Source organism: the organism of the source record quoted next, unplaced genomic scaffold (genome assembly GCF_019419815.1).
Source record: "Pyrus x bretschneideri cultivar Hongxiangsu unplaced genomic scaffold, Pyrus_bretschneideri_v1 Contig6, whole genome shotgun sequence".
Taxonomy (NCBI): domain Eukaryota; kingdom Viridiplantae; phylum Streptophyta; class Magnoliopsida; order Rosales; family Rosaceae; genus Pyrus; species Pyrus x bretschneideri.
In genome coordinates, this window is record NW_025999798.1 from 6,552,238 (window position 1) to 6,615,457 (window position 63,220).

Genomic DNA, 63,220 nt, shown 5'->3' on the forward strand with positions numbered 1-63,220 from the left:
ACAAGCAGTCGGTGAGTGCTAATAACAATTTTACAGAGAAATCAGGCGGGTGAAATGAACAAAAGAGGTGGCATCCTAATCATGACACGTGTCAGTCATGCTTCCTTTTCCGGGACGCATGGCCCACCACCAACACAGTCAGTAAACGCACGGAAGCCCGTGACCCCTCCTTTTTAACTGCAGAGAGATTGTCCTCCTATTAGAGAAGAGACTTTAACGGCAGTCAGTGACGCCGTAACCTCCGAAGAGTAGAGAACCAATAAGACCGTAGTCAAACAAGTCAGTGATTCAGTTGTCCTATGCGATTCTCGCAGCTCTCTCACTTTGTTTCCCAACGAACCTTCCTCCCGCGGGAGAGAGTGCAGTCGACGCGCCCCTGCATCGGCCGCTTGGACTCTGCTCCTCTCCTGCCGTTGAATTTCCGATCAGGTACGTCGCTGACCACCGAACGGCGTGTGCATGCGCGCTTCCTTCTTTCGTTCAGCTCAAATAATTGTAGCCGAAAATTATAACGTCTCTTTAGATTTTATTTTCTTAAAGTTGTTTCTTTCTCTGTTCGTTTTCGTTCTGTTGTAATTGCATTCTTTTTCGGTCTGTTTGGTTGCTGAGAAAATGGAGGAAAGTAAGATATTTTTTTGTTTGTTAAATTGTTAGGGGCTTAATTGTATGAATTTGCATGACTAATTTGGTGATTAGGTATGTGAATTTTGAGTTAGCTGAATTATTTACTTTGCTAATGGGGATTATTGATATGATTCTATTCCATAATTGCACATTGAGCATTTGGTATGTTTGCAAATGTAGCACTTTCATTTCATGTAAGAAATATAATGCATGGCTTCATAAGCTCGATCGCTTTCGCTAGGGTTCGTTACAGGTGCATCGTGTCGTGTAATGTGGTTCATGCGAAAGTACAAAAGAGGGCTGACTGGTTAGATACATAGATTTCGCGGTTTGTAGCTTACTAGTATAATGCAGACAACGATTTGCCGCACTATATAATCAACTAGATATTGCTGAATGGTGACCTTACGAATCAAGACGTTATTTGGTGGTTCACTCCCCATTGAAAGGTCTAAACTTGAAGGTTGTTTTCTTGTAGAGGGTGACTGGCGGCCTAGCTTACGCGGTTTGTTGTCGATTGTAAACTCATCTTTTCTATCTTTGCTTTATCTGTTTCATTTTGGAAAAGGTATGCTTTTGTACTAGTCCTACATTATCCTTTGGAGATGGTTCAATGTCATCCGTGTATTTATGTGCTCTCTATTTCTACTGTATAGGTCAATATGACAAATTACTCAAACAGAAAAAGTTCATCAGAACAGGAATATGAGAAGGCAATTGTGCCTAAAGAAGAGATCTTGGATTCTGAGTTGCCTTCAGATCCTGCATTTTCAGACCATTTCGGGGTACAGCCACCATTTTATGATACTTTTGCGAGTTCATATGAAGAAATTTCACCATATATGATATATCTAACTAAGTCAATTGTGTAGAATTTTGAAACTGGCTGAGAAATGATGTATGAGATAAGTTATATAATCCTTGTTATTCGCTTACTTTTGTTTTTTTTTCTTCCTTTGCAATTCCAGAACAATGTCGCAAGTTCATCGGGTAGCAATTCCAGATCAGATTTGATTGGAATGGGATTTTCACCATCACTTGTGGACAAAGTGATTGAAGAAAAGGGTAGGTCATGCCAAACTGTGAACTCTATTAGATTTGATCTTACTAAATATGGGTGAGGGTTGGTGGGGTTAACAGTGGCATTGTAGATTTAGAATATTAGAAGTAAATAACACTGGACGTGGGCTGAGTACGTGCACACACGCATATTGGTACACCCACAGAGTCTTGATGGATCCCATTTAATGCACTCATTGTGTTATTATCATTATCCGGATCTCGCAATCTGATAATGTTTTTTTTTCCTCCAAAATTTTGATGATCGAGTATTTTTCTTCAAATCTAGGTGAAGGCGACACAGAGTTGTTATTGGAGACCCTTTTGTCGTATCCAGTAAGTGACATGTTTTTTGTTGACGTTCCTATTGTATATGTTTTTTAGTTGAATGGTTTTCCCAGAATCATTTGTTAGTTCAATTCGAAATACTGAAGAGAACATCCTAGCATTGGTGCAACATCTCTCAGTCCCTTGATAATTTGCATGTGGGAGGGCCGGTGAATTTATCACTGAATTTTCAATTATAAGTGCATGTCATGTATTTACCAAGGAATTTTGAATGCTTATAGTTAACCTATTTTGGAATGAATAGGATTCTCGAAAGTCAGATTCTGGATCATCTGATTCTCTGGACAGCTTATTTGATGACAAGGATGTAAGCAGTCATCCAGAGATTCCTAATATTGCTGAACCAAAAGAGGTAACCTGAGAAAACTACTGTGATCTTGTTTTCTGAATCTATGGTTTACGTACCCAGTATACTCTTTGTGATTGATCTTCACAAGTCACTGGTAACTATGCTAGTGACTTCCAATGCTCCAGTAGTGTTGTGACTGAAATTAGATTATGCAGTTCGGTGACAAGTGCTTTGTGATGCTTAAGACATAGCAAGCTTAACTTATGTGGAAATTTTCTAATAAAGCAAATAAGTTGCCTCTCTTGTCGTGATGAAGATAAAAGGAGCATATCATGTTATGATATATATATATTTTTTAATGTGATTTTTTGTCTTAATTTGCACATGCTAAGGCTTCTTTAACTTTTGGCAGGAGCCAGATTTGCCAGATGGACTTAATGAGGAAAAAAGGGCATCCTTACTGATGATGAATTTTTCTCCAAACGAAGTTGAGTTTGCAATTGATAAGCTTGGTAGGTTGAAAATTCTAAATTTTAATTTAAATGCAAATGTTTGACTTGTATTGGTTTTTTATATTGAAAAGTAAAAATAGGGAACACTTACTGGTTGACAGTTTTTGTGCTCATGACTAGTCTGCAATTCCACGTACTTTCCATAAGTTTTTATGTGTTACGTGGATAAATCCCAATGTGTTTGGTTTTAGGCTCCTCTAATGAGGCGTATCTGAATACACTCTTGTGTAATTGGATTAAGGATTGATATGGAATGAAGCTTATTCCAATCTATACCTCCTGTTAAGTTTAGGGCTATTACTGTTAACAGTTTCACAGATGTTGAACCAGGGGAAGAGCTCCACAAACTTACATTATTGGAACTTGAGTACGTAACATAAGAAAGCTTCTGTAAAAGTAGGAATCTGTTCAAACTCTGTATGGGTCTTGAATTTTTTGAGCGTGGGTATGGTGAATATTTTTATGAGTTTAATACACAATCAAGAAAGCTTCGGCACACGCCTAGATGGCACAATTCATTTCATATTCATGTTTGTTAAACTTCTCTAATACTTGCATAAATTCTTTAAAAAAGAATCAGTATTGCTGGCTTTTATCTCTTTTTAGTCCTGCTATTTACAATCTCCTACGATAGTATGTTCAACATTTCAATATAGTGTGGTTAATCTCGTCGTGCTCCATATCAGGTGAAGACGCTCCAATTGATGACTTGGTGGATTTTATTTTTGCTGCTCAGACAGCAGTCAAACTTGAAAATGATGTAGATGATACAACTCATGGTGGTGAAGAAAAAAATGAGGTCTATGATCCTTGATTAAATTGTTATTCCATCTCATGACATTTTGGATATTGGCAACAAAATTAATTATATTTGTGCGATACTTGTCCAATATATGCTTCAAGTCTTTTGGGAAAAGATAAAAACTAATGCATATGCATGACACATATAGTTCGTAGAAAGTTGAACTTTGCTCGCTAGTCCCATTGGACCTTAAATAATAAACCTGGCATTAGTAAATCTATCAATTCTTTTGGCCACTTTGGATGCCAAAATGGTAATAACATTTCAGATGAAAACCACGATAATAACATATCAGATAATTTAACTCTTCCATGTAAGTTATGTTTCTTTTTCCATGCCACTTTATGGAACTGGACATTGTTGTGTTAAATCTGTCCATAGTCTCTTAAAATATGTTGCATTTTTTTATCTAGTCCTATTTCTAAACAAGGTCTACATTTAGAGTTCGATTTCAAATAAGAGATTACTGAAAACAAAATTTACCTTTCACCTTTGAACTCATCATCCCCAACTTAAGCAATCATACAGAAGTCGGTACGGTGAGGAAGGGATTTTAAGTACGTGTCATAATGACAATGGTCTAGGGTAGGATTTTTCTCCTCTCTCATTAAATGTTCTTTTTTGAAGCAACAAGTTTGCAAAAATGTCGCTAGAACATGCATTTACATAGTTGCCACGTTGTCCAGTAGCTATTTCATCAAGTTTGCGTTTTTGTGATTTTGTATTGTACTGTTCAATAATCTAACCTTCTGATTCGCAGGATGCTAATGATGAAAAATTATATGGGACCATGGAGAAGACACTCCGTCTGCTTGAAATGGGTTTCTCCGAGAATCAAGTTTCTTGGGTAATTGAAAGGTTTGGTGAGTCTTTTATATAATTTGCTCCACTAGACCTGGAAAGAAAGAACGTAATTGGTTGCATTTTACTTTAAACGTAATCATATTTTTCAGTGGAACGCTGTAACTTGTAACTGTAAAAATAGTACTTCTCCTGACCTTTATGCTATTATAATCATTAGTGGTGACATTGCAACCAAGTTGCTTTCAACACAACAAATTTCTTTGAAATGTGAATTGTTGGATGTTCTCTACTGGAATTGAAGGGGATGAATCACTTGTGACGACAACATGATTAACTCCATCTTGTTGCTATGCAGGGTGATACAATTTTATTAGCTTATTACTTAATCATGTTTAACAGTCATTTGCTGTTTCAGGTTCAGGAGCTCCAATTTCTGAACTTGCGGACTCAATCATTAAATATCAAATTTCTGGAAACTATTATGAAGAAACTAAGGTCGGGATGCATTCTTATAATCATTTAATGACTTTTCAAATGCCGACATGCTGTGTTTGGATAATTTATTTAGCTTCTTATAAATTTTTTTTAGTGGTTTTTGCTATCAAAGTGCGACTACAAGTAGTTCATTCTAATGTGAAATACTTATGACATTATGTATATATGAGAGATATGCCAAATTGTGTTGACAACCTTAACCTAATCCTAATCTTTCACCTTCGAATAATGATATATTTGTTTTAAAATTAAATGGTCCTAGATGGCCTTACCAATTTTTGGATCTCCTTGTTGAAGCACATATGCATAATCTCGTGCATGTTTTACGGGTCTCTGTTTATTTACTCTTACAAGTCAGAAGTTAAAATATAATTTTCCATCTCTAATGGCTATGTTCATTAGTCATTGCTTGTTTGCTTCTCTCATAACTGCTTATTTCTGAAACTGTATAGTCTATATCATTCATCATTTAGGTTGGTTTACTAATATTTGGAACAATATATCTGGCGCAGTACTCAGCCCCTTCACGCAGTGCAACAGGTTCCAGATTTTATGCTACAGGATCATATGATTCAGTTAAAGTTGAAAACGAGGAATTCTATCCACATGCAGTTTCTCAATCAAGGGGTGGTATTTTAACAAACAATTTAGGGAAGAGGCCTAAGCAAGAGTTTAGTGGTGATGATTCAAATGTTGTTCCGAATGCTGTTCCTCAGTTCAGGTCGTCCAGGCAGATAGCTGAAGAAAAGCGTAGAGGGAAAAGGCCAAAACAAGAGTACGTTCATAATTCAAACTCTCTCCTTGACCCAACATGGATGGAAGAAAAAGTTGACCCTGAAACTGGCAAAGTTGGAATTCCAAAACTTTTCAACAACAATCCTGGCAAAAGTGTGAACCTAATGGTGGCTAAACCTCCATATTTCTTTTATGGAAATATTGTGAGTTTAGCATATGATTCCTGGGCAAAAATTTCTCAGTTCTTGTATGGTCTTGAGCCTGAATACGTGAATACTCAATTCTTCTCGTCCTTGAGTAGAAGGGAAGGTTATGTACACAATCTCCCCACGGAGAACAGGTTTCGCATTGTTCCTGAGCCACCAATGACCATTGAGGATGCAATGCCACATACCAAGAACTGGTGGCCTTCGTGGGATACAAGGAAGCAAGTGATGTGCATCAGTTCTGAAACCAGTGGGATATCTAATCTTTGTGATAGGCTTGGAAGGTTGCTTTCGAATTCTCATGGACTGCCCTCTCCTGAGCAACAAAGGGACATCATTCATCATTGTCGCTCATCTAATCTTGTGTGGGTTGGAAAACACAAATTAGGCCCTATAGAGCCTGAATATTTAGAGCGCATCCTAGGCTACCCATCGAGTCACACTCAAGTTCCCGAATGCAGTTTAGCAGAAAGGCTTCTCTCACTTAAATATTGCTTCCAGACAGATACTTTGGGTTATCATCTTTCTGCTCTGAAGTCTATGTACCCAGAAGGATTAACAGTTTTCTCAGTTTTCAGTGGAATAGGTGGGGTCGAAGTTGCTTTGCACCGGCTTGGCATTAAATTGAAAGGAGTTGTATCTGTAGAAACTTCCGCAACGAAGAGGAAGATCCTAAGGAGGTGGTGGGAGACAACGAGACAGACTGGGCACTTGGAGCAAATCGAAGATGTTCAAAAGTTGACAAGCAACAAGCTTGAAAATTTGATGAGGAAATTCGGTGGTTTTGATTTTATCATTTGTCAGCAGCCGTGCAGTGACTCAATTTCTAAGCTTCCTCCAGAGAGTGACTTTGTCCCAGGTTTTGACTTCTCCTTGTTTTATGAGTTTGTTCGTGTTTTGCAACGCGTGAGAACTATGTCAGAAAGAAAGAGCTGACAGTTTGTATGCTCCTCATGGATTTTGTGGTACATCTATTATTTTTTTAAGAATAAGTAGACTAGTTCTTTCTTGAAAAATTGAGCTTGAGAATGTCACGCCACTTCCAGGAGCTTGAGAATGTCACGCCACTTCCAGATAACACGCGCACGCGCTCACTCACACACCGAAAAAACGATAGCAGTAACATATTTTGACTAATTTGTGTGCGTAAATTGCAAGGTTTATGATAATTAATTCTACTATAAGATCAATTGGTAATATAGGGAGCAGCCCAATATCATATAAGATGTGGGACAACTTGTGACGGATTTTTAAGCTTACATGTGGACGACAACTGGGTGACGTGAAGTTCGTGTGGCCGTCTGGCTTCACACAAGGATAACCCGTTCTGATACCATGATGAAATTGAGATTCCATCGTAAAACCAATTGACAATATGGAAAGTAGCCCAATATCATATAAGCACATAACAAATCTTATCCCTCACTGATGTGGGACAACTATCAACACTGGTATATCAGCCTCGTTCTTGACTGTTATGACGAGAGATATAGGAAGTGGTAGATATATTTTCGGTGCATCTGTGTCTCCATCGGCTTTACATTTTTGCATTCACTCTCGGCGTGCTTGAAGGAACGATTTGGAGGTTCACTGTTGGACTACAATTGGGGAATATGTGGCTCACACGTGTCCCTCCAATCTTTACTTTTGCTTTTTTTTGCTTGTTAAGTTAGAATGAGGATCCTCTTTGTAAAGATTATGAGAATCCTCCAATCGTATATGTACATTGTGCAGTTAGAAATTATTGTAATTTTTTTATTTAAAATTGAATATAAACAATACTTAATAAAAATTAATCGTATGATATATTATAAATGGACACGATTGAAGGATCATTGAATTCTCGCAAAAGAGAATCCGGAAAGGATCCTCATTGGTTAAGTTACATTTGGTAACACGGTTTGCAAAACTGGTGGCGAGAGATATGAAGCTGTGCCCTGCCCTGTTTGTCACGGTGATAAATGAAAAGACAACTTCTCTTGGTAAAATGCTTTTCTCGAACTTGGGATTGTCGCGGGACGTGAGTTAACTAGTCGGTCGGTCAAGTGGCAATTGTAATCTCGCAAGATTTGTTCCGCATTGGAGAATTTCTGCTAAATAAAGATAGAAAAACATAAAAGAAAATTTACAGAACTAACGAATTGAAAATCATTTTCCGAATTGAATCTTCACAATATACCAGATTGTTTTAAGTATTTCTACATCTCCAACGTTGCCAATGAATTTGTTGGAACAATAATGGTCACTACTTTATGGACTAGAAACGATTCTAAATTGGTAGCTGCATACAAGAAATGATTGAAAATCATGAATCCGCTTTTATAAAGAAAACCAGAGATAATAATCAAAGCAAAAGGATTTTTGGGTTGAATTATTATTCTCATTATTAATTATTATTTATGTTAAGGTCGAGTTATATAACTAGAGAGATTTTTCAGTGTGTTCCGGAATATGAATACATAAGTTACGTGTTATTGTACAAATGAAGGAACAATCGAAAAAAAACCCTCTACCTATTAGTATCGCGATATATAACGTACCATCTCATATTCCGGACATATAGAAAAATATTTTGTGTAACTTAACAGTGAATAGAAAGATGTTCCGATTGGAAAAAGGCTTTCTTCTTGTTATTAACACTTTGATGATTTCTCAAAAAAAAAAAAAAAAAAAGAAAAACACTTTGATGATGGGCAATGATGGTAGGTGGATGGAAAATTCGAAAACAAACAAAATTCACAGCACACAGATTACGTCCCCAGGGCCTATAGGGGGTCCCATAAGTTAACCACGACATTTAAACGTTGTATGTAAGTTATTGCAGATTTGCGGAGTCATTTTCTAGGTAAATAGAATTCACCCATGTCACATATGAGCTATGAGTAAGATTTTGTATTTGGCACGCTTCACTTGCACGATCAACTAGCTTTTCGTCTGATGATGTTTTTTCTTTGAAATTGAAAGAAATATTCAAGGCGTATGTATTTCAGCTGGTTAAGTATATATCTCTATGAACTCAACTTTCACGTGTAGATTTTTTTCTTTTGAACATTGATGTGTCAATAAAAAGTTGAAAAAAGTTTCAAATTTAACTAAACTTTAACAAAAATGTTTCCGCGTTAATGCGAATGCAGTAAGGTTAAGAAGAAAACGAAATGCATTGTCTATATCCTCTGTCATGATCATAGATCTGTCATAAGCATGATTATGATTGAAATTCACTTGTTCACATTGGCAGTCAACTTTACTCGGCATAAATAGAACCCTAATAGGGAGGCATGTTGTCCGTCCTTCTGTTTGGATACCTTCCTATTTTTTCTTATTTTGTGCAATCACGGTTAAGCCATATCAATATTTTATATTAATTTTTTAATAGTAATAATAAGACAAAAAAAATATTAATATAAAATGTTGACGCGACTTAACCATGACGGCATAAATAAAAAGGAATGAGAATGACACTCAAACAGGAGGCCAGACAATCTGCCTCCACCTAATAGTGCTACTTTTATCATATTTTTTCATTCACTTTATGTACATTTGCCATGAACTTAGAAATCCCATACTTCCGCTATGAAGAGATACACTTAGGACGATACAGAGCACAATTAAACACCTGAAAGAGCTTCAAGTTTGAATTCACTAGATCTAAACGACCATAAGAGGGATTATCGGTCCCACTCAACAAATTGATTAATCATAGAGTTGGCAAATTACTTGGCTAATTGGAAACAAACAACTTTTAGGCGGGCAGTTTCTTTTTTTTTTTTTTTCTTCCATTTTCTTAAAAATAAGATATGCTGGCATCACGGCAATCCATATTTTTGAAAGCAGAAAGACTCACTAAAATAAAATAAAAAAATTGAGAACTTCATGTTGCTCCCAGTGTGTAAGCAGTAGTGTAAGAATATTTTAATTTTTAATGAAACCTAAAACATGGCTAGTTGTTTTTTAAATTGGCCTTCTCCGACATCCCATAAAAATAGGAGTAAGATTATTTCCTCTCTTAATCTCTCTTTCCTTCCATCCTCTCCTATTTAAACGATTACGATTACGCTACGTTTACATCTTGTTTTGAATTTTTTACATAGAAAATAAGACAAAAAGAAAATATGAGAGGTGGAGATGTAAGTGGATGGTAATAAAAGATGAGAGAATCTTACCCCATCAAAATATGAGGTAGAGATGCTTCGAGGCAACTCACAATACACTACAAAAAACATATATACTTTTCCATATTTAACACAAAATATTTTAATGTAAGTATTAGTATATTGCAACAATAATATGCTATACAGTATACTGTATACACAACAGAGAGAAACTATTACAGGCCTGGCTCTCTCTTTCTCTCTCTGAGTCACTTGCACCTGGAAATCACAGACACGAAAAGCAGCTTTCTTTTTTAAGCAGCTACCTTTTCTCTCTTTTCTCATCACCACCACTTTCTGTGTCTGATTGAAGTAAGTATTTCATGCTGCATCTGCTTTAAATCTTTATCCTTTTTTGTTTTCTACGTATTTTTTTACGTTCTCAGCTTTTACACTGAAAGCACTAGATTTGTTTTTTTTTTTTTTTTTTTTCTCTCTCTCTTTGGGTTTGTGGGGAGATTTCTGTTCTTTTCTTTGCAGTTTGGCTGTGATGGTGATGTTTTCTTCCTTTGTTTTTGACCCGCATTTACTATTTAGCATCAAATCTACAACTTTGCCTTCTCAGAACTTTCCAAGCTTATATATTTGGAGCTTTGCTTCCAACCCTAAAACAAACCAAAAGGGCTGTCTTTGATTGGATTTAGTAGTCCAATGCCACTCTCTTTCTGAATATTTCTCTGCATTTTTCATCTGGGTTTCAAGGTTGGCGTGCTTATAACCTTGTGTCTAATCCTTCTTGGACTATATGATGTACTGGGGTTGTGCTTAAACAGCAAGAATCAAGATTTACCAATTTTTTAATCAGCTTGTATCTGTCAGAGATTCGATTCAATTCGATTTAGTTCAGTTATTGCTGTTGACACATTGATATCTTTGCTTGTTTAATGTAGATTTGGGTAGTCGGTTCTTCCAAGCTCACCTCAGTCACCTTGGTAATGGTCTGACTTTTGTAGATCTTGTCTTGATTCCTTGACTGCACTTTGAGATTTGGTATCTTTGGCATTCAAGAAAGTGAAACCATGGAAGAGACGTTTGTACCATTTCGCGGAATTAAGAATGATCTTCAAGGGAGAATGATGTGTTACAAGCAAGATTGGACTAGTGGTTTCAAGGCAGGCTTCAGGTATATCCTTCACTTGCTATCATATACAGGATTCCACATCAAATTCAACTGTGATTCTTGCCAAATTTTGGTTGGAATGTTATTCTGGCTTGGTAACTTGGTTAACTGTCTCAGGATTTTGGCGCCCACCACCTATATCTTTTTTGCATCTGCTATTCCGGTTATTTCATTTGGAGAACAATTGGAAAGAGATACAGGTAACATTTTATACCGGATACTTCGGTATTGTTTGTTGTTGTTGCTCAGTTTCCATTCAGTCTGAGTTGAAAATTGTCCTAATATCAGACGTTGATAAGCAACGTCTAAAATTATCATTCTACAGGTTATGCATTAGAGTTTGAAATTTATGTTTTGGCATCATTTCTGGTGTTCACAGGTGGGGTTCTCACAGCAGTTCAAACATTAGCATCTACGGCTTTGTGTGGAATTATACACTCGATTCTTGGGGGTCAGCCTTTGCTGATTCTCGGAGTTGCTGAACCAACTGTGATTATGTACACGTTTATGTTCAATTTTGCTAAAAATAGACCAGAGTTGGGATCAAAGCTCTTTTTAGCATGGAGTGGATGGTATCATATTTTCTTTGTGCTAATAAATGAATTGATATCGAGATTTCTGCTGTAACATTAATCTCTATCTTGCAATTATCCCTTTTAGACTCTCTTTTTTTCCCCAACTCTTTTGACTCTGGATCTGCCTTTATGAGTTTATATTGACGTGCAGGGTGTGCGTCTGGACTGCAGCATTGCTGTTTATGCTGGCTATATTAGGGGCTTGCTCCATCATAAACAGATTCACTCGTCTTGCAGGAGAGTTATTTGGCCTTCTCATTGCAATGCTCTTCATGCAGGAAGCTATAAAAGTAATTCATCTCTTCCTATTCCTGCATTCTATTTGCTTACAGAAATATTACTTGCTTATTTCACTTGGATTTTCTGTAGTTTCTGTCGGTCATAGATAGCATTGGTGGATTAGTTCCACCTTTTTCTAGCTATAGTTCTGAATTTTATATTATAGGGACTTGTTCATGAGTTCCGCATACCTGAAAGAGAAAACCCAAACTCAGTTCAATTTCAACCTTCATGGAGATTTGCAAATGGGATGTTTGCTTTGGTTCTGTCATTTGGCCTTCTACTTACTTCATTAAGAAGCAGAAAAGCGAGGTCTTGGCGTTATGGATCAGGCAAGTGTTATTTTGTTTGGAGTTACATATACACATGTATAATCTCGATTTATTACTTTGCTACAAAAGACTGATGCCATTAGCTTTTTCCCTCTCACAGGATGGCTACGAGGTTTCATAGCAGATTATGGCGTTCCATTGATGGTATTGATCTGGTCTGCTATTTCCTATATACCTGCTGGAAATGTCCCAAAAGGAATTCCAAGGCGCCTCTTCAGTCCAAATCCATGGTCACCAGGGTCATACGAGAATTGGACTGTCATCAAGGCACTGCCACATCCTACATTTTATTCTCTACCTTCTTTATGGTTTTCCGCTTGACACATCAGGGTATTAATGGTGTGTTAAAATTACAGGACATGCTAAATGTGCCGGTGCTTTTTATATTTGGAGCTTTCATTCCGGCAACAATGATTGCAGTGTTGTACTATTTTGACCACAGTGTGGCTTCCCAACTTGCTCAGCAGAAGGAATTCAATTTGAGAAAACCACCTTCTTTCCATTACGATCTACTTCTCTTAGGATTTATGGTATGCAAATCCCCCTCACAGTTCCAGTCACTTTTTCTGTAATCCCCCTCCTAGAAGTTGCAAAAAAAAAAAAAAAAAAAAAAATGGTTCAACTGGTATCCGTTTGCTTTGAGATTACTATGTTTTTGCTACATGACAGGTCATAATATGTGGTCTCTTAGGCATTCCTCCATCCAATGGTGTCATACCACAATCTCCAATGCATACAAAAAGTTTGGCCACACTGAAGCACCAGGTAGGCATACGTTAATTGAGTGGTTCAACCTCACTGTTCTTTGTGCTGTAACGAGAAGTTGTGAGTTTTATACAAACTCACTGTCCCTTAAGAACCCAACAGGGTAGAGATTAAGCATTAGAATGTGTTCGGAACATGGAGATGCACATTCTGACACTCACACCCGTGCACTCTTTTTATGTGGTTTAGAACTTTGGATTATCTTTACAACTATATTTGCTTCTGCTGCAGTTACTTCGCAATCGACTTGTAGCGACAGCAAGGAGATGTATTAGGAACAATGCCAGCTTGGAACAAGTATATGGAAGCATGCAAGAATCATATCAACAGATGCAAACCCCACTAGCATACCAGGAACCTTCAGCTCGGGTACGATGACTTGATATGCCGTTCCCCTTTTCCTTCTTTTTTTTCGTTCATATGGCATAAACAATGCTAACCGTTGTCCCACAAAGCAGGGATTAAATGACTTGAAAGATTCAACTGTTCAAATGGCTTCAAGCATGGGTGACATAGATGCCCCAGTTGCTGAGACAGTGTTTGATGTTGAGAAGGAGATCGATGATTTATTGCCTGTTGAGGTGAAGGAGCAGCGGCTCAGCAACTTGCTTCAAGCTGCATTTGTAGGAGGATGTGTTGCGGCCATGCCTTTTCTTAAAATGATCCCAACATCAGTACTCTGGGGTTATTTTGCCTTTATGGCTGTTGAGAACTTACCGGGTAACCAATGTTGGGAGAGGATTCTGTTGCTCTTCACTGCCCCAACTAGAAGATACAAGTAATTCTCTTGACCCTTCTCTCCTGATACATCCTTCAATTTGTTTTGCTTATCTCAATTTGTCAAATTTTTTTTAATTGAACTGCATTCATTTTCGTGTTCAGAGTACTCGAGGAATACCACGCAACTTTCGTTGAAACAGTACCATTCAAGACAATTGCAGCGTTAACCATTTTCCAAACTGCTTACTTGCTTGTTTGCTTCGGAATTACATGGGTTCCTACTGCTGGGGTTCTTTTCCCATTAATGATCATGCTTCTGGTTCCTGTTAGACAATACATTTTGCCCAAGTTTTTCAAAGCGGCACACCTGCAAGATTTAGATGCCGCAGAGTATGAAGAGGCACCTGCTTTGCCATTCAACCATGCAACTGTAAGTTTCCAATCGGATACCTTTTTTTTGGTTTTGTCTCACACAGTTTTTTGATAAACAAGTCTGCAATCTGCTGTTACTTCTCCGGAAACACAGGAGTGGATATTGAATAGAAGCCTTTCGGAATTTTTTTCCAACAATTCCTGACCCAGTTTATCTGTGTGATTAATCTCCATGTGTATTTTCAGGAGCGGGAGATGAGTAGGACAGCTTCATTTGCAGACGAAGGAGAGATTTTAGATGGGATGATTACGAGAAGCCGGGGTGAGATCAGGCATGTGTGCAGTCCTAAAGTGGCAAGTTCACCTACAGCATCATCCAAGGAACTCAAAAGTACACTGAGCTTCTCGGACAAGGTAATCAGTCCTCGTCTAAGCCAGCTGAGAGGCGACCAAAGTCCTCGGGGTGGCGGAAAAGGGCCATTTAGTCCAAGAAGCGGAGAACCAAAATCATCTAACTTAAGGAAGATCGGTTGAAGTTTAGAACTCAGATATAGACAGAACAAGTATTTGCCTGCAGATTAAAGTCAAATTACTACAAGAGTAAAATGGCATTTTCCCCTGCTCTGCTTTTACTCGACGCAATTTCTAAATTTGGGATCATTGTTGTTGTAAATTGTTCTGAATTTGATGGGAGAAGATTTGTAAGTTGTAACGAAGTCCATTCATAACAGTGTTAAATATGAAGAAATATTGCACTTAAATCATTTCTAGCCAAATGAAGAAACTCTACGGCGTATCGACGTTCATTTTTAACAGGCTTTTTGGCCAAAATGGTATCTGGAATTGGCATAACTTATTATTTTGGTCTCAGAGATTTGAAATTGATAGTAGCGGTGCGTGAGGTTGTACACTGTCAATTATTTTAGTCATGCCGTGAAAAATCATTGTTAAATAAGAAGAAAATGACAATATCTCAAAATTTTTGTCAAATCATTTTGGCCATTGTTTATTAATTGAGGGTATGTTATCATTTTAGTCCTTATTTAATAGATTCTTTACAGAAAGACTAAAATGATTGACGGTGGATAACTCAGGAACTATTTTTATCGATTTCAAATCTCAATGAACAAGAGGATGAATTATGCCAATCTCATAAACCATTTCGACTAAAAGCCTTTCCTAAGTTTTCTTACACCACGGGAACCAGTTTTGCGCTCTCTGAGCGCGGAGGCCATTCAGAGAGCGTGATTCGCGTTACCATTTATGCATTCGAGAAGCAAAGTAAGAAGGATGTGTCCCTAGTCTTTAATTGCATGGAAATAAAGTTGTGTGCTATAGTTTTCACGGCATTTGACTTGGGACCTCAGCGGGAACCATTTTCTACGTAACTTCAGGAGGACTTTAGGTCCCATGGATGCTACTCATTCCTTTTTCCCTGATTGATGGGAAGAACTAACACGTAACTACAAGGCTAAGGTGGTAGTATCCTGAACCAATAACGTGATATTAAGTTAAACCTCATTAGCATGCATGATTCTATGATAGGCTTCAGATACCGTCATTGTAGCGTTCCGGTTGCATGTAAGTCTCTCTCCTAATTGCAGAGTCACAGTGAGTTTTTTTCAACAAGGTTTTGTAGATTAAGAGTAAAACTTCGCTTCTTTAATCTTCAAGATTACTACCAACCATCTTTAGATTCAAAATGAGAATTCCTAATCAGCTTGCGGCAGAAAAACAATTAAGTATAAATTTCCCTGTCAAAATTCTACTACAGGGATTTTCGGCAGTTAGATTTTGGTCATTGGATCCTTTGATCAAGGATCTAACAGCCGAAAAACCCGGAATGGAAACAAATAATGAAGAAAGAAACACACATAACAAATTCCAAAGCAACTAAGAAAAACTAATGAAAATGGTTTGAAAACTTTGAGTTTTAACGATAAGGACAAAATAAAGGGTAAAGTGAAAAGTAATAGGATTAACTTTTTAGTGTAAAAATATGATTTTTTATTAAAATGAACAGTACTGGAAACTTTTCATTAAAGTTACCAAGAAACTAAGCATTCACAATTCATAAACAGGCGATAAAGCATTAAAGCTTACAATGTTATCGCCTATTTCAAAGCGAAAACTTCATCCCATACAACAAACTGGAATCTCAGAAGGAAATTAAAAACCTTGGCATCAAAAGACCTAGCTCTTGCTGCTGAACTTTCGGCCGGACATCTTCTCGGACTCGAACGGTATATGGTTTATGAGTCCCCTTGCCGCGCTGTAAATCAAGGAAGACAAATTCAGATTCCATTAACGAAGTTGAATAAGAAATGCATGCATAGTGAGAGCATGTTTTGGAGTATTGAATTCGATCAAAAGACAGTAATTTGGAGAACTGATCATCCAATTCGGTTTCAAACTAGCACGGATATATAAAGAACCGATTATATTATAAATGAAGGTTGACAGCCTTATCACCCTTGTGCATACTATAAACACACAAACACAGATGCTAGATGCTTACTCATCCTTCAAAGTTTGAATCTTTTCTGGGTCCGTCTTATGCTTATGTTTTTTGAATTCCCCCCGCACCATATCAACGACAAATTCTGTATTGTGTTGCTGCATCATTAACGAAACAAAACACCAAGAAGATAATGTGTTATTGTATTTTTCATGCACTAGATACTTAGCTTGATGGTGACACCGGCACATGGGAGTTGCTCTAATCCAAATGTTATAATATGAGTTCACGACATGATTGATTCTACATGGACTTAAGTATAACACCACGTAGCAGTGTGATGGTAGCAAACAAATTGGCAAATGCAAGTCGAATTTTGTAACGGCCTACCATGATTGATGTTCCTACTTAGTTACCTTCAATCTCATTGAGAAGTCACAACAAAACACGTTCTTCATCACCAAAAAAATGAATTTGCATACCCGATGACCAACATACTTAGCTCTTCGAGCTACAAACACAAAAACAACAGCAAGCAAGCAATTTCAAATGTTACACAAAACGATAATTTTTGTATACAAATACTAAGAAAGTGAAGACGTTTTCGATACTAACTCTGATCACATTGTTCGCAAGTTCAAGAGGCAATGCGGTTTGCAGGGACGGCAAATTCTTCGTTTCCTGTACAAAATTCCCAAATCCCAATCAAATCAACACAGTCGAATGTTATGGAATTATAATCCAAACGAAAAGCAATAATTCGCAGAGGCAAATCGTCGTGCGGGCAAGTTCAAGGATGCACCTGCAAGGATGAAAAGGAAAGCAGAGGTGAAGGAACAGAATGATCGGGAAGAGGCAAAAGAAGTATGGCGGAAAATTGGAGTTGATGGAAGCGGTGGAGACTGATTGTTTCTTACCTGCTACTGTTGTTAAGATTTATTTATGTGTCGCTGGAGCTTAAACTAAGGGTGAGTTTGGAAGAGTTTCATATGGTTTGATCGACGCTGAGTTGATTAAATGTACACCCCCACACATTACTCAGAAGAGAGAAGATATAAACTTCTTAAATGTAACTACAATACAATACATTATTAATGTAGAAATACTAATATATGTAAGCACACACTCGAACAAGATTGGAATTTCATCATAAAATTAATTGATAATATACAAGTTAGCTCAATCACTTATAAGCATATGTAAGATCCCTTATTTTCCTGATGTGGGGGTTATATTCTCAACACACCTGCTTACGTGTGACAAATTTTCAAGTCCAGCACGTGGACATACAAATCGGATGATGTGGAACAAGTGTGGCCGTTGGGTTTTAGAGATGGGACAACATGCTCTGATACTATGAAAAAAGTTGAGGTTTCACTATAAAATCAATTGAAAATATAGAAATAACTCAGTTATTTATAAGCACATACAAAATTTCTCTTTTTCCTGTGCTATTTATCCTCTCAACAACATTATCATTACCATATCTTAGGGCCAAAATACAAGACCCAATTGACAATAATTCCCCACATCACATCTCACAATAAGGGGGGAAACCCCAGAGAGGGATGGACCCATCAACAGATAAATGGCTCTTGGGCTCTATACAGTAAACATAAACTCTATATCTAGATAAATAAAACCTAAGTAACACGACCTAGAAAGTATGAGAATTCTTTCGTCTGACCGGCTGACCACGTGACATGAAAGAGAGGCAAATCGTCGTGCGGGTAAGCTCAAGGATGCAACTGCAAGGATGAAAGGGAATGCAGAGGTGGAGGAACAGAATGATCGGGAAGTGGCAAAACAAATATGGCGGAAAATTGGAGTTGATGGAAGCGGCGGGGACGGATTGTTTCTTGTGAGGTTTTCTTTAGTGAGCATGATCAAGCACCAAGTCGTGCAATAACACAAGTAATATGAGCTATATATTAAGTAAGACTTTATTTAGGGTTGTGACTGGATAACAACCATTTGAAGGGAAAATATAAGAAACTAATTTGAAATTAGAATGATGCGGTTATGGTTTCTTTGACAATTGATTGCAACTGCTCACTTAATGGGAGGAAACAGTTGCAATGTATATATAGTGATGCTTGGTCCCTCTTCTCCGTGATCTATCCTTTGTTCCATATAGATTCGTTTGTTCCATTGAAAACCAGAGAATCCTAATGTGATCACAAGAGAGGAAAAGGCTAAACATTCTCCTAAGAATTAACTCATCGAGTGCTAAAGATGGCTGCAAACTCAGGTTAGGTTTGTCAGCCTTGTATACAAGTAATTAGGGTCAATGCATGTTCATTTAATGTCCATGCACAGCGTAGATTTACTGAATATTAAATAGCAAGGGTTTGATGGTATCGATCTCAAACTAAGGCCAACATGTAGTATCAGAGCCGGTCCATTCAAACCTAATTATGCTATATATATATATGGTGATGATGATGAACTTTCCGCTGCTGTTAATACATTTGTGAGATCCAGTATGTCCTGATGTTTATTATCGGTTTATGCTAGATGCATCAATCTGTAAAGCAAAATATAGTCATATTTTTAAGAATTAAATTTTGATGTTTTGATAATTGTTCTTCATATTACTTCAATAAGACTCAAGACATGCTCAGATTATCATAGAGTCTGCACTAATGCGCACTGCAGCAAATGATATACCAACATCTCATAAATATATGCGTATGGAATATGTGTTGAATTTTGAGTATTGATATTATGTAATTCACTTAACTCTTACACCAAAGTGTTCGAATAAGTATAAAGATTTATATGCATTTATAAGCAGTACTTCAAATAGCAGTTCATAATATTATCAAGTTAAGAAATTTCCAAAGAGATTTATTTACTGGGATTGTTATGAATTGATGTATAGTGAGTGATGAAATCAAGTACTTATGTGATTCTTCTTGCCTAAAGGTGTAGTATTACATAAGATTATGTCCCTTATACTTGGCTATGCAATGAAGTTGAAATTCATATGCTTTGTGGACATTTTCTTGCCTAAAGGTGTAACTGGTTTCATAGTTTAAGAGTGGCAAGACAATTAAGACTAATTCTTTTTTACAATACTTATGAATTTTCAATCCAAATGTCTCATGATGTAGAGTTTAATATGCTTAACCTTGTTAACATTGAGAAGTTGAATGGTAACAACTTCAACACTTGGAAGCAACATATTGAAATGAACTTGGGAATGCTTGAGTTCAACATTGCTTTCAAGACTCCTCAACCGATAACTTTAGTTAATGAAAGCACTGCTCAAGAAAGGGAACATTTTGTCAAATGGGAAAGAGCCAATCAGATGTCTCTTCTCATTATGCAGAATGTAATGGAAGAACACATCAGAGGTGGCATATCCAGTTGTGACATAGCCAAAGACTATATAGCTAAGATTGAGGAGAAGTTTAATAGGTCTGACAAGGCAGAAGTGGATGCATCACTTTCTACACTCATTAACAACAAGCATGATAGGTCAAGCAGTGTATGTGAGCATTTGTTGAAGATGGTGAACATTTCCAACAAACTGAATGCAATGGAAATTGGCATCACTAATCAATTTATGGTGCATATGGCTTTGTACTCTTTGTCTGGAAAGTATGACTAGATCAAAGTCAACTACAACACTCAGAAAGAACAATGGAGTGTTAATGAACTCATTGCCATCTGTTGTTAAGAGGAAGAGAGGTTGAAGAATTCCAAAGTTGAAAGAATGGAACTGGCTAATCTTGTCAATACTGGCAAAGGCAAAGGGAAAATGATCGTGTGGAACAAAAATGATAATTATAAGGGCAACAAACCCTCTGGATCTCGAACCACTCTAAATGATGCAATTGGTCCCAAGAAACAGTTCAAAGGTTCTGGTGTATCTCTCAAAACTACTGGAGCCTCTACCTCACTTGGTTTACAGGTTCAAAAACCTCATTTTAAAAAAGTGTTGTCATTGTCAATCCACTGATCATTTAAGGAAGAATTGCCCAGCTTTTAAGGCATGGTTAATCAGGAAAGGTATGACTGTTTTTGATGTTTTTGTTACTGTGGAATCAAGTATAGTTTTTGTACCCCAAAACACTTGGTGGTTTGACACTAGATGTTTTATCCATATAACGAATTCTTTGCAGGGATTTCAAAGCCAGAAGGAGACAAGTAGATAATCCTATAATGTTTATGTTGGGAATGGAAATAAAGTCATGGTTAAAGCAGTTAGTACTGTCATGTTGAAGCTGTCATCTGGTTATGTTTTAACATTGAACAGTGTACTTTATGTACCTTCACTAACAAGGAATTTGTTTTCAGTGACTCAGTTTGTTAAAAATAGTTTCTCTTATATTGGAGATGCCAATAAAATAAAATTTTATCTCAAGAACTAGTTTGATAGTTCTATTGGCTATGCTTTCCCAAATGGTGACCTTTGGCAAACTGAATGTACATATTATCATGATTGTTTCAATATTGTGCGTTCTGCAGCAAAGAGAATGCTCACTAATGATATTGGCATCGAAGATTCGGGCATATCTCCAAAGACATAATGTTGAGACTTAAGAAGGATGGTATGTTGTCAAATGTTCACCTTGATGACTTCAAGGATTGCATAGATTGCTTTAAAGGCAAGACCACTAATTTAACCAACAAGAATAAAGCTAAAAGAAGCAGCGATCTTTTGGAAATCATTCACACAGATATGTGTGGTCCATTTCCAACAAAAGCGATATGGAGACACTCTTACTTCCTTCTCTTTATTAATGACTTTTCACAATATATGTATATGTCATGTTCATATAGATATCAATACTCACATTTTATCTAACAAGCCTGCAAGCTTCAACATAAATCAATTTGATTAGTAACAAGAGTAATATAATCATAATATTAACAACAAAGTAATAATCTTTAATGTAAATGATAAGCAATATTTTACCAATTCCTCCTTGAGTCGATCCTCCTTTTCCATTAAGTTTCTATTAAAAACTCAGTTTTTTATTACTAAATGGTTTGCCCAACTCAAATTTATTGCAATTAGACAAAGGAACACGGAGATTTAAGTGGTTCACCAATTTGACTACGTCCACTAGGGTTGTATTTGTATTTCACTATTTATGGAAGATTTACAATACACGATTTTGGCTTAAAGGCCTTAACAATATGTAAAAGAAATGTAGAAAGTAATCTTAAAGGGGTGAATGGCTCTTCTTCTTGCTGGCTATGTTGTTACTGGTGTGTAGTTGTTCTCCCTCCCGTGTTCTTTCCTTATCTCTTCTCCTTCATTTATATAGAATGGAATCATATCAAGGCTGCTAGTTCTGGATGTTAAGGAGATCTTGGAACACGTCTGCACTTACATTTCAAATCCATATGTTCTCACCTCATTGGAAGATTTGGAACAAAATTGAATAGAAAATATTGTAACCAAATGATTAAGATTCTTCTTAGCCTTGTGAATAAACACTCTAAAACCACAAAATATTGACAACTCATGCACTTAGACACACGTACCAAGTCTATGGCTCTAAATAGACTCACAAAGGAGGGGAAATGACAGGGAAGAGGTGCACTGGATCACCTTGATCCGTTTCCAACCTGCAAACTCGATTCCTTGACCCGGTCATATCTCCTCCATCCAATGTCCGTTTGAGGTGATTTCGGTGTCTATGGAAAGCTCTTGGCGAACCTAACGTCCCTCTGGTGTTGGATTTTTAAATTTCTAACTCAATGTTACAAATCGAAGTCACAAAACCCACGATTGTCTAGACAGGTTTCTCCCATTTTTGGTGATTCCGAGAACAATTGCCGTCGACACCACCACCAAAGGACTCCCCTCAACCTCAAGAACAAAGCCCGTGCATTGGTTGAGGCATCAAAGCTTGTTCGGAGTCGAATCAAGAACCACCAATTTCTACGGTTCAGACGAGTTTTAGTGAAATTGGGGCTTTTCCCGACCAAAATGGCCTTAGTCATAGGTATGAAAGTTGTTCCTCTCATTGAGATCTTCATTCTTGTAAGATATAGAAATTTTTGGAGTTGTTGGATTTTTCGACGAGTCGAGGCTGCCGACTGCCACGCGCAGCGGCGTGTGGGGGAAAAAACCTGAGGTCATTCCTTAGGTTTTTCGACGTGCTGGACTCGAATCCGCTCTCCTTTTTCCGACATTCGACTGTTTTAAAATAGTTTTTTTATTAGCCGTACTTTGTACAAAAACGCTTTTATATATTAGTACGTTACGTATTTACCTAAATGGTTTCGTTTCTAGGCGAAATGCATCGCAAGGATTCTCGATGCTACGAGGCGAGTTTGACTTGGCGACATGATTTCTGAGTGGGCATTTGTTTATATACATACATACATATATATATATATATATATAAACTTTGTGGTTGTGAGAAACGTTTTTAAAATTGATTTATGCATAGCATGCCATGGTTCGATTGAGTTATATCTAAATATGCATTATTATGAATTGTGATTATGCCACATGATCCTACAGGAGGCGCAGGTAAGTTCAGGTGAGTTGTGTGTGATTGAAATGGTTGCATTATACTAGCATGCATATATTCATTTAGAGCTTATCATTGCTGCACCCGGTGTTAGTGCTCTTGTCCTGGGCCAGGGCCAGCCTTCACGTGATGTTCACCTCTTGCACCACACGCTCACCTTGGATCCAAGTAAGTCGTACATGTCGCATTAGGCGACTTCGACTCGTAGGTGACCCGTGCATAACGCTAGCTTCACGTGATTGTGGCACTAGAGCATATAATATTACACCTAGCCTGTCGTACATGTCACATTAGGTGATTCCGATTCGTGTTCTAGCATAGATTGATGAAAAATAGGTCTCGTCGTACAGGTCACATTAGGTGACTCCAACTGACATAATTGTTTAGATTGATTCAGACCTGACTTACATTTATTATTGCTGAGATACCATGGCATGGCATGCTTTTATTGTCACTGCATCTGTGCACTGACTTTCATACTTACGTAGTATTATTTTCTGGAAACTATACGGGTTTTACGGAGAGGGGTTAGTACTTTTGGGAAAAGAGAATGTGTTTTCTAAAGTTTTGTTTTTGCCCACTCACCCTTCTATTTTTCGCCCCACCAGGTTTTAGTAGCTGAGCTTCCGTATCGACGAGGATTCTTGGCAAATCCTAGTATACGTAGTGATGGTATAATCCTTATCTTACCTTACTGTACTTTACTTATGCTCTGTAATCACGTGTGAAATGGGTTCATTCCCGCTCACAACACACTCTTATAACTAGGCACTTTTAGGTTTAAATTTATTCACATTTTCCACATCACTACACTTTATGGCTTCATCACCTTCCAGGTGTCGACCAACACAACTTGATTCGGAGTCCTAGTGGACATTCCGGGTCGGGGTGTGTCATAAAATCACATCCAAAGGTCTTGCAAAATTTTTATTAATTCCCATACAAACTATTTCTTAAAACTAAAAATTTCAATTTTTTTGACAAAAACTGTGAGTAACCCATGTTTTCAATTGATTTTGAGAACTTTTACAGAATTAAGTGTAAGGAAAAATTTGAGTTATTCTAAGTTTTGAATAAAAACAGAGCGTGAAGCGTGCAAAAAAAAAATTAGTATATTCATTCGGTCATTTGTCAAACACTTAGTGGACTTGTTATCGTAAGTCAAACCAGGTTGTGCATCTAACAAACAGATATCGACACATGACGAAACAATTTGATGAATGTTATCAAGAGAATTTGTTAAGTAATCTCAACATAACTTACTGGGTGCTTGCGAGATATGCCTAGCAGACATTACACGAAACATTTGGTGGGCACAAAAGAAATTCATATCAAACATTCAAAGAGTCTTCGAAAGACATTCACATACATATTTTTTGGCTTCTGGATGGTCCAAGAATTACTTGATCCCAATGTGCACTTGTGACGGCCAAGGATTTGCTGTCCCTAAAATGGTGTCTCCTTTTGTGTCTCATTTCTATTTGTCACAAAACCCACGTTGTCCAGGCAGTTTTCTCCTCTTTTCGGTGATTCTAACAACGATTACTGTCGACACCACCACCAATGGACTTCCCTCAACCTTAGGAACAAAGCTCATGCATTGGTTAAGGCGTCGGAGCCTGTTTGGAGTTGAATCAAGAACCACCCATTTCTAGGGTTCCAACGGGTTTTAGTAAAATTAGGGCTTTTCCTAACCAAATTGGCTTTAGTCACAGGTACGAAAGTTGTTCCTTTCATTGAGATCTTCATTCCTGTAAAATTTAGGAATTTTTGGAGTTATTGGATTTTCCGGCGAGTCGGAGCTGCCGACTGCCACGCGCGGCGGCACGTGGGGAAAAAAACCCGAGGTCCTTCCTTAGGTTTTTCGACGTGCCGAACTAGAATCCACCCTCCTTTTTGTGAAATTCGACTGTTTTAGAATAGTTTCTTTATTAGCCGTACTTTGTACGAAGACGCGCTTATATATTAGTATGTTACATATTTACCTAAATGGTTTCGTTTCTTGGCGAAATGCATCGCAAGGATTCTTGATGTTATGAGGCAGGTTGGACTTGGCGACATGATTTGTGAGTGGGCATTTGTTTATATATATATATATGTATATATGTATAAACTTTGTGGTTGCCAGAAACGTTTTTAAAATTGATTTATGCATAACATGCCATGGTTTGATTGAGTTATATCTAAATATGCATTATTATGAATTGTGATTATGCCACATGATCCAATGGGAGGCGCAGATAAGTTCAGGTGAGTTGTGTGTGATTGAAATGGTTGCATTATATTAGCATGCATATATTCATTTAGAGCTTATCGTTACTGCACCCTGGTGTTAGTGCTCCCGCCTTGGGCTAGGGCCAACCTTCACGTGATGTTCACCTCTTGCATTGCACACTTACCTTGGATCCAAGTAGGTGTTAGCCTGTTGTACAGGTAGCACTAGGCGACTTCGACTGGTAGGTGACCCGTGCATAGCGCTATCTTCACATGATCGTAGCACTAGAGCGTATAATATTACACCTAGCCTGTCGTACAAGTCACATTAGGTGACTCTGACTTGTGTGCTAGCATAGACTGATGAACAATAGGTTCCGTCGTACAAGTCACATTAGGTGACTCCAACTGGCATGATTGTTTAGATTGATCCACACCTGACTTACATTTATTATTGCTGAGATACCATGGCATGGCATGCTTTTATTGTCACTGCATTTGTGCACTAATTTTCATACTAACATAGTATTATTTTCTAGAAACTATACGGGTTTTACTGAGAGGGGTTAGTACTTTTGGGAAAAGAGAAATGTGTTTTCTAAAGTTTTGTTTTTGCCCACTCACCCTTCTATTTTTCGCCCTTCCAGGTTTTAGTAGTTGAGCTTCCGTATCGACGAGGATTGTTGGCATATCCCAGTATAGGTGGCTACCTATGATGGTATAATCCTTATCTTACCTTACTGTACTTTACTTATGCTCTGTAATCACGTGTAAAATGGGTTCATTCTCGCTCATAGCGCACTCTTATAACTAGGCACTTTTAGGTTTAAATTTATTCACATTTTCCACATCACTACACTTTATGGCTTCGTCACCTTCCAGGTGTCAGCCAACACAGCTTGATTCGGAGTCTTAGTGGACACTTCGGGTTGGGGTGTGTCATAAAATCACATCCAAAGTTCTTGCAACATTTTTATTAATTCCCATACAAACTATTTCCTAAAACTAAAAATTTCATTTTTTTTGACAAAAATTGTGAGTAACCCACGTTTTCAATTGATTTTGAGAACTTTTAAAAAATTAATTGTAAGGAAAAATTTGAGTCATTCTAAGTTTTGAATAAAAATAGAGCATAAAGAGTGCAAAAAATTTTGGTATATTCATTCGGTCATTTGTCAAACACTTAGTGGGCTTGTTATTGTAAGCCTAACCAGGTTGTGCATCTAACAAACATATATCAACATATGATGAAACAATTTGATGAATGTTATCAAGAGAATTTGTTAAGTAATCTCAACATAACTTACCGAGTGCTTGCGAGATATGCCTAGCAGACATTACATGAAACATTTGGTGGGCACAAAAGAAATTCATATCAAACATTCAAAGAGTCTTCGAAAGACATTCACATACATATTTTTTGGCTTCCGGATGGTCTAGGAATTACTTGATCCCAATGTGCATTTGTGACGGCCAAGGATCTGCTGTCCCTAAAATGGTGTCTCCCTTTGTGTCTCCTTTCTATTTGTTTGACACGTGTCCTTCACTTTAATAGTGGTTAACTTTTGTTAAGCTTTATTATTTTCTATTGAGAAATAATAAAAAAAACCTCCAAAATACCAAAAGTCAAGCCGAAGCGGTCGAGACTGTCTATTTCCCCAACTTTTTCATCTTCATTGCCCTCCTGTCCCCCCCCCCCCCTAAAAAAAAAAACTCACGGAACACCCCAACCATCCCAAAAGTTGCCATAATTCTCATTGATGGTGTCCACTCTAAAACTAATCATGTTCCAGGAAAAACTGGAAACGATGTCCCATGAAAAATATATCGGTAAAGGTTAGAATTGAATTGAATAGGAATTGTCGTTTGGAATCTAATTGAACCAGAGCCAGTGATTTGATTTGAGTTGAACTAGAGCCGGCAATTTAAATTGAATTGAACAGGATCCGTCGATTTGATTTGAATCGAACTAAATTGGAGCCGGCGATTTGAATTGAATTTTTGATGAATTAGGAGATGAGGATATCGTGGGGATCGATTAGGCTCTGAAGCAGGAGTTTAGAAGGAGGGAGAGATACAAATTGAGACCGAGGGTGTTGTCGTTCGTGAGGTGGGGCGATTGAGGTGGTTGGCTGGCGGCACTGGTTGCTCGAGAATTTGACACTCCTCATGTATTTTGGGGAATTTCTTTTTTTTTGAACTCACTATAATCTTTATTAATTAATTAGTGAAATCATTTTTTTCAACTAAAAGAGGATGAAAAGACTACTTAGTCTTATATCACACAAAAATAAATGATGGGTAATAATATAATTTCACAAGTTCAAATTTTACTGTTTTTTATTAAAGCCTCACCTATAGGTGATATTAAAATACCTCCAATATTAAAAAAAAAAAAAAAACCAAAAACAAAAGCCTCCCACTCCCCCCACGTTCTCTCTCTCATTCTCTCCTCATTTTCTAAAAAAATGTGTTCATACACACAAAGTGTGTAGACAAATGTTAGTACAACTTAACAGAAGTAAACTTCTGTTAAAGTGGATGACACATGTCAAATAAATAGAAAGGAGAAATAGAAGGAGAAACCATTTTAGGGACAACAGAACCTTGGCCATTTGTCACTCGCCATATCAAAATATCAGCATACACGTGTCATGAAATTTGTTTTTTATAAATTAGGGAACCCAACAGTATTTTGCCACCTGTACGAGCTTTGTGTATTTTGGCAATGATGAAAAGATGTATAATAATTTAGGTTTGTCGATGAGTATGGCCCAACATAAAAATTGGACATACGATGTGAATTGAATTTTGCACAATTAAGGTGTGACAAGTGGCAATGGCGACGGCTGCATGATGTGCATCAATTGTGCATGCCTCGTCATTTATTATCATCAACAATTCCACCAAGAGGTGGATAAAATTTTTTATTGTGCTCGAAATACAGCATGTACATCATGTGTTTTTACATAAATAGAGGAAAATTTTATTTTTAGGTTGTTAATCTTTTTGACACAAGTATCTCACTAGAGTAATGCTATTCATACCATGTTTTTGTACCATATTTTCATACCACCTTAGGTGACATTTTATGTGGACAGCCACATCATTTGAATTAATCAGATTTTTAAATTTTGATCATTGTTTAATAAACTAATAATTAAGAAAAAATAGTTAATTAAATGATGATTGTGGTAAACGAGGAGTCTTTCTTATTCCTTTCCTTGAGTTTTGCAAATTTTTCAAATGATGTGGCTGTCCACATCAGATGCCACCTAAGATGATATAGAAATGTGGTATAAAAACATGGTATGAATAGCAGTACTCATCTCATTATTTATAAAGTGGGTACCACCCATAAATACATTGAAAAATCTTACTAAGAGGTGGGAGGTAGGCTCAACATCAACATGGAATGGAAGGAAAAAGATCCTCTCCGGATCCTCTTTGTGGAGATTCTACAGATCCTAACCGTTCATCATACATCGTGCTGCCAATTTTCGTCATGTACTATCATGTTTAATTTAAAATCAAAAAATTCAAATGATTTTTGACCAAACGATGTACAATAAATGACTAAGATGTGAGGATTCTTGCTATTTGAATTCGTATGTGATCCATATCAGGAATGGAGACCTATCGTAACTGCACATGGCACAATTCGTGTGTTCCATTTTTACCTTCAGAATTTGTGTGTCCTAACACCTAAGCATGTGACTCTTTTTGTCGGCTGGACGAGGACTCACTAGGGTCGACTGCACCAAGGTGACTCCTGAACATCCATTGTTGCTTCAAGAAACTTATAATTTAAGTTTAGAATTTATTTATTACATATATAACGTTAGCGAGTTAGATAAATAGTTGAATTTTAATTAACCATTAAATGCATTTTATATTTCATCATTATAAAAAGACAAGAGTTTACAGCTCGTCGCATACTCAAATTGACCAAATTTTTAACCGGTAATTTTGTAGCATTGTTATAACACTTGTATCTCGATTGAGTATGTTATGGAACATTGCCAATTAGTTTTTAGGGTGTACCTAGCAGAGTTGCTCACATTCTAACGTTGAAGAGTAAAGTTATCAAAACCGCTAATAACAACGTTGGCAAAAATATAAAAGCATCTCCAATGGGAACCCTAAATGGAGTTCCTACAACATTATAGTCCTTACATTAGAGACAAAAGGCTACCAATGGGTCATAATAGAATTCTTTAAAGTATCTCAATATATGAACTCGACAAATACCTTAAAGAAATCCTCAAATGCGAGGACTGTATGTATAGACTTAAAGAGTAGGCCCACTGTTGATTTCAAGTGGGAAACAACCCCACCCACATGAGAAAGCCTTATCTTTTCGGAATTTTTCTCTTTTTGAGAATGTTATACAATAGCTTATCTTTTTAGTTTTTTTGTTTTTTTTGTAGTTTTTCTCTTCCAAACATAGATATAACTTTTTAGTTTTTATCAACGACCACAATACTCTAACAGAATATTTCCTCAAAGTTATCCAGAAGCTAGAAGACAAAGGTGATGACTATGCACGGTTCTAACTTTCTAACTTTTGTTTGACCAAGGGAAGAAGGGACTCAAGAAAATAGAATCATAGTCAGCCACGTATGCGGGCAAAGATTGTGTTTCGTGCTGGCAAAGATAGGGTGCATGAAAATTTGGCACGTAAGATGAGGCAGGCTTAACGCATGAAAAATGAGATGTGTTTCGTGCACGCAAAATGAGGTGAGATCAATGCACGAAAATACTTCGCACGTAAAACGAGGCAGCCTAACGCATTCAAAACAATGTGATCCCAGGTGCATAGATCAACCATTGTTGCTTGCACGAAGCATTGTTGTTAGAGGTGGAGCATATATAAGTCATTATCAATATAGGGTAGGGTTTAGTTTTAATCTCACAGGTCAACCATTGTTTCCCGTATGAATCAATTGTGATCAACGCACGGAAAACAATGCGTGCTTCATGCATGCTAAACGAGGTGAGATTAACACACGAAAATACTTGGCACACAAAACGAGGCAGCCTAACACATGCATCCTAGGTGCATAGGTCAACCATTGTTGCTCGCACGAAGCATTGGTGTTAGAGGTGGAGCATATATAAGTCACTATCAATATAGGGTAGGGTTTATTTTTAATCTCATAGGTCAACCATTGTTTCCCGTACGAACCAATTGTGTTGGGGTAGGGCATTTATAGGGGTAATGAGGTATGGTTTAGTTTTAATCCCACAAGTAAGCCATGGTTTGTCGTACGAACTATAGGTGTCGAGGTAGGGCATTTATAGGGGATAGGTTTAGTTTTAATCCCATGGCTCGACCGTTGTTACCCGCATGAAGCATTGGTGTCGAGGGTGGGCATTTATAGGTCATTATTAATAGGGAGTAGGGTTTAGTTTTAATCTCAATGGTCAACCATGGTTGGCGGGACGAAGTATGATTGCTGGGGTTGGGGCATTTATAAGCTGCTATCAAACATGATAGAATTCACACAAAAGTCGTAACTTTTAATTCATTAACCCCTTCTTTAAAAAAAAAACATTTCTACGCCACGTCGCTACGAGGGAAAATAATTCAAGTGCGCTGGGCACTAAAACGCGTTGTGAACTCAGTGTGTTATTATTCACACGCCCCTAAACAATTGAAATCAAGGTGTTACTATTCACACGCCGCTAAAACCCAGACCTCATGGGCCTCCACTGCTTTTGTTGTGCCTTAGGCCTTCCCGAGGGCAAGAGTTTAGGCTTGGGCGTGAGTTTGGGTTGCGTCTCCCTCCGCCTAAACCATTTATTTTATTTTATTTTTTTAATTTTTTTAAGTTTTTGCTTTTCCCAACACCAAACTATCATCTTCATGTTCTACAAAATTTGTTTTCGATGAAAATCCATGTCAAAAAAAATATGAAAACAAGGATATAAATCTTAATCTAAAGGAATTTCAATCTAAATAAAGTAATGTAGGAATCAAAAAAATATTCAATGGAAAAAGAAAAAAGGAGGAAAAAAAAAAAAAAGGATACGATCGGTACTTTGCTTCTGATCCTCGCTAGTAAGAGTCGTTATTATGTTCAAATTAAGTCGCTATCTTCATACCCATCCGCCAATTTTCATTTTTTTTGGCCTTTTCAGTTTTTTTTTTCTTTTTTAATTTTTCTTTTATTTCTCTAACCATAAGAACAAACTATAAATTTCATGTTCTTCAACATATATTTTCCGTACAAAACCTATTATAATTCATATTTAAACACTTGAAATCAACGATTTAAAGCCTAAATTTAAAGATATTTTTGTAATTTTCCACTTTAAGAATCAATAAAAAATAGTTTTGAGACCTAATAAACGGTATGATCATGTCCAAAGATCTTGCAATATTTTCCTTAACTCCAAGACAAAATATTTGCTAAAGCTAAAAATTTGGATATTTTCCGATCGATTTTAAGAACTTTTACAACATTCGTTGTAAGCCAAAGTTGGAGTTATCTACTCGCACCACATATTTCCTAAAATTAATTTAGGACATTCCAACGGAATATTTCCTCAAAGTTATCCAGAAGCTACAAGACAAAGGTGATGACTATGCACGGTTCTAACTTTCTAACTTTTGTTCGACCAAGGGAAGAAGGGACTCAAGAAAGCAGAATCACAGTCAGCCACGTGTGCGGGCAAAGATTGTGACCAATCTTCATGTAACCTTACGTTGCCTCCATTCCCTACAGGCTCATTCCACATCGAAAACAAACCCAATAATGACATGAATTTATATCGTATTGGTACACCGTTATTCTAGTTTATCCGAATTAAAAGGAATCTTCTTCGAATTCCTTCTACCAAATTCACAAAGACCACAAATACCGTCACGTTTCGTTACAGTTCTATTTCAATTTTTAACACAGTTATATATTTTACAATTTACTAATGAATTTTAAATTTGAGACATAATCAATTTGTATCAAATTGTAGGGGGTGATCCCGTGGTTCGAGTCCCATTTTATCTACTACAATAGATTCTTTTTTTTTTTCCTCTCTCTCTATGTGTCCCATTGCTTATTAAAGCGGCGAAGCTAACAACTACTGTCCATACAAAGTTCACTTATTTTCTCTCTCTCTCTCTCTCTCTCTCTCTCCACTCTTTTTCGGAGGAGGATTCTTTACCCTCCTATTCGCATCCCCTTCCATCTCCTCCTCTTGCACATTGTTTTTTGTCTTATTATCTCTATAAAAAAATCAATATAAGATGTTGACGTGGCTTAGCCGTGACCGTTCAAATAGGAGGGCATGGAAGGGTAGAATGATTAGAAGGGTAGAGAATCCTCCTCTCTCTCTTTCTCTCTCTAGATTTTGAGCTGAAAACCAAACAAGCAGCCTCAAGCAAGAGATCTCCGCAGAGCCTGCAATGGAAGTAAGGAATTCTTTGAAACACAAGGGCCTCCACTGCTTTTGTTGTGCCTTAGGCCTTCCCGAGGGCAAGAGTTTAGGCTTGGGCGTGAGTTTGGGTTGCGTCTCCCTGCGCCTAAACCATTTATTTTATTTTATTTTTTTAATTTTTTTAAGTTTTTGCTTTTCCCAACACCAAACTATCATCTTCATGTTCTACAAAATTTGTTTTCGATGAAAATCCATGTCAAAAAAAATATGAAAACAAGGATATAAATCTTAATCTAAAGGAATTTCAATCTAAATAAAGTAATGTAGGAATAAAAAAAATATTCAATGGAAAAAGAAAAAAGGAGGAAAAAAAAAAAAAAAGGATACGATCGGTACTTTGCTTCTGATCCTCGCCAGTAAGAGTCGCTATTATGTTCAAATTAAGTCGCTAGCTTCATACCGATCCTCCCATTTTCATTTTTTTTGGCCTTTTCAGTTTTTTTTTTTTTTTAAATTTTTCTTTTATTTCTCTAACCATAAGAACAAACTATAAATTTCATGTTCTTCAAAATATATTTTCCGTACAAAACCTATTATAATTCATATTTAAACACTTGAAATCAACGATTTAAAGCCTAAATTTAAAGATATTTTTGTAATTTTCCACTTTAAGAATCAATAAAAAATAGTTTTGAGACCTAATAAACGGTATGATCATGTCCAAAGATCTTGCAATATTTTCCTTAACTCCAAGACAAAATATTTGCTAAAGCTAAAAATTTGGATATTTTCCAATCGATTTTAAGAACTTTTACAACATTCGCTGTAAGCCAAAGTTGGAGTTATCTACTCGCACCACATATTTCCTAAAATTAATTTAGGACATTCCAACGGAATATTTCCTCAAAGTTATCCAGAAGCTACAAGACAAAGGTGATGACTATGCACGGTTCTAACTTTCTAACTTTTGTTCGACCAAGGGAAGAAGGGACTCAAGAAAGCAGAATCACAGTCAGCCACGTGTGCGGGCAAAGACTGTGACCAATCTTCATGTAACCTTACGTTGCCTTCATTCCCTACAGGCTCATTCCACATCGAAAACAAACCCAATAATGACATGAATTTATATCGTATTGGTACACCGTTATTCTAGTTTATCCGAATTAAAAGGAATCTTCTTCGAATTCCTTCTACCAAATTCACAAAGACCACAAATACCGTCACGTTTCGTTACAGTTCTATTTCAATTTTTAACACAGTTATATATTTTACAATTTACTAATGAATTTTAAATTTGAGACATAATCAATTTGTATCAAATTGTAGGGGGTGATCCCGTGGTTCGAGTCCCATTTTATCTACTACAATAGATTCTTTTTTTCCTCTCTCTCTCTCTATGTGTCCCATTGCTTATTAAAGCGGCGAAGCTAACAACTACTGCCCATACAAAGTTCACTTATTTTCTCTCTCTCTCTCTCTCTCTCTCTCTCTCTCTCTCCACTCTTTTTCGGAGGAGGATTCTTTACCCTCCTATTCGCATCCCCTTCCATCTCCTCCTCTTGCACATTGTTTTTTGTCTTATTATCTCTATAAAAAAATCAATATAAGATGTTGACGTGGCTTAGCCGTGACCGTTCAAATAGGAGGGCATGGAAGGGTAGAATGATTAGAAGGGTAGAGAATCCTCCTCTCTCTCTTTCTCTCTCTAGATTTTGAGCTGAAAACCAAACAAGCAGCCTCAAGCAAGAGATCTCCGCAGAGCCTGCAATGGAAGTAAGGAATTCTTTGAAACACAAGGGCCTCCACTGCTTTTGTTGTGCCTTAGGCCTTCCCGAGGGCAAGAGTTTAGGCTTGGGCGTGAGTTTGGGTTGCGTCTCCCTGCGCCTAAACCATTTATTTTATTTTATTTTTTTAATTTTTTTAAGTTTTTGCTTTTCCCAACACCAAACTATCATCTTCATGTTCTACAAAATTTGTTTTCGATGAAAATCCATGTCAAAAAAAATATGAAAACAAAGATATAAATCTTAATCTAAAGGAAGTTGAATCTAAATAAAGTAATGTAGGAATAAAAAAAATATTCAATGGAAAAAGAAAAAAGGAGGGAAAAAAAAAAAAAGGATAAGATCGGTACTTTGCTTCTGATCCTCATTTGTAAGAGTCGCTAGTATGTTCAAATTAAGTCGCTAGCTTCATACCGATCCTCCCATTTTCATTTTTTTGGCCTTTTCAGTTTTTTTTTTCTTTTTTAATTTTTCTTTTATTTCTCTAACCATAAGAACAAACTATAAATTTCATGTTCTTCAAAATATATTTTCCGTACAAAACCTATTATAATTCATATTTAAACACTTGAAATCAACGATTTAAAGCCTAAATTTAAAGATATTTTTGTAATTTTCCTTTTTAAGAATCAATAAAAAATAGTTTTGAGACCTAATAAACGGTATGATCATGTCCAAAGATCTTGCAATGTTTTCCTTAACTCCAAGACAAAATATTTGCTAAAGCTAAAAATTTGGATATTTTCCAATCGATTTTAAGAACTTTTACAACATTTGTTGTAAGCCAAAGTTGGAGTTATCTACTCGCACCACATATTTCCTAAAATTAATTTAAGACATTCCAACGGAATATTTCCTCAAAGTTATCCAGAAGCTACAAGACAAAGGTGATGACTATGCACGGTTCTAACTTTCTAACTTTTGTTCGACCAAGGGAAGAAGGGACTCAAGAAAGCAGAATCACAGTCAGCCACGTGTGCGGGCAAAGATTGTGACCAATCTTCATGTAACCTTACGTTGCCTCCATTCCCTACAGGCTCATTCCACATCGAAAACAAACCCAATAATGACATGAATTTATATCGTATTGGTACACCGTTATTCTAGTTTATCCGAATTAAAAGGAATCTTCTTCGAATTCCTTCTACCAAATTCACAAAGACCACAAATACCGTCACGTTTCGTTACAGTTCTATTTCAATTTTTAACACAGTTATATATTTTACAATTTACTAATGAATTTTAAATTTGAGACATAATCAATTTGCATCAAATTGTAGGGGGTGATCCCGTGGTTCGAGTCCCATTTTATCTACTACAATAGATTCTTTTTTTTTTCTCTCTCTCTATGTGTCCCATTGCTTATTAAAGCGGCGAAGCTAACAACTACTGCCCATACAAAGTTCACTTATTTTCTCTCTTTCTCTCTCTCTCTCTCTCTCTCTCCACTCTCTTTCGGAGGAGGATTCTTTACCCTCCTATTCGCATCCCCTTCCATCTCCTCCTCTTGCACATTGTTTTTTGTCTTATTATCTCTATAAAAAAATCAATATAAGATGTTGACGTGGCTTAGCCGTGACCGTTCAAATAGGTGGGCATGGAAGGGTAGAATGATTAGAAGGGTAGAGAATCCTCCTCTCTCTCTTTCTCTCTCTAGATTTTGAGCTGAAAACCAAACAAGCAGCCTCAAGCAAGAGATCTCCGCAGAGCCTGCAATGGAAGTAAGGAATTCTCTGAAACACAAGGGCCTCCACTGCTTTTGTTGTGCCTTAGGCCTTCCCGAGGGCAAGAGTTTAGGCTTGGGCGTGAGTTTGGGTTGCGTCTCCCTGCGCCTAAACCATTTATTTTATTTTAATTTTTTAATTTTTTTAAGTTTTTGCTTTTCCCAACACCAAACTATCATCTTCATGTTCTACAAAATTTGTTTTCGATGAAAATCCATGTAAAAAAAAATATGAAAACAAGGATATAAATCTTAATCTAAAGGAATTTCAATCTAAATAAAGTAATGTAGGAATAAAAAAAATATTTAATGGAAAAAGAAAAAAGGAGGAAAAAAAAAAAAAAGGATACGATCGGTACTTTTCTTCTGATCCTCGTAAGTAAGAGTCGCTAGTATGTTCAATTTAAGTCGCTATCTTCATACCGATCCTCCCATTTTCATTTTTTTTGGCCTTTTCAGTTTTTTTTTTCTTTTTTAATTTTTCTTTTATTTCTCTAACCATAAGAACAAACTATAAATTTCATGTTCTTCAAAATTTATTTTCCGTACAAAACCTATTATAATTCATATTTAAACACTTGAAATCAACGATTTAAAGCCTAAATTTAAAGATATTTTTGTAATTTTCCACTTTAAGAATCAATAAAAAATAGTTTTGAGACCTAATAAACGGTATGATCATGTCCAAAGATCTTGCAATATTTTCCTTAACTCCAAGACAAAATATTTGCTAAAGCTAAAAATTTGGATATTTTCCAATCGATTTTAAGAACTATTACAACATTCGTTGTAAGCCAAAGTTGGAGTTATCTACTCGCACCACATATTTCCTAAAATTAATTTAGGACATTCCAACGGAATATTTCCTCAAAATTATCCAGAAGCTACAAGACAAAGGTGATGACTATGCACGGTTCTAACTTTCTAACTTTTGTTCGACCAAGGGAAGAAGGGACTCAAGAAAGCAGAATCACAGTCAGCCACGTGTGCGGGCAAAGATTGTGACCAATCTTCATGTAACCTTACGTTGCCTCCATTCCCTACAGGCTCATTCCACATCGAAAACAAACCCAATAATGACATGAATTTATATCGTATTGGTACACCGTTATTCTAGTTTATCCGAATTAAAAGGAATCTTCTTCGAATTCCTTCTACCAAATTCACAAAGACCACAAATACCGTCACGTTTCGTTACAGTTCTATTTCAATTTTTAACACAGTTATATATTTTACAATTTACTAATGAATTTTAAATTTGAGACATAATCAATTTGTATCAAATTGTAGGGGGTGATCCCGTGGTTCGAGTCCCATTTTATCTACTACAATAGATTCTTTTTTTTTTCTCTCTCTCTATGTGTCCCATTGCTTATTAAAGCGGCGAAGCTAACAACTACTGCCCATACAAAGTTCACTTATTTTCTCTCTCTCTCTCTCTCTCTCTCTCTCTTTCTCTCTCTCCACTCTTTTTCGGAGGAGGATTCTTTACCCTCCTATTCGCATCCCCTTCCATCTCCTCCTCTTGCACATTGTTTTTTGTCTTATTATCTCTATAAAAAAATCAATATAAGATGTTGACGTGGCTTAGCCGTGACCGTTCAAATAGGAGGGCATGGAAGGGTAGAATGATTAGAAGGGTAGAGAATCCTCCTCTCTCTCTTTCTCTCTCTAGATTTTGAGCTGAAAACCAAACAAGCAGCCTCAAGCAAGAGATCTCTGCAGAGCCTGCAATGGAAGTAAGGAATTCTCTGAAACACAAGGGCCTCCACTGCTTTTGTTGTGCCTTAGGCCGTCCCGAGGGCAAGATTTTAGGCTTGGGCGTGAGTTTGGGTTGCGTCTCCCTGCGCCTAAACCATTTATTTTATTTTATTTTTTTAATTTTTTTAAGTTTTTGCTTTTCCCAACACCAAACTATCATCTTCATGTTCTACAAAATTTGTTTTCGATGAAAATCCATGTCAAAAAAAATATGAAAACAAGGATATAAATCTTAATCTAAAGGAATTTCAATCTAAATAAAGTAATGTAGGAATAAAAAAAATATTCAATGGAAAAAAAAAAAGGAGGAAAAAAAAAAAGAAAAAAAAAGGATACGATCGGTACTTTTCTTCTGATCCTCGTAAGTAAGAGTAGCTAGTATGTTCAAATTAAGTCGCTAGCTTCATACCGATCCTCCCATTTTCATTTTTTTTGGCCTTTTCAGTTTTTTTTTTCTTTTTTAATTCTTCTTTTATTTCTCTAACCATAAGAACAAACTATAAATTTCATGTTCTTCAAAATATATTTTCCGTACAAAACCTATTATAATTCATATTTAAACACTTGAAATCAATGATTTAAAGCCTAAATTTAAAGATATTTTTTGTAATTTTCCACTTTAAGAATCAATAAAAAATAGTTTTGAGACCTAATAAACGGTATGATCATGTCCAAAGATCTTGCAATATTTTCCTTAACTCCAAGACAAAATATTTGCTAAAGCTAAAAATTTGGATATTTTCCAATCGATTTTAAGAACTTTTACAACATTCGTTGTAAGCCAAAGTTGGAGTTATCTACTCGCACCACATATTTCCTAAAATTAATTTAGGACATTCCAACGGAATATTTCCTCAAAGTTATCCAGAAGCTACAAGACAAAGGTGATGACTATGCACGGTTCTAACTTTCTAACTTTTGTTTGACCATGGGAAGAAGGGACTCAAGAAAGCAGAATCACAGTCAGCCACGTGTGCGGGCAAAGATTGTGACCAATCTTCATGTAACCTTACGTTGCCTCCATTCCGTACAGGCTCATTCCACATCGAAAACAAACCCAATAATGACATGAATTTATATCGTATTGGTACACCGTTATTCTAGTTTATCCGAATTAAAAGGAATCTTCTTCGAATTCCTTCTACCAAATTCACAAAGACCACAAATACCGTCACGTTTTGTTACAGTTCTATTTCAATTTTTAACACAGTTATATATTTTACAATTTACTAATGAATTTTAAATTTGAGACATAATCAATTTGTATCAAATTGTAGGGGGTGATCCCGTGGTTCGAGTCCCATTTTATCTACTACAATAGATTCTTTTTTTTTCTCTCTCTCTCTATGTGTCCCATTGCTTATTAAAGCGGCGAAGCTAACAACTACTGCCCATACAAAGTTCACTTATTTTCTCTCTCTCTCTCTCTCTCTCTCTCTCTCTCCACTCTCTTTCGGAGGAGGATTCTTTACCCTCCTATTCGCATCCCCTTCCATCTCCTCCTCTTGCACATTGCTTTTTGTCTTATTATCTCTATAAAAAAATCAATATAAGATGTTGACGTGGCTTAGCCGTGACCGTTCAAATAGAAGGGCATGGAAGGGTAGAATGATTAGAAGGGTAGAGAATCCTCCTCTCTCTCTTTCTCTCTCTAGATTTTGAGCTGAAAACCAAACAAGCAGCCTCAAGCAAGAGATCTCCGCAGAGCCTGCAATGGAAGTAAGGAATTCTCTGAAACACAATTTCTAGGGTTTCTTGAAATTCCACCCACCTGGTTTTCTTAGCCGTGTACAAAGTTTGCCATCTTTGCTCCAATTTATATCAACCTTCTTCTTGTTTTATTTTCAATTGTATTATATATATATACACACACAAAGGTAAAATTCAATATATATTTTAATAAAAGCAATAATATTTGAAATAAATAAACTTTTAAAAAACAAAAAATAACAGTAAAACAGTGAAAAAAGCCAATTGCCACACTCAAGAGGCTAGCTTTATGAAACAAATAATTAGTGAGATAAATGTGGAGCTTAAAGATGCAAAATTTGTGCACCCACTTTGTTGCTCTGGGTAAGCAAGGCACTCAATCAAGTTCTGATGTGTTGCTCAAGTTTTGATCTTTGAGCTCCTCCTCCAATGGGGCTTTGTCGATTTCGGGTAGATTTGTGTTAATTGTCTTGACACTCCGTTGGCGTAGAAATTGGTGCAAAATTTCGCTTTCATAGGTGATATCCGGAGGCACTTGAGTTGAGATACAGGGGAAATTATGTTTCGACTACCAAGTACACAGCGGCGAACTTCATTCCAAAGTCATTGTTTGAGCAGTTTAGGAGGGTTGCAAATATATACTTTCTCGTCGTAGCCTGTGTTTCGTAACTTCGTTCAGTCCGTTGGCCCCCTTTAGAGTTGTTAGTGTAGCTGTGCCATTGATAGTGGTGATCAGAGCTGCTATGGCTAAGGAAGCTGTTGAAGATTGGAGGCAAAGAAAGCAGGTAAACATTTTCGCGGTATTGGTATTACTAGTTCTTTGAAGTTGTATGGTCATATTCGAATTAGGGCTCTTTTAGGAACTGCTTTTCAATGACTGAAAGCGCTTTTACAAATTATCTATAAAGAATATAGAGTGTAGTTGCATTTGAATTGTGCAAGGGGAAGGTTTAGAAGATGTAGTCATTTTGGTTGTTGTAGGATCAATGCTATTAGGAAGTAGCTCGAAATTAATATTTTGGTTGTTTTTTTTATTTGTTTCTCCTAATTGAATTGGCTACAAATTCGAAACTGTTTCAAGATATTGAGGCAAACAGTGGAAAGGTTAGAGTTTATGGTTGGAATTGCACATTCTACAAGACCAGATGGAAGAAACTCCGGGTTGGAGATGCTGTGCACAAGGATGAGTACTTTCCTGCGGATCTGCTTTTGCTTTCGTCAAGCTATGAGGATGGGATTTGCCATGTTGATACTATGAACCTTGATGGAGAAACTAATTTAAAATTGAAGCATGCATTGGAGGTGACATCCCATCTTCAAGATGAAGATTCCTTGGAAAAATTTTAAGCGGTGATCAAGTGTGAGGACCCAAATGAAAATCTATTTTTATTTGTTGGGACATTGTTCTATGATGGAAAGCCTTACTCGCTTTCCTTACAACAGATGCTCTTAAGAGATTCTAAGCTGAAAAATACTGAATATGTCTATGGTGTCATCGTCTTTACTGGACACGACACAAAAGTGATGCAGAATGCAACAGATCCTCCTTCAAAGAGAAGTAAAATCGAGAGGAAAATGGATAAGATAATCTACATTCTTTTCAGTTCTGTGGTCGTGATAGCCTTTACTGGATCTCTCTTTTTTGCAATCAACACTAGACGGGATATAAGTGGTGGAAATATAAGAAGGTGGTATCTTCGTCCAGATCATTCAACCGTGTTTTATGACCCCAAAAGACCAGCACTTGCGACTTTTTTCCATTTCTTGACAGCGCTTATGTTGTATGGATATTTAATACCAATATCTTTGGAGAGGGCGCTGGCAAACAGAAAGGACGGAGTCAATGGACTGCCTGAAACTGGTGATGTATTAGATCATGCTAGTTATAATGTTGACTCTGGAGAGTCAATAAAGGGTTTCAACTTTAGAGACGAACGCATCATGAATGGGCACTGGGCAGTGGGTCAATGAACCTCATTCGGATATCATACAGAAATTCCTTCGGGTTTTAGCAATCTGTCATACGGCCATTCCAGTTGTGGATAAAGCATCAGGAGAAATAACCTATGAATCTGAGTCACCGGGTTTTAGCAATCTGTCATACAGCCTTTCCTTCGGGTTTTTCCTTGCTTTTTTCTTTTTCTGTGAGGTAATTTCTGAAACCTCGATTTTTTTAAGGCTTCTCTTGCAAGCATAAGGAAGCAAATTGGAGAAGGTATTTTGCAAATTAATGAAGCTAAAGAAAGTTCGAACCAAGCTAAATCGTTTGGCTTGATAATTGATGGGAAGTCCTTGGAATTTTGTCTCAAGAAGGATGTCGTTCTTGGAGCTTGCAATTACTTGTGCTTCTGCTATATGCTGCCGCTCTACGCCCAAACAGAAAGCTCTTGTAAGTATCTCGATCAGAGCAACTCCACCCCTAAAGACTTTGCGCCAGCACCCAGCCCATTTATCCCTAAATACGGGTGTAACACAAATAAATAAATTAAAATATTGATGGACGTGGAATGCATATAAATTACATAAGAAATTACATAGAAATTACATAAAATATTGATGGGCGTGAAATGCATATTACATAAAAATTACATAAGAAATTAAATAAATTAAAATATTGATGTGGGTGGAATGCATATAAATAAATAAAAATATTGTTACCTCATCCGCTAAACTTGTCCCACTACGCAGATTACCAGAAGCATGAGAGAGGGCGTTTTTCCAACAAGTAAAGGATGCGTTGAGTTTTTTCCAACGACCTTGAAGACCTTGACTAGATCTGGCATCTTTTCCATGTACATCGCAAAACGATTTCGTAATTTTACTCCACATTTCTCGCTTATCCATCTCATTACCCGTAATCGGGTCATGAGTAGTGCGAACCCAACATTCACACAACGTAACATCTTCACTGAGCTTCCACTAAGTCATTTTTTTCTCTCAAAGTGTACAAAATATTCAAATGTAGAAAGTGTAGAAGGTGTAGAAAATATTGAAATGTGGTGTAAGGTGGAAGATGAGGGTTAGGTATTTATAGAAAAAATTAATTAATTTTTTAAAATTTTTCTGTATTTTTTAAAAAAAATTTGACAATTTTTAATTAATTTTTAATAAATTTTAATGTTGTAATTAATCTGGACCGTTGGATTTGAAAAATAATCAAATCCAACAGCCAACACGCTGCCACGTGGCCAACGGTCAAATTTCTGATCGTTGGGCCTTTTTTTTTTTTTTTTTAATTTTTGGTGAAAAAAACGTGGACCGTTGATCTGTGATCGGACGGTCCAATTTAAAAGTGAAATTTAAATTTTTTTTACCGTTGGAAATCCAACGGCCTACAAAAACTAGCCGTTGGAAATCCAACGCTTTGATGAGGGCCACGTAGCCCTTAGCCGGTCAAACCCAACTTGCCCTGCACGCGGGCCCCACCGCCTGCAATTGCTGTCGGCTACTCGCGGGATGGAGAGCGTGTTGTGCACGCGCCAGGGAAATGGACCGGCCTCTGGGTCTGTCCATTTTGGGTTGGGCTCCTGCCTGGCACGGGCTGGGTGCCAGCCTGTTTTGCGAGCTGGAGCTGATTCACTTGGTCCCAGTCTATTTTTTTCACTTAGTGCCGGTCCATTGGGCACGGGCTGGAACTGCTCTCATGCTCATGAGCATATCCATTCAAATTATCTAAAGGTTTTTCATAAGGCCAATTGCTGACATCAAGTAATCTGATAGAACTACGTAAAATGACACTTTCTGTTGGTAACGGTGCAAATGACGTTGGCATGCTTCAAAAAGCTGATATTGGAGTTGGCATTAGTGTTGTTGAAGGGATGCAGGTAACTTTATTTTCTCTTTGTGATGATCTGACTATTACAGGGTTTTTACGAATTTCAAGATACAAACTCGGAATTATCGCACTTCTGAAAGTCAGATTTTTTTAGTTAGTGGGCTGTTGAGATTATTTTTCTCTTCTTATATATAATATATACAAGATATATATATATATATATATATATATATATATATATATAATGTAAACCTTATTTCTAGTCGGTCCACATTTTGGACTACTATTTATTTTCTTTATGAAAATATATGGCTCAACAGTGTCAAGGGTGGGCATTTATAGGTCGTTATTAATAGGGAGTAGGGTTTAGTTTTACTCTCAAGGGTCAACCATGGTTGGTGGGATGAAGTATGATTGCAGGGATTGGGGCATTTATAAGCTGCTATCAACCATGATAGAATTCACACAAAAGTCGTAACTTTTAATTCATTAACCCCTTCTTTAAAAAAAAAAAAAAAAAAAAACATTTCTCCACCACATTGCTACGAGGGAAAAGAATTCAAGTGCACTGGGCACTAAAACGCGTTGAACTTAGGGTGTTATGATTCACACGCCCCTAAACACTTGAACTCAAGGTGTTACTATCCACACGTCGCTAAACCCCAGACCTCATGGGTCTCCACTGCTTTTGCTGCGCCTTAGGCCTTCCTGACGGCACGAGTTTGGGCTGCGTCTCCCTGCGCCTGAACCATTAATTTTTTTTTTTTCAATTTAAATTTTTTTTTAATTTTTTGTTTTTCCCATACCACAACACCAAACTATCATCTTCATGTTCTAGAAAATGTGTTTTTGATGAAATTTTCTTATAATCCATGTCAAAAAAATCTGAAAACAAGGATACAAATCTTAATCTAAAGGAATTTCAATCTAAATAAAGTAATGTAGGAAGAAAAAAATATTCAAAGGGAAAAGAAAAAAGGAGAAAAAAATAGAAAAGGATATGATCGGTAATTTGATACTGATCCTCTTCAAAAAACGTTGCTAGTAATTTAGCGACTATAATCAGATTAAGTCGCTATCTTCATACCGATGCGCCCATTTTCATTTTTTTTCCTTTTATTTCTCTTACCATAACAACAAACTATAATTTTCATGTTCTTCAAAATATATTTTTCCGTACAAAACCTATTATAATTCATATTTAAACATTTGAAATCAACGATTTAAAACCTAAATTTAAAAATATTTTTGTAATTTTCAACTTTAAGAATCAATAAAAAATAGTTTTGAGACCTAATAAATGGTAGGATCACATCTAAAGATCTTGTAATATTTTCCTTAACTCCGAGAAAAAATATTTGCTAAAGCCAAAAATTTCAATTTTTTCCGTAACAGTTCTCTAATTGATTTTGAGAACTTTTCCAACATTCGTTGTAATCCAAAGTTAGAGTTATCTACTCACACCACATATTTCCTAAAATTAATTTAGGATATTCCCAAGATTTCAGACACCTACAAATCTCTTTTGGGGCCCCACTATTAGTATTCATTTTTTTTTCTATTTTTGAACTTAAAAAATTAATAAAAAATAATTTCGGGACCTAATAAAGGATAAAATGTAACGACCCCTCCCCGGAAATTATGGTTTTATAATTTTAAAATGTGAAATTACGAAAAATGCCCTTCGAGGCAAAGACGTTGACTTTTGTTGACCGCCTTGTCTTGTCACGTAAGAATCATTTTCTTGGTGTATTTGGACAGTACTCGTCGCTATGAACGGGTGGGCGTGAACGGAACGTAATTTGGAGCTATAACGAACAATGTCGAGGACAAAATTGTCAATTGATTATTTTTCTAGAATGCTCTAGATTTTTGGAGCAAAATCTGGAATGCCATGTGTGTGGCCTAGATTAAAGGAAATGAGGAAATGGATGGTGGAGATGCAAAGGAAAGAAGATAAATGAGGGTGGGCGTTGCCGAGTCAAGAGAGATAAGAAGAAAGGGGGACCAATGGGAGAGGAGAGAAATGAGGGGAAAGGAGAGAGAAGAGGTGCACCGGATCACCTTGATCCATTTCCAACCCGCCGACTCGGTTCCTTGACCCCGTCATATTTTCTCTGTCCGATGTCCGTTTGATGTGATTTCAGTGTCTATGGAAAGCTCTTGATGAACCCAACATCCTTCTGGGGTTGGATTTTTAAATTTCTAACTCAATGTTACAGATCAAAGTCACAAAACCCACAGTTGTCCATGCAGTTTTCTCCCTTTTTCGGTGATTCCGACAATGATTACCGTCGACACCACAACCAATGGACTCCTCTCAACCTCAAGAACAAAGCCCATGCATTGGTTGAGGCGTCAGAGCTTGTTTGGACTCGAATCAAGAACCACCCATTTCTAGGGTTCCGACGAGTTTTAGCGAAATTGAGGCTTTTCCCGACCAAATTGGCCTTAGTCACATGTATGAAAGTTGTTCCTCTCATTGAGATCTTCATTTTTGTAAAATTTAGGAATTTTTGGAGTTGTTGGATTTTCCGGCGAGTCGGGGCTGCCGACCTTCGATGTGTTGGACCCGAATCCGCCCTCCATTTTCCAAAATTCGACTGTTTTAAAATAGTTTCTTTATTAGCCGTACTTTGTATGAAAACGTGTTTATATATTAGTACGTTACGTATTTACCTAAATGGTTTCGTTTCTAGGCGAAATGCATTACAAGGATTCTCGATGCTACGAGGCGAGTTCGACTTGGCGACATGATTTGTGAGTGGACATTTGTTTATATATATATATATATAATGTTTAGGGCTGAATAATCACACTATGTCAACTCAACTTGCCACCTCACCATTGGTTAAAAAAATATCACACCAATTCTAGTTAGATAATCCCTACTTCAAGCTCTTAGCTCTTTGTTCCTGATTATGCTTTAAATTAAAGATCACTAAAGCTAGCAATGGTGATTTTCCATCAACAAGTAAAAAGAATAAGTTTTAAGGCCTAACAAAATAATATTATACATATATATAACCAATTTTTTTTAATACTGGGTATTACATAACATCCGTTTGGTGAAGTTCTAAGTTGAATAGTGTAATCAATGCCATAATCACATGAAATGAATCTTTGGTGGAAACTGGAGAAAAGGTTTCAGCGTAATCCACACCTTGTTTTTGAGTAAAACCTTTAGCCACAAGCCTTGCCTTATGTCTCTCCACATTGCCTTTTGAATCTCTTTTTGTTTTGAAGACCCATTTGCAGCCTATAACCTTAATCTCTGGTGTTGGTTCCACTAAACTCCATACATTATTATTGGACATAGAATTCAATTCATCAACCATTGCAGCATGCCAAAAAGAAGCATGAGAACCTACCATTGCCTCCTGATAAGTGATTAGATCATCTTAATCACCAATATCATAATCAATTTCCTGCAAATACACCATGTAATCATATGATATTGCTGACTTTCTTTGTCTAGAAGACTTTCTTGTGGGCTATAAAGATTGACCACTAGTTATTGACTGTGAAGGCTGTAATGAAACTAATGCAGTACTAGTACTAGGCCTCTCAATATCGGTATCATGAGTATCAAGGGATGGTTGCAATAAGGGTATAGAGGGTTGAGTATTACTCACTGATACAATAGGTGAATGAGAAGGAATATGTGTAGTCAAAGTGAAAACAAGTGGAGTCAACATGGGAACTAGCAATGTTAACATTGAACCATGATTATCGGAAGGCAAATTGGTACGTGCAGACTCATTTGCTTGCTCAAAAGTAATCGAACACTTGGAGATAACTTCATTACAACTGTCATCTTCAATAAATTTTGCATTGTGGGCCTCTGCAAATCTAGCGTATGACTATGGGCAATAAAATCAAAATCTCTTGGATCTCTTAGCATAACCAACAAAATAACAAATTGTTGTCTTCAAATCCAATTTTCTTTCATTTGGATTGTAAAGCCTGGCTTCACACCTACATCCCCATGTATGAAAATGTGAAAAACTAGGTTTCCTTCCTGTCCAAGCTTCAAAAGGTGTGATATTGAGAGCTTTGGTTGGCACTATATTGAGTATATAATTGGCTGTTTTAATTGCTTCACCCCATAGAAATTATGGAAGATGTGCATATGAAAACATGCTCATCACCATGTCTTTAAGAATTCTACTTCTTCTCTCAGCTACTCCATTTTGTGGTGGTGTACCTGGGGTTGTATATTGAGCTACTATACTTTCTTGCTGCAAATATAATGCAATTCCCTTGAGTTGCCCTTGTTATGTGTATCTCCCAAAGAACTCACCTCCACGATCGGATCTTTCTATTTTGATTTGTTTATTTAACTGTTTTTGAACCTTAACTTCGAAAATTTTAAAACAATTTAAGGTTTGAGATTTTTTAGAGATTAAAAACAAGTAAGTCTAAACATTCATGCAAAGCAAGAAAAAGAGTTGTGTTGTGTCAAGTGCTCACTTGTGTGAAGTGTTCGAGTTGTGAGGATATGCAAGGGTTGAAGTTTGCCTTGAATATAAAATAATGAACCTTGTATACATCAGGCATCGGGGGAAGGGCTTGAGTATGCAACTAGTTGGTTATAAATTAATGAAATCTTGTATATGTTAGGCATTGGGGGAAGAGCTTGAATATACAATTGGGCGTCGGAAGAAGTGTCTGTATAATAAAGTGGAAACTGAGAATTTAATTACAAAAATTGGGTTTAAGGGATGAACGGGAGTTAACTCATATTCTAAGGTATTCGGAGCCAAGTGGTATAGGACGTGCAGGCTTGGGTGCCTTAGGTATGTGTTAGCGGGATTAAAAGGGAGTGAGTACACTTATCCATCTCATTTGCACATATTTCATGCATTCGAAAGAATTGTTACAATTTAATTATTATTTTGTTGGTACTTTTTGTTGTGAATTAATTTGTGCACTATAGTTAATTTGCTACGTATTCAATAAAGTTTATGTGGTAAACTCAAGCTTTTATTATAGTTTAATTTTATTTTTCACCATATCTTGGTTGTAGAATTTATTTCTATAGCTAAGGTATGGCTCACACCCTAACTCGTGAATAGTTTTTATTCACGGGTCGGGGCATGACATGTTAAGACAACTTTCTTAAATGGTTGATTGGATGAGCACATTTACATGAAGCAACCACTTAGATTCGTTGAAAGGGGGAAAGAACATTGGATTTGCAAACTCAACAAGTTCATTTATGGACTTAAACAAGCTTCAAGACAATAGTACAAGAAATTTGACTAAGTAGTGACAGGTTTTGATTTCACTGAGAACAAGATAGACAACTACATTTATCTAAAAATGGTAAAGTCTCAATTCATTTTTGTGGTTCTTTATGTGGATGATATCTTGCTTGCCAATACAAATTCTATGTTCTTACAGAAACCAAAAGCATGTTGTCAAGCCATTTTGATATGAAGAACTTGGGAAAGGCTTATTATGTTTTGGGGATTGAAATTTGTCAAAATAAGCAGCAAAGGGTTTTTGGGCTAGCACAAAAGAATTACATCATTAAAGTATTGAAGAGGTTCAAATGGGGAATTGCAGCAATGGAGATGTGCCAATTAGTAAGGGAGACAAACTCTCTACCAAGCAATGTCCCATAACTGAATTCGAGATTCAACATATAAAGGACAAACCTTATGCTTCCTTAGTTGGTAGTGTGATGTATGCTCAAGTTTGTACCAGACCAGAACTTGCATTTGCATTAAGTGTTTTGGGAAGCTTTCAATCGAATCAGGGCTTTCTCATTGGAATGTTGGAAAGAAAGTACTCAAGTACTTAAAGAAGACTCAATCTTATGTACTATGTTACCACTATGTTGAAGATCTAGAATTAACATGTTATACTGATGCTGATCTCTGAGGATGTGTTGATGATAGAATATCAACTAGTGGTTATGTTTTTATGTTAGCTGGAGGTGCAATTTCATGGAGAAGTAAGAAGCAACAAATGAGGGCAGTGTCAACAATGGAGTCTGAGTATATTGGGTGCTTCGAGGCAATGAGATAAGCAAACTGGTTGAAGAATTTGATTTATCATATGAAAGTAGTTAGAAGCATTGAAAGGCCAATGAAGATCTTCTGTGATAATACATCTGCAGTGTTCTTTGCCAAGAACAATAAGAGGTCTAAAGAATCGAGGTTGATGGATATTAAGTATCTAAAGGTGCAGGATAAAGTGAAGGAAGGTATTATAAACATTGAGCACATCATCACTCATTTCTTACATGCGACTGTTGTTAAGATTTTATTAAGGTTAATTATTTATTTATGTATCGCTGGAGCTTAAACTAAGGATGAGTTTGGAAGAGTTTCATTCTTGTAGAACATGGTTTGATCGACACTGAGTTGATTAAATGTACACCCCTGCACATTACTCAAAAGAGAGAAGATATAAACTTCATAAATGTAACACAATACATTATTAATGTAGAAATACTAATAGGGTTATTATAAAAAAAAATGGTCCCTGAGAGTTGCATGATCAATAGAAATGGTCCCTGAGATTGAAAATCAATAGAAATGGTCCCTGAGATTGTCCACCATCCATGATATTGGTCCTTCCATTAAAAACTCTTTGGGCAATTTTTAAAGCTTCGTAACTCAATCGATTCTTAACCATATTCGACCCATAATATATCAAAATGAAGATAAGAAAATGTAGAACAAGATTATACCTATTTGGAAGCCCAATGATTGTTGGAGATGGCTGGAAAATAGCCTGAAAAGTGACTGGTCCGCGGGAAAACTGGAAAACTCGCTGGAAACTGGGTAAATTTTAAATGTTCATAACTTCTTCAATACTCAATGAAATCAAGTGATTCAAAAACAAAAATCATACTTCTTGACGAGATGATATCTTTCTTTACTGCTAACTCGTCGTGGTTTGGCCATAAAACTGCTTGAAAGTGGCTAACTCGAAAATGGTTAGCCACTTAGCTCGTCAAGAAGTATTATTTTCATTTTTGAATCACTCAATTTGGTTGAGTATTGAAGAAGTTATGAACGCTTAAAGTTTACCTAGTTTCCGGCTAGTTTTCCAGTTTTCCCGCGGACCAGTCACCTTTCAAGCTATATTCCGGCCATCTCTGGCAACCATTGGGCTTCTAAATATGTATAATCTTATTTTACACTTTCCTATCTTCATGTTGATATATTATGGGTTTTATTTGATTAAAAACGATTGAGTTACAAAGCTTTGAAAATTGCCCAAAATCGTTTTTAACGGAAGGACCAAAATTATGGATGGTGGACAATCTCAGTGAGACCATTTTTATTAATCATGCAAATCTCAGAAACCATTTTGTATAATAACCCATACTAATAAATGGAAGCACATACTTGAACAAAATTGGAATTTCACTATAAAATTAATTGACAATATAAATAGTAGCTCCATCACTTATAAGCACATGCAAGATCCTTTATTTTCCCAATGTGGGGGTCATATTCTCAACACGCTCACTCACGTGTGATAAATTTTCAAACCTAGTACGTGGACACACAAATCGGATAACATGGAACAAGTGTGGTCATTGGGCTTTAGACATGAGACAACACGCTCTGATACAATAAAGAAAGTTGAGGTTACACCATAAAATCAATTGGTAATATAGAAATAACTCAGTTACTTATAAACATATACAAAATTTCTCTTTTTCCTATGAAATTCATCCTTACAACAACATTATCATTACTATATCTTAGGGCCAAAATACAAGACCCAATTGATAATAATTCCCCACATCACATCACACAATAAGGGAGAGGGATGGACCCATCAACAGATAAATGGCTCTTGGGCTCTATACAGTAAACAGAAACTCTATATCAAGATAAATAAAACCTAAGTAACACGACCTAGAAAGTAACACAACCTAGAAAGTATAAGAATTCTTTAGTCTGACCGGCTGGCCACGTGACCATGCGACTATACTCACATACAAACAAGATAAAGTTGTATTTGATCCCACCCGATTATCTTTGATGTTGTACGCGAATGGTCGAACAAAATATTCCTCGCTCTAGCAAGTATACTCAGACTCCTCAGCCGCAGCCTGAGGTTCCCCCTCTTGCAAGCAATCAATAGGGGGAATAATAGCAGTCTCCTGGTTTCCATAAGCATTCCAACAAAAGGGATCATCCATGAGCTCTCCTTCGTGTGGGTAAAGCTCAACTTCTGAGAGGGTAATATTTCTGCATGCCACGGTGTCACTGCATGCAAAGTGAATGGGAGGCGTCCTCACATCGTACGTCCCCTTTATGTTTCTGTATGTTAAATCTGTGACTAGGACTGCTGAGGTTTGGTTTAGGCATCCCTTTGATAGGCAGTAGTACTGGTCTACTAGCAGGCAGTTGAGCACATTCTCCATCTGGATGTTCTCGAAGAGGATGCCGGATACGCAGCCAGTCCCGCCTTGCCATGTCTTGATTCGGACGCCGTTGTCTGATTCACGTATGACTGCGTTGCGGACTGTGATGTTGGAGACGCATGCCTGAGAGTTGTGCACGCCAAGACTCCCAATGCTGCAGGAAATATACAATAGGCAAATTAGTCTATGATCATTGGCGGACACAATGGGTCAATGTAGCCAGTGGCGTGGACATAATTTTCAAATAACGGGATCATAATATCAACCAAAAAACTTCATTGGGCCATTTCGTCGAGCACCTAATAGGCACCTGCCAATTTCTGTCAACACATGTCGAAGGTTTATGCCAACATATGTTAACAACTACTATTATTTGTTGAGGCTTGTTGAGGATGGATGCATTCTGTCAACACATGTCGAAAGTTTATGCCAACATATGTCGACAACCACTATTATTTGTTGAGGGTGGATGCAAGACATTGTGGAGTATTGTGATTGGGAAGGCTTTTCAACTAAAGCATTTCATATAAGAGAGAAAATGTAGACAAATATGATAGAAGAAAATAGAAGTAGAGTAGGAGGAGGAGGTTATAATTTAGTTTGCCTTAACTGTTTATTTGGGGTCAAATATAATATACAGACAAATATACATGAGTTTTTGGAGTTATTGGGGTCAAGGATAACCAATGACCCAATGCTCACTCCGTCACTAAATGTAGCCAATTATCCCCAATCACTTTTGTTTCTCAATATTATTGGGTTAGGGTATAATTTAACCACAATATCTGTGAGTCATTAATTATGTGTTTGACAAAATGCCTCATAGATGTTTTATTCGTAGAATTATGCATTTGAAAGGTCAAATCAGCTCTCTAGTATTGAACATTGAGGGTCTCAGAAGTTAAATCACGAAGTTTTTGTTTGAAAAGCGAAGTTAAACTTAGGTTAACTGCATTTTACACTATAAGTTTTGGAGGTCATTTTTGCAAATTGAGCCACGAGATTTCAATTTTTTACACCACATGGTTTCTAAATTGCATGATATAACCTCTCCGTCAATTTCACTTCTGGTGCAATTCAAAAATCACTTAATGTAAAATGCAAAATTTAGAACTTCGTGAGTTATTTCGCAAATGACCTCTAAATCTTGTGGTGTAAAATGTAGTTAACCCTTAAACTTAAAGCCCTTCCAACTGTTAAAGTAATTACCAAATGATCAAAACATAACATTTTTCATGAAGAAGTTAAGGAGGGCACTTTTAGAGGTTGAGAGAAAAAATGACATAAATACAAACGAGGTTTTGGACTCAAACGGATGATAATTGGTAGGTAGCAGCCGAGAGAGTGTAATTTATTGATACAGAATATTCGTGTACGTACCTAATCCCGTGACTTGGCCCGCAAGTGACACCCATTATATCAACATTTGCACACCCAGTTCCTATTGAAATGCAGTCATCACCTGTTTAAATCATGGCATGTTAATAATTTAGGTCCATTAGTAATTTCAATACTCTTTTTTTACCTTCGGAACTACTTTTGCGAGTGCGGAAAAATTATAAAACATTCATTCAATACGATATGCAAGCGAATAAAAATGAAGTATGAAGATCGCTACCCAGAATTACCAATCACAATTTCTTACCGTTGCTAATCATTGAGTCGTATATTGCAACAGATTTTGTGTTCTCTATGTGGATCCCATCTGTGTTGGGGCTAAGCTTTGGTGAAGAAATGGATATTTTCTCGATCAGTACTCCTTCACAGCCATCGAATTTCATGTGGAACTTTGGACTGTTTTGGATTCTTAAGCCTCTCACCACCAAATTAGAGCTCATGAAAAATCTGATCATCTGAAGGGAAAGAAATGGTAAAAAGATGAATAAAGTTACTGTGACAGAATATTTACTGTGGTCAGTTCTTGAATTTGGTTGTGGAGTGATTTACTTACCGCAGGGCTGTCACATGGTCCTGGCAGTGTTGATCCTTTGGGACCCTGGGGTAATTAACGTAACAGTTAATACTGCAAATTAGTAACTTAAACATTTTCAAGCTAGAAGGAGATATATATATATAGATGAACGTTAAATTACCCTGTGAGGTTTGCAAGGGAGGTCCCACCACTTTTGGCCATTGCCTTCGATGGTTCCAGTACCAGTGAAAGTCATTTGGTTGAGTCTGTAAAACACAAGCCACTGGTTTAGGCTGTCTTTTGTAGGCCACGTCTCTGGCCCGTCCGGCGGCATCAAAACCCCGTCTACCTGTTTCACATTTCAACCTTAAGAACAAATTTAATGAACCAAATTTCATAGCAACACACAATTTGGAGTCCCTGAATGTTTTTGTGTTGATAATGCTTCTTCCCAAATTCAGTTGCCTATGAGATTGGAATTCAAAACCTCCTCCGATAAAGTAAAAGTTAAATTAATATCACTAGAATAATAGCTTACTAATGTTTGGGATGTCACTATGATGATCCAAGTCAGTAACGCAATATCATGAAAAAATGTTTAATTATATGATAATGTGTGAGTGAATAGACATATTGTTATAGTGACATTCCAGATGTAGATAAGTTTTTCTTCATTTTCAAAGTTACTAATTAACTACTTGAGGTATGAGCCTCGGCTAGAGACAAACATTAGAACAAGGAATTTCTGAATAAAAAAAATATAAAAATTCTTACTTGGAATACTAGTCCTGGCTGGCATGGACCTGAAAAAATTGTTGAGATGATTTTGAAGCAGTAGTCCGAAGGAGCCAAAACAACACCTGATTCAACAGCACAGGCTTCTTTCCAAGCCTGTCTAAATGCAGCAGTGCCATCAGCAGAGCCATCTCCAACTGCCCCATAATCCATGACATTGAACACACAATCAGAAGAATTACTAGAGTTGTTTCCAGGGTCATTTGGGTAAGGGTCTGAGGGAACATGTGGAGAAGGGGTAGGAGGAGTAATGCTCGGGGTTGAAGGAGCAACTGGCTCTTCTGCAGGGGTAGGAGGAGCAACTGGCTCTTCTGCAGGGGTAGGAGGAGCAACTGGTTCTTCTACAGGGGTAGGAGGAGCAATGCCGCTCGGGGTTGAAGGAGCAACTGGCTTTTCTGCAGGGGTAGGAGGAGCAACTGGTTCTTCTACAGGGGTAGGAGGAGCAATGCTCGGGGTTGAAGGAGCAACTGGCTCTTCTGCAGGGATAGGAGGAGCAACTGGTTCTTCTACAGGGGTAGGAGGAACAATGCTTGGGGGTGATGGAGAACCCCGATCTTCTGCAGGGGTAGGAGGAGCAACTGGTTTTTCTACAAGGGTAGGAGGAGCAATGCTTGGGGGTGATGGAGAACCCCGATCTTCTGCAGGGGTAGGAGGAGGGGATGCGCTTTTGTTTCTCTTGTGGTAATGATATCTTCCTTCCACATTGCTTGCATACTGGAAGGTTAACAGAGTCATTGCGATCCATAATAAGACTCTAAACCAGTGAACGAGTTCCATGTCTTCCTATGAGAGAAAATTACCAAAATGCACTTAGAGAGAGAGAGAGAGAGAGAGAGAGAGAGAGAGAGGGGCATGAAGCTATATAAAGTGTTCTGGCAAGAGGACCAGTGGAGACATAAGCACGAATTTATACTCAAAGTTATGAGCTCACAAACTTCCCACAACAGTGAGTTGACCAAAAAAAAAAACTTCCCACAGCACTGAACTGTTTTCATGCATCTATGACGTGTCAGCTTCAGGTTGAATGAAACGTTAAATAAAATGAAATGAAATATAAAAAAAAAAGTATGATTGTGTCTGGGAAAATTGTTTGGAGGCTTTTTATGTGGCTTTTGGAGCTTGATCTTCTGTTGCAAATATTTCAGTCTTGTGGACTGTTGTTACTTTTTTGTTTTGTAGATTTCTTTCTGCAGGTGACCTCTTGCCTTTTTCTCCGTGATACTATATATTTGGTTTGTTGCCATGTGGTCCAGCTAGAATTCTATTTCATCCCCCATTTTTTTTTTGTTAGTAAAACTAAAAAAAATGATTTAAAAACTTTGAGTTTTAAAGAAAAGAACAAAATAAAAGGTAAAGTAAATAGTACTAGAATTGACTTTTTAATGTAAATATGTGGTTTTTCGTTAAAATGAACAGTACCATGAAATTTTCGTTAAAATTTCATTTTTTATTTTCTTGTACTTACGTACTGTTTTCGTATAGACACACACACACACATGACACATACTACTGTTAGCATTTTTAACGCTCATCTTTTAGGCTCACGATGCATTTTGCTTGTAAATGCTGACGGAAGTAAAATATGAGTGTCAAAATCGTTGCCGACATGAAGCATTGGGATGGATTAAGAATTTAATCAGCAGTTTTGAGCTTGTGAACTGCTATGAGGCCGGAGTTTCCTAAAACAGTGTGCTGCAGCCTGCAGCAACCAGATGTGTTTTTAAGTTTTTTCGACAATCTAGCTAGCTCTTGCTTTCTGATCTCGCTGCTATGCAGTTATTCTAGCATTATGCACTTGAGTTTCTAGGATTGGTGCTTTGAAAGCAAGTAGGAAAGAGAATGTGAACCCCTAGATACATATATATAATCTTCATATATTTTCTGCTCTAGAATTTGTTCTCCATTATGCCAAACTTGGGTTTCTAAAATTGGTGATTAAATTTTTTTTTCTTTATACCAATTACATATATTTTTGTCCGTTAATTTCTTTTAATTTATTAATTAAATAGCCATAAATAAATTAAAGTGTACATCTGAAGACATAAATGTGTGAAAATCACTTAATATTAGCACGTACTAGTGAAAAGTCACTATACCAAGACTTTATGGTGACCAATTCATTTGACATGGGGATAATAAAAAAAATATTCGTTTTGAATGTACGTGCGATATGTCAGAGACATCGCACTGTGTGAGCTGAGTTATATGGAAAATGGGACCTTACCAATTTTAAAAATCTTGAGGGGTTTTTTTTTTTTTTTTTTTTTCATAAAAAAAAAAAAAAAAACTTGGGTTTTAGGCTCCGATAAGTGGAAATCTGTTTGTTAATTAAGGCCAAAGCATAACTTATTATAAGTATATACCTTAAGTAGATTGGACAACTATAATCTTCTATGAATACACCTTTTTTCTCTAGGTTTTAATGTATAAACTGTTTGTTTTGATGATTTTATTCCATCAGAAAATTCTATAATACAACTTAAAGGCAAAACATATAGTTGTCGGAATGATTTTCTTACAATATGTTGTACGTATTGTTATCTCTATCTTTCTCATAACGTGATCACATAAAAAGACAGACAAAGTATAGTGTACACAGCATATTGCATGAGAGCTTTTCTCATAAGCAGATGTGCACATATACAGCACACCATCATAAATTCATTATAGTAGGTTACATTATTCATGTGATAGCAATATATAATACATGATAGAGAGAAAAGAGAGAAAGGTTTCCGAATTAGGGTAATGCTAGAGAGATCATCTATTTAAACTATAATTTTAAATTATATGATGTAGTTGTTGATAATTCAATTATACTTAAAGTGCTTATTTTCTATTGATAAAACATCACATGATTTGTAAATGTGGTCGAAACTTTGGTTTATCAAGCATCCTTCCGAGCTATGAGATTTTTGGAATGTAAGGAATATATGAGAGAATAAAATATACATATAGCAGGATGTGGTTGTGATGTAAAAGCAACAACTCTCTCGTGACTCTTCATTGTTGTTTAGCTAGCTCTCTTTTTTCCTTGTGGCCATAGAAATAGGAAGAAGCATATAGTTGGCGTGCGACAACAATGTTAATACCATTCACGGGTTGATTCAAATCCCTATCTACCCCTTCCTGGTCCATAGGCTAGCAAACCCCAAGTCCCTCATGATCCCTCATGCATGCACAAGTTTAATAAGCTAGCTAGCTAATAATTAAGCATGGTAATTAATTATTGTTAATTAACGATATGAATGTAAATGGTAGTAATCCTAGCAACTACTGAGTAATGGGTAACACTCTTCTAGTAAATACAATTCAGTTAATCGATGATTCAGAGTCATAATTTACTGACGATAACATGTTCGAGTAGACAATCACTTTGTAAGAAAAAACAATATTCACCTGATCACTCGGAAACCCTGAATGTTCGACGTAGCTCAGCTAGGTTTTCGGCCACCAATGATACTTGCTATGAAAAATGCAAAGTGTGGAAGTGATTTTATAGGGTTAAAATTTTGTGTTTGGAGAAAAAATATGCAATGTTTACGTACGTGCATTACAAATGCATGTGTTTGTCTTAGTCTTTCACGTGCGAGCTCTCACGGGTGAGCTCAATAACCAAAAACACTAATCAAAAGCAAGAGGCTGTGCATTGTGACAAAAATAAGAGCCGCACATTTTGAAAATGTTTTTTTGTTGAGAAAAGGAGGGGATGCAACACGGGAATTGTCTAGGAGGTCACCATCTTAGTATTATTTTTGTTCAAATTCGCTTTGTTTGTATTATAGTTTAACAATTTCGAAATTATGGAGTATTGGTCAACTTTTTGAAGCACAAAAGTTTCTCCTCAACTAAGAAGTCAATCACAATGCGACACGTATCAACATCAGAATAAATTCTCCAGAATCCCACACCAACTACAGACGAAAACGTGACTCTCCTACCATTCTCCTATAATTAATTCCTAATGCTATTATTGTACTTAATTCATTATTAAAATTCACTAATAATGATGATTATGCTTAAACTTCTGTATCATGTACACTCTATAAATTATTAATGAGAACTCCTCTATCCTCGTAGAGTAGCTCAACTTAGGATGAATCATATATATCTTGTGTTCGCTTCCCTATCTCTATCTCTCTACATATTTACCTATACTTTGTGACAGGAACAACCTTGCGAAGGTTACAACCTTAACACTTTATGCTGTTTCAAAGTCAAATCCAATTTTGTGCCTCAACACATTTAATAATTTTTTTATGAAAAGTGCATGTGAACTGGTATAATCGCACTTAATTTTATTTTTATTAAAATATGTTTGAATGGGGATGACTTGTGGTTCCCAGCTATGACACGTAGGATTGGCCATCTACGCTGGCCTCACGTTAGCACATGGGACATCCCACGTGTCCCCCTTTCAATGGTTAGAAGCTTGTGGGACACACCAAAGCATTCGATGGAAGTGTGAAAAGGGTTCCAACAAATATTTCACATGCAAATATACGGTAAGCTGATTTTGCTTATCAAGCTCAACACGAAGGGAAGGAGGCAGAGGGTGGCAGGTGCCGGCGGGGAATCCACGGGATAGTGTTTTTGTGTGTCACGGGTAAGGTGAGGGGGGAGGATTTAAGCTACGCTGCTTATGAATTTCTTATTAATAATTAATTTAGTTTGGTTTATGTGATTAATTAGCATATATGTGTTAAGTGGATCCAAAGCATAAAACAGAATTAGGGTTAATTTGCCAGTCGCTTTACAGAAGCACATACAGAAGTTGGGTGTCCCTGATTCTCTCAATCACCAATGAGTACCAAGCTTGTTAAATATTTTATGGGTAATCTAAACCCACTTTTAGAGATTACCAAGTAATGATTGTTTTATTTAGGGACTCATTTGGTATTTAAGATTAAGCTGAATTGGATAACTCACATAATTCAAGATATGCGCTCAAATATAACTAATATGAGACAAATAAACACATAAAAATTATGTACGTGTATTGATTGGAACATATTTTTTAACAAAATACGATGAAAAGTTCAGCCATTATAGAACTTTTTATTTTTAATTTACTTTCTTTTTCTTAACAATGGGTTAAAATACATATATAACGTGCATTCCATGTGTATTATTAAAATGTGAAAATATGTGCATTAAACTAGAAAAGTAAAGTGGGCAATACGTTTGATTTTAAAAACAAAGTATGTCTTATCGTATCAATGAGATTACTATGAATAGAAGTTTTTTTTTTTAAACATATGTATTGGTATCTACTACTACACGAATTTACTAAGTGGGGGTGTGAAGATAGAGATGATCATTTTAATTTTGAGAAATTACAAGGGATGGACATGAAGAATGGTTATCCATTTTAATCATAGCATTTCGTGAAGGACTGTAGTTGAAAATTTTCCTTTTAATTATAAGTAATAATTCATCTTCTACCTTCAAGTTAAACATTTTTTATTTCTTCCTTTAACAAACATTTGATTCTTCTTGGGTATCATGAATTTGATAATCCACCTAAATGAATTGTAATTCATTTATTTGATAATACGATCGGAGTCTTTAGAACTCGAACTATCTATAATGAATTTTTTATTATTTTGTGGTGATTCAATCCAAACTATTATAAGTACTTATAAAAAAAAACAGTGACTAGAATCACGAAATGAACCATAACAAACCTATGGATCTAAAGTATTCCCTTTTCCAAACAATGTGGCTGCATGTTATTATCAATGTGGCTTATTCGGGCCAATTCATGTCATTTTATGAAGATTCAAATCATAAATTACGTGAAATGTTGTTTATTTAGATTGGCATCCCCAATGGTATTTATATACACTTTTTGATACATGTGGTCTTATTGTTGTAAACCAACTAATATTTGAGAATACTTGAGTAAGTATATCAGTTTTATGTATTCGAAAAACATTATTTTTAAATGTAATAGTACACCAACATAACGTCATAAATGATAGTTAAACATTGCCCGTCATTAAAGGCTTGATCGGAAAGTGCGACTAAAAGCGTTTTTATATAAAATGTATGTGGATTCTAAAAATACTTGAAATGCTTCCGGCAAGAAGAACAAGTTAAGTAAATTTTCTGATCTTAGTCCAACTTAAAAATATAGGATGCTATTAAAATTGATGTGTATTAGATGAAAATTTTAGATAGATTGTAGTTATTACTATGATTATTAGAATGTAATTATGATTTTTTATAGAAAACTTCAATCTAATCCTTGGCAAAAGATGACTTTTAGACTAAAACCATGAGTAAGATCAAAATATAATTTTAGTCCCTTGATACATTAATAACCTCATTTATTAATTTACATTTTAATTTTTTAGTTATTTCTCTTTTTCTTCCTAATTTTAATGTATTAATTATATTTCATTATAATTATGATTTTCGATTCATTTATCATAATATATTTTGTTGTAAACATTTAGACAAACTACTTTTGTTATACAATATATTTCGATGTACTTTATCTTCTTCATTTAGGTACATTAAATTCATTATAATACATTTCGGTACGTACATTTAGATACACACATTTTGGTACATACATTTCAATATAAATATTTAGGTACATTAATTCAATATAATAATTTTGGTACATATATTTCAGTACTAACATTTCGGTACACACATTTAGATACATTAATTTAATATAATACATTTCAGTGCATATATTTCAGTACATACATTTCGGTACTAACATTTAAATACATTAGTTCAATATAATACATTTTGATACTAACATTTAGTTACATTAATTGAGTCTTTCAAGTTTGAAGAATGTTAAATAAAATTAATAAATTTAAAATAAAAACTTTTTTTTGGTAAAAAAATAAATCAAAATTTGTATAATAATAAATTAAAATATTTAATGGGAGGCATTAAAAAAAATGCACATTAATTATTTTGAATTAATGACACATCAAGGGACTATAATCATTATGTAATTTAACATTAGATTTATTTTAAATTTCAATCTTCTTGAAGGATTAAATCTAAAAAACCCTCTTTTTATATTAATTTGATCATGTGTTGGTTAGTTTTAAGGGAAGGGATTTCCTTTTTTTTTTTTTTTTTAAATGAGAATTAGTTGTGGGACCCACTCCACATCAAACTTTAACAATCCAAACCGTCTATTTTGAGGGGAAAAAATGGACGTTAGATTTTTTTTGAAGAAATTACGATATTCATTGATTTAGATTGAAATACGTACAAATAAACATTGAGGATAAGGTGCAAACGATGGGACTCAATAAAAACTTTGTTGGGAATTCCACTCGTCGGAAGGAAAAAAGCGTTCCGCACCAATATAACTTACAATTAATTACTATCCTCAATGAGAAGGTTTAAGATTACATCGGAAGGTTACTAAGAGGGCGTTGGGTTAAACCCAACCTAGCCAAGCAATGCGCTACCTTGTGCGAGGTCCGTTATCCGTAAATAACCTTCCATTGCGCTTGATTCTCCAAGATCCTTCTTGTATCATCAAGAATATGTCCGAATAGGGAAGAGTCCTTCACACCCTTGTGAGAAAGAGCATTAATGACCAAAAGAGCATCACCTTCAAGTTCCAACAGTGGGAACTGGGAACCGCTGCTGCTGTGCAAAAACAGCAGCTTCCCTTGCTGCCAAAATTTGTCCCAGCAGCGGGGAGAATCCCAGTAACCTTAGTGGATAAAGCAGCCAAAAACTCTCCTCTATCATTGCGTAATACGAACCCCATACTTTTCCGAGAATGAGCTGAAAATTGGTTGGGTTGGACCATGGTCCGGAAACTACCGATCAGTCGACGTAACTTATGACACAAGGCTATTCCGCGCAAGTGCCTCACTAAAAGAATAGTTGCATTAGGATGGTGATTTGATACGAATTATTAATATTAATATAATTTTGAAGTCGAATCATTTTTGGACAATCTCTAACAAAAATGTCAAATTATAACAGTTAAATTATAATTAATGGCTAATGTGACAATATGAAGTTTTATGTCCAATTTAACTCGTAATCACAAAGGCTTCGAATCCAGTTAACAAATAACATTTCTGTTGGAAGGAATTTTGATGTCAAATATGCACAGTGACATCTCCACTTAGGATTTGACATTTTTTTTGAAGATGCTCTTAGGTTTTTTTTTTTCCAATAATTTCAAATAATGGTACATATTTTGAACTCCATCCACTATTATGTATTGTGATACATTAGTTTATCAATGTGTTACAAAGACATATAATAGTAATATACGCATAGCTGAATGGTTTACAATGGCCAACTTATGAATAGTGAACAAATTGGTACATTTAAGAGTAAGGGCTAGTTTGGTTACTTGAATTTTTTTAAAAGCAGCTTTTTGAAAAATTTAGAACATTAATTGTATTTGGTAAATGAAAAAAAAATATTTTTTTTTTTAAATTACGGGTTCAAAACAACAGAAAACAGAAGTAGCTCTACACATGCTTTTAAAAAAAAAAAACATGAGGCAAGCAAACAGTAACAATTATTGAAACTTTCATATTGACAATCCTACTCTCATCTTTTTTTTTTTTTTTTTTTTTTTTTTTTAATACAATAACCCCAAACAAACCTTAAATT

At 36.3% G+C, this 63,220-nt stretch overlaps 3 protein-coding genes, 1 non-coding gene and 1 pseudogene across 6 annotated transcripts; 3 read left to right on the forward strand and 2 right to left on the reverse strand.

The window, feature by feature from the left end:
* The first annotated feature begins 241 nt into the window (after window positions 1-241).
* Window positions 242-6,890, forward strand: LOC103961246 (probable inactive DNA (cytosine-5)-methyltransferase DRM3). 2 transcript variants are annotated; one of them, XM_009373781.3, is made up of 11 exons: window positions 243-429; window positions 1,103-1,192; window positions 1,281-1,409; window positions 1,593-1,689; window positions 1,973-2,019; window positions 2,276-2,383; window positions 2,733-2,832; window positions 3,519-3,631; window positions 4,395-4,497; window positions 4,854-4,933; window positions 5,446-6,890. In XM_009373781.3, exons 3-11 carry the CDS (start codon window positions 1,287-1,289, stop codon window positions 6,808-6,810), a joined length of 2,136 nt encoding a protein of 711 aa, XP_009372056.1. In that variant the 5' UTR covers window positions 243-429; window positions 1,103-1,192; window positions 1,281-1,286; the 3' UTR covers window positions 6,811-6,890. The 2 variants fall into 2 exon arrangements, with proteins under 2 accessions (XP_009372057.1, XP_009372056.1); XM_009373782.3 differs by lacking the exon at window positions 1,103-1,192 and having other exon boundaries at window positions 242-429.
* Window positions 6,891-10,613: 3,723 nt separating this feature from the next.
* On the forward strand, window positions 10,614-14,949 carry LOC103961247 (probable boron transporter 2). The gene is made up of 13 exons (XM_009373783.3): window positions 10,614-10,727; window positions 10,916-11,148; window positions 11,263-11,345; window positions 11,525-11,717; window positions 11,872-12,010; window positions 12,166-12,331; window positions 12,432-12,598; window positions 12,688-12,861; window positions 13,001-13,096; window positions 13,328-13,465; window positions 13,555-13,874; window positions 13,979-14,246; window positions 14,435-14,949. Exons 2-13 carry the CDS (start codon window positions 11,045-11,047, stop codon window positions 14,720-14,722), a joined length of 2,136 nt encoding a protein of 711 aa, XP_009372058.1. The 5' UTR covers window positions 10,614-10,727; window positions 10,916-11,044; the 3' UTR covers window positions 14,723-14,949.
* A 1,230-nt stretch (window positions 14,950-16,179) lies between these two features.
* LOC103961306 lies at window positions 16,180-17,687 on the reverse strand. 2 transcript variants are annotated; one of them, XR_007253770.1, is made up of 5 exons: window positions 17,564-17,687; window positions 17,262-17,327; window positions 17,063-17,157; window positions 16,707-16,804; window positions 16,180-16,460 (listed from the first exon to the last, which is right to left on the reverse strand). It is a non-coding gene; the product is annotated as an uncharacterized LOC103961306 (transcript). The 2 variants fall into 2 exon arrangements; XR_007253769.1 differs by having other exon boundaries at window positions 17,449-17,609.
* Window positions 17,688-19,746: 2,059 nt separating this feature from the next.
* Window positions 19,747-41,689, forward strand: LOC103961307 (annotated as a pseudogene).
* A 9,411-nt stretch (window positions 41,690-51,100) lies between these two features.
* Window positions 51,101-55,646, reverse strand: LOC103961249 (polygalacturonase At1g48100). Its single transcript, XM_048571655.1, has 6 exons — window positions 54,578-55,646; window positions 53,985-54,152; window positions 53,843-53,887; window positions 53,537-53,744; window positions 53,272-53,353; window positions 51,101-52,045 (listed from the first exon to the last, which is right to left on the reverse strand). The coding sequence occupies exons 1-6, from the start codon at window positions 55,373-55,375 to the stop codon at window positions 51,544-51,546; spliced, it is 1,803 nt and encodes a 600-aa protein (XP_048427612.1). The 5' UTR covers window positions 55,376-55,646; the 3' UTR covers window positions 51,101-51,543.
* Window positions 55,647-63,220: the final 7,574 nt, after the last annotated feature.

Coding starts and splice junctions, on each gene's coding strand:
- LOC103961247 (XM_009373783.3), top strand. CDS start 11,045: ATGGAAGAGACGTTTGTACCATTTCGCGGAATTAAGAATGATCTTCAA. Junction 13,097..13,327: donor TGGCCACACTGAAGCACCAG/GTAGGCATACGT, acceptor CTTCTGCTGCAG/TTACTTCGCAATCGACTTGT. Junction 13,875..13,978: donor GCCCCAACTAGAAGATACAA/GTAATTCTCTTG, acceptor TTTCGTGTTCAG/AGTACTCGAGGAATACCACG.
- LOC103961246 (XM_009373782.3), top strand. CDS start 1,287: ATGACAAATTACTCAAACAGAAAAAGTTCATCAGAACAGGAATATGAG. Junction 1,690..1,972: donor CAAAGTGATTGAAGAAAAGG/GTAGGTCATGCC, acceptor CTTCAAATCTAG/GTGAAGGCGACACAGAGTTG. Junction 2,384..2,732: donor ATATTGCTGAACCAAAAGAG/GTAACCTGAGAA, acceptor AACTTTTGGCAG/GAGCCAGATTTGCCAGATGG.
- LOC103961249 (XM_048571655.1), bottom strand. CDS start 55,375: ATGGAACTCGTTCACTGGTTTAGAGTCTTATTATGGATCGCAATGACT. Junction 53,745..53,842: donor GACCATGTGACAGCCCTGCG/GTAAGTAAATCA, acceptor CTTTCCCTTCAG/ATGATCAGATTTTTCATGAG. Junction 52,046..53,271: donor GGGCCAAGTCACGGGATTAG/GTACGTACACGA, acceptor TATTTCCTGCAG/CATTGGGAGTCTTGGCGTGC.